At 37.5% G+C, this 72,089-nt stretch overlaps 1 protein-coding gene across 1 annotated transcript; it reads left to right on the top strand.

Annotated features, from left to right (window-relative positions):
• The first annotated feature begins 61,017 nt into the window (after positions 1–61,017).
• On the top strand, positions 61,018–69,653 carry LOC121308776 (anterior gradient protein 2 homolog). The gene is made up of 8 exons (XM_041241397.1): positions 61,018–61,117; positions 61,681–61,811; positions 67,232–67,295; positions 67,495–67,547; positions 67,775–67,851; positions 68,024–68,087; positions 68,255–68,338; positions 69,383–69,653. Exons 2-8 carry the CDS (start codon positions 61,691–61,693, stop codon positions 69,430–69,432), a joined length of 513 nt encoding a protein of 170 aa, XP_041097331.1. The 5' UTR covers positions 61,018–61,117; positions 61,681–61,690; the 3' UTR covers positions 69,433–69,653.
• The last annotated feature ends 2,436 nt before the right edge of the window (positions 69,654–72,089 follow it).

Below are 72,089 nucleotides of genomic sequence, written 5' to 3'. Positions count from 1 at the left end.
GGCAGATAATCAATAGCTATTAACTCCATAGGTACAGAACTAACTATGGGCATGAGCAAACCCTCACCTCTGGTCCGGCCTTGCTCACGATGCAACGAGGGCACTTGGACGTTCAGTTCCGGATCTCTTCTGTGGCGAGAATAAGCTTCACTGGAATAACGACCTGCATGATGGTATTCCTCCTAGGCAATATGAGCCTGCGTCTGGGAAACAACAAATTTGCTTATGGAACTCACCTGTGTTAGGTTCCTGTTTCTGCCAAATAATGACACCCTCTTGCAGGCTCAGACATCTCCATTTCTGCAGAATCCTTTGCACCGTCATGGTGTACCTACCAGCAAAGCATGTAGAGGGCTGCAATTTTAGAGAATGCGGAAATAAATCTCCCATAGTACCCCAGAAATTCTAAGAAGGTGCGTACCTGTCGTATCCCATGGCTCCACACTTCTTCTGGGTGACCCAAATGAGTCTCAAAGTCAGGGGAGTACACGATCACATCATCCAGATAGGTCAACAATGACTCAACTACCTGACTTCCCAGACACCTCTACATCAGGTGCTGAAGGTGGTGGGGGTGTTGCACGACCAAAAGTGCATCCTCTCAAACTCGTACAGGCCAAGGGGGGTCATGAAGTCTTCTATCGGTCCCTCGGATCCACCTCGACCTGCCATTATCCACTGAATAAATCCAACGTTGAATACCATTTGGCTTGCTTCAAGCTAGTCAGTGTTTCTTCAGTGCAGGGGAGGGGGTATGCATCTTTATGCGTCAATGCATTCAGCTTATGATAATCTACAAAGAACCTCCAGGTCCTGCCCTTTTTCATCAGCATGACCTGAGCTGCTCATGAATTAGCACTCTCCAGAACCACTCCACCTTCCAGCATCCCGGTCAGCAACGTACGCAGGTCCTGAGAGAGAGCTGGGAGAATAGGTCTAAAATGTTCTCTGCTTGGAGGCACTTTGCTTGTCGGGATCTGATGTAAGACTGCGTCAGTCCAGCCGAAATCCTCCTCATGCAGTTTCTCCCAAGGGTGATATATTGACCCATGTAAAGTATTACTATTACTAAACACGCAAAAAAAAAATCTGAGAAGGGTCTGAGAAAAATCAGGTTTATAATTAGTATGGATGTGTTAAGATCTGCCAGTGTTAAGATCATTTAAATAGACTCCATTAAAAAGTAGGGATGTGGTGTATTTTAAGGCATTAAGTGTATTATAGTACAGTAAATATTTACATAGGCATGCTTGCACTCTGCATTATTCATTCTGAAGCTTTTATCACTCGGTTTTAAGTAAACTGTGGGTATGGATGTTGAATAGCTGAGGTGTTAGCCTTCTCAACCACCATACAAATATCTGGCAACACAGGCTTGCATTCCACTAAGATTCTTATCAAGTGTGGTATAAAAACAAAAACCAGAAATGATTTTTGCCCTTTTACTACAGAAATATTAGCGACCTGTTGCACTGGTAGTAGTATATTATTTCATTATATGTACAGCACTAAGATATTCATTCAAAATTAAAACACTTAATTAAAGGCTTGCAAATATTTATGACTTTACAGTATGTAAAGTCATATTTACTATCCAATTTTGCCTGTCTTATGATTTTGACTGACTCATATTGAATATGTACTGCAGAGTCAGCTCATAGTGGAAAATTAGCCCATGGAGAAGACTATTGTTACCTTCTGCGGCTTCGGGCATTATAGCCCCTTGTCAGTAACAATAGTCATCTTTTGGGTCAATAATTTTCCACTATAGCCCCCCCCCAGTCATATATATATATATATATATATATATATATATATATATATATATATATATATATATATATACACACACACACACACACACACACAGATACAGATATGTATTTCTAGAAATATGCATTGCTGTTCCTATTAACAGAAAGAGTTATGTTGTGTAACACATTTCATTACTTGTGGATGAAAATGAAGTACTGCATATAAAAATGATTACCTCACTTATATCAGATATACTAATAGACTTTTAAAACATTGCTAATTAGAATCATGTATTCTGGTATCTGCAGCCCTCACGAGTATAGTCAAAGGCAACCTAAACATACATAGGAGGCGAGGATTAAAAAGCGAGGATTACGTTTTCTTAGGAAGTGATATGGCCTGCCCTTTTCAGCATGACATCCAGAAATTTGCCGAATACTCTGGAAAAGGTGGATTGGGCTATCCCGCCAGACTGGGATCCTGATGGGTCCCAAAACCCCTTCCATGTAGGAAAACATGCACTGTCGCTCCACATTGCATAAACCTATAACGTCCACTCACTATTTTCTGTAGGAGTCTGACCCTGATTATACTCCCATTGGGAAAATATTTATTAACTATTTTAAACAAAAATACTATTTTAAATACAAAAACACACAAAAGAAAAGGGCACTTTGACCAAAACAAAACAAACAATTATATTTTACAAAAGGAGCACCTTTTGGATCTCTCACTGGTAGCTTTTGCTCTCGCTGTCAACTCTTTTAAACTCTCACGCCCTTAATGAGCCTGGAGTGGGTCTTTATAATTACCCATTAATAAAATGATTACCTTATTAAGGCTCCAGCCACATTCCCATAAGATTTCTTCGGTTGGGCATTTAACCCTGTCCACACCAACTACACTTTATGAGACTCTGAAATAATAAATAACAATGATGTTCGGTTCCTGTCCACCCGCATTTAAAAAAAATATATATAATAATAAATAATAATAATAATAATAATAATAATAATAATAATAATAATACATGCATAAATAAATTAATATACACAAGGGGTGGGCACCCAGTTAAAGTCCACCACTGTGACAATGACCTACATAGTTTGTGAGTTCTGGAGTGTGAAAGACTGATGGACAGAAAGCATCATTTTAGTATCTGCTCCTTATTTTGCAGGTTGCAGATAATAAAATGACCACGCATCCAGCGAAGCTCTTTTACTGTTTAGTTAAACCTGAATCGTTAACTCCTATAAACGTTAACCGTGAAGATTTGTGACAAAGAAGAGAACTCCTTAGCCAAAACACAGACTCTTGTCATTTAAAATACATGCTGAAATAACTACTATCATTCTGGTCTCCTACAGGATCCTGTAAAAAACTAAAGGAATGAGAAGAGAACTTGTAAGTGATAAACATAAATATTGAGGTTGTATGTATAACATGGAAAGTTAAAAAGTAGTTTTTTGTCAAGAATATGCATATATGTGTACATCTGGTGTGATAAACTGACTTTTCTATATTATGCAGCTGAAGAGATATCCATTCATCCATTGTACCATGTGAAATTGATAGCACTGTTTCTATAGATTTATGAGAATTTATAATGACCACATCCTCCTCAAAACACACTTATTAAAATGTTACAAAATTAAATATATATTTTAAACGTGTCTACCCACATTTGAGGTGGGTTGCTGCTGACCTTGGTACGACCCGGGTAGGTAATTTCACGCTTTATGTTATTGTGACCCGGGTAGCCAGAACTCGGTTATATGTTCTTTTATTAGTGTAAAGCTGGGTCCACACCTGAGGGATCAGTTGCACAACCAAATCGCTCTCGAAATTGCGCAACTGTCTAACTACTGTATTTATCCTGCATTAATAGTAAAATACATTGCTCTTTATCTTTACAAAGAAGCATCCTCATGAGGTGGGACACTTATTTTTTTACAAACCCTTCATTCAGTTTGTTGGAATAGAATAGATAAAAATAAAGCAGCGTTCACAATGGAGCTTTTACCAATGTTTCTTTGACAGCTGCTTCCAAACTTCATGAGGAAACAGGTTTCAAAGCTATGACTCATGGAAAGCAGAGGAAGAGATTACTATCATGGGCAACTTTACAGTCATTCTTAGAAGTCATATATAGAAAGACACTATTTCCTTAACAGAACCACATTTGGGCTGTGTACTTCTATAAAAGAAAAGTGAGAAGTATAACCTGATTGCACAATTACATATACAGTAATCGTACATATTAGAATTAAGGTGTAAATCATAAGAAGGATGCCATATATGTATGCACTGGAAGTTTCCAAGGAATTCAAAGTAAGGTATTCGGTGGATTGAGTTTAGTTTGGTGTTTAGACAGCTCAGCAAATAAACCCAGCTAGAACCAGGGGAATGCAGGACACCTTGTATAAATTATACAGGTTTAGAATTGAAGGCAGGTCATTTGATCTTGACTAAACCCATTCCGATCAAATACTTTGGAATCCAGTATCAATCTTTGCTTGACACTAATAGGATCATGTAAGTACCAATCTTTAGGATCATGTAAATATACATGTTCAAAATATTTGTACTGTTAAGAAAGTGATTATCTATGCAGAGACAGGGATGAACCTGCAATTGACAAGCCAGCTCCTTAACATCACCTCAAGGTAGCAATCTAAGCAGCACAAAGACTGGCCAGCAAACATTTTATACCGTCACCTAGGTAAAAAGTACATGATTCCACACTACATGGTACTGTGACCCCGGTAGCCAGAACTCTGTTATACTGTATGTTCTTTTGTTAGTGTCAACACTTGAGCGATCAGTTGCACAACCAAATCGCTCTCGAATTGCAACAAAAGTGTTTGTAGTTTTTGTTTTGTTTTTTCTTCTGGCATTTATGCTGAATCTGCTGGTGCTGTCGGTTCTTTCCTTCAGTCTGTCATTATCTTCAGTAAATGATGGCCTCACTAATTACTGATGAAGACCTGGCTGTTGTAGTTAAGGCTGGGATTTTTGTCAAGGAAATCTACTAAAAATCACAGAGGAAGGGGGATATGGAGTATGAAGTCACAGGGATGAAAATGCAACTATGTTTAGTGTGTTTTTTTTTTTTTACCCCAGTTATTATCTGTATCTTCGGCTCACCGCTCGCAACCCCCCTGCCGACTCGGGGAACGGAGGCTGGAGCTCTTGTCCTCTGAAACGTGCTCCTGCCAATCTGTCATTTTACACACTGCAGATCCAAAGCGAGGCTGCCAGACCTACAGTGCCGGAGGAAAACACAGATCTGGCAGCTCCACTGCAGAACGACAGGCGCCCTATCGGCCACAGGGGTCGCAGCTGCACGGTGAACCATGGATTCCCCTTCTGACGTAAGCCCTCCCTACCTGGGCAGCGCTCTGCCAATTGTACGCTACCCCCTAGGAACTCCAGGTCACGGTCAACTGTGACATAGACTGGACTTGAACCTGCGATCCCCAGGTTATGGGGCACATCCGCGTGGAGCACCATTGCTGGATGTGTCACTCAGGAGCCCCCCCCCCCCCCCCAACTATGTTTTTTTAAGTACAATATACCTATATAAAAATAAAATTAGTCTAAGTAGGAGAATAGGGAAATTGTATTTATTTATTATAATTTTCACAACATCAGATTGAAGTTTTAATCCTGTAAATCAGTAAGCTTCACAACGTATACAACTATAAACAAAACAAAAAAATAGTTTTAAATAACATCTGGTGGGTTTTCTAGAGGACAGCAAACAAAAACTGTAGGTTTTACATACCTGTAAAAAATAGCATTTGAAGTTCAAAAATAATGTATTTGTGTGCATGTTCATGTGCATGTGCAATGAAAATCCCTACAGCCCTGCATTTTCATAAATACCTGGTTTAGAAAAAAAATCTAAATTTGGCCATTGTACATTTTGCTTACGTTAGCATTTCTATCTGTTCCTAATTTATAATTTATAATTTTTCGAATATGTTCCTCAAAACTCAAATCAGAATCAGATATAACCCCCAAGTTTCTCTCATCAGGTTTTATATTAGTGGTCAGGTTGCCCCCAAAAAATATTTTGGGGAGTTTGCATGCTCTACCTGTTGCCGAGAACCTAACAGCAAAACTTCTGTCTTATTTGAGTTTAATTGCAAAAAATGTTTAGACATCCAATTAGTAAGACTGAATCAGCAGCGGAGTCACCAGGTTTTACAGAAATATAAAGTTGCATGTCATCAGCATAACAATGAATGTTAAAGAGTACATAAGGACCTTTTTATTTTATTGTGTTACATGTTCCCATGTGTTGCTACAACTGTTTACGTACGATGTGTGTATTAGTTTAATTTATTTTTTTTAACATTTTGACCACTTTTTTATTCTTTTAAATTACATTCCCTGCCTCAAGATGGCTTCCTATATACCGCATGGACCTCTGAGAAAAAGATTTCCCATCATCCTCCTGCTCACACAGGTAACTGAGATGGATTTACCAGTGAGCAGGAGGATGACGGGAAATGTAGTTCTGAGAATTCTTGCGAGTACATGTGAAGCCATCTTGAGGCAGGGAAAGCAATTTAAAAGTTTTAAAAAAGTTGTCAAAATATATATTTTTAAAAATTAAACAATACACACACCTTACATAAACAGTTTTAGCAACACATGGGAACATGTAACACAATAAAATAAAAAGGTCCTTATGTACCCTTTAATGCTATGTTTACCAATGATTTCCCCCAGTGGCAGCATATACAAAGAAAATAATATTGCGCCAAGAGTTTATGGAAAATATAGTATGTGTATAAAATGTATTTTTGAAAATTTTTCTAGGTCACAACCACAAACAAAAATAACAGCGAACATACTAGAAATTTGTGTTTCAGGTAAAGTATTCATAAGACATGATAAAAAGCATCTGTCCTGTTATTTAATGTATTTTTCATTATTCTACCATTAAAATATCCGATTACTGTAATCTATAACAAATCATAGAATCTGTTGTAGTTTTACATCAGTTGCTACAGATCTCTTGGCGTCGGCCCATGAACGAAGCCTATAATTGTTGCTATAAATAAAATGCAGCCTTCTGGGCTTCCCTTTGTAAAACTGATTCCCACAAACCACTACACAGGCCTAATGAATGGACTGTAGAATGTATTCTGTAGTGAACAGCTAGACAGTGGTCAGATTAACTTTAACCATTAACTTAAACAGGAAGTCAGAAATAAATCAAGTTAATTATAATCATTACTTAATTCAGCACATATAGTTATGATTATTTGATCTTAATTCGAATTAGCTCAATGCCCCCTTCTAAACAAGAATACCTCCAGAAGGGTCAACATTAAAGTCAAAAGCTAAAATCTATGTTAGGTTATAAGGGGTAAACCTTCACTTGGCCAGCTAGTATGCCCATCATCTGCCAGCAATAGAGAGCTATTTTAAAGGTGCAACAGTAATACACATGGTGTAAAGTAGTTCTTGCCCTGATAATCGACCTTTTGACTGCGTTTAAACTTTGTGCCCGTTGCTAAACAGGGCCAGTTGGGTTGCTCATTACATTAACAATGTATTTCCAGGCATTTGTGCAAGACACTTTTTACACTTCCAAATACTCTTACTGGAATCACATGATCATAAATTTAAAAATAAATAAATAAAATCATGACATAAAGTTTGGATCCCCAGAGGGTTTCTTGCTTAGTCCCTTTATCATCTGTTTTTTAAACCCAGAAGCCTTTATTTCTGCAAAGTGGTAAAGTCCATCTTATGTTTTGAAGGTCCAGTACCGTTTAGGACATCTCAGTACGTCATCGAACCAGTACATTACAATCATAACGTTAATGATTGGCAATTACTGTCCAATCGTTTAATAAATTCTAGAACTACATGAGTCTCAGTTTTTGAAACTTCTAAAGGATTTAGTTTATGAATATGTCATATTTATTATAAATAAATATATATATATATATATATATATATATATATATATATATATATATATATATATATATAATTAGGGGTATATAATTAGGGGTGGTACATGGAGCCATTATCTGTATTCATGCCCATGCTATTAGTATTCATATTTGTATTTGTTTATGAGTTTGGGAATGTTTTCAAACCGGAAGTGGGTGGGGGCAAAAAGTTGTTTAAACTTGTTTTTTTTTACACTTATTTATACCATAAAAATGTCCTGAGTAACAAAACAATGCAACAATATGCAGTTTTCTATGCAACACACATGTAAACTTTGCTTATACTGTGTTTATATATACTGTGCAGTCCTGTGCTCTATTTTGTAACAAAGTGCTACTATAAGTAGGGCTCTTTGTTTTTGTTTTTTATTGTTGATGCCATAATGCCCCTTTAAGTCTGTTTTGAACTAACATCATGTCTTAATTAAACTCTTGTAGAAGTGTTGATTGTAAAACAAGATCACTTTTGTTGTGTTTTTTTGTCTTCCTGTAACTTGAATGACACGCTCTGTGTGATTGACTAATAATCAGAGATTCACAAAACACAATTAAGAGAAAACTTGCATAACAGGTGAAATTATTTTTGCAACGAGTCACTAGGATTTCAGAATGGGGATTAAAGCAATTTAAGTTCACCCACTTTTTGGTTTCAGTTGGATTTTAAAAAAAAGTTGCCTTTAAAAAATATTGAAAAAAAAACAAGCATTTTTAGCAGTGAAACTGAATGAGAGTTTTAGTCAAGTTACAGCGGGGAAAAAATATAACAAAAGCGATCTTGTTTTACAATCAACACTTCTACAGGAGTTTAATTATGAAATTAGGTCAGCTCAAAACAAGTTTAAAGGGACATACGTTATCAAAAATAAAAAACAAAAACGAAGAGCCCTAACTATAAACAATGGAACCACAATAACCACTAACAACAGAGAGTAATGAAAGAAACATAATGCAGAAAGGTGATTTTTTTTTTAAATCGTTTGTGCGATTTTAAGTTGAGCAATAATGAAAATAGATCCACAATATTTTTTATGGCTTGTGACCTTGTCTTTATGTGCAATCATTTCCAGAAATGTATTGTTCCCATCTACATAGATCTACTAAAAACAATGGAACTATTTATAGTAATCATTAACAACAACAAAGTGGAATGAACGATTCTGTCAAATTGCCCCGCCCCTAGGTTATTTATTTGTGTTGCATGTTCCGTGTAGTGTGTTAATAATGGTGTATTGTAGTTGGTACGTGGGATATAATATGGGTTATGAACACAAGTGATTTAAAATCTATATTTGTATTTAGGCATGAGGATTGCACAGCACTTCACGTGCAGAAAAAATGTAATAATATATGAGCACGGGAAATAGAGCAATAGATTAGATTCACGTGCAGTTGTACCGAGACTCCAATTGAATGATTGATTAGCAATCAAGTCTCAGTACAGCTTCATAAAAGCGGTATGTTTTCACTCACTTGGGGTTGTGTGTTCATGAGTGGAGAACGGATGTGGAGAGGAGTTAAAATAAAATAAACAATTGCTAAGTCATGCTGGAGGGCCAGCACAGTATTTATTTGTTTATCTTTCGTCCACTTGTTTTATCTGTTAATACATTTTTGTTGGCCTATTTATTTTGGCTGCAAGTGCAGTGTCCTGTTTTGGTGTGCTGTTTTTTTTTTTAAATCTTTTATTTTGTTTATTAAATGCTGAGCGCAACCAAGCAGTCAGAATGTTCTATGTGGTATTTCTTACTTGCTATATGTCTTACAGCCATTAGGGTCAGAATGTTAGGAAGAGGATAGTGGTGTATGTGAGAGCTCTATTAAGGCCACAGGAGTGCTCTAAAAAGTAATACATATTATGACTGAAAATGATACACAAAGTAAATCTGAACAAGAAGAATAATACGTTAAGATTACTGTGATATTAAGTTCCATTACACTGAGTTAGTTATCAACTAATGGATGCATTCGGGGGTATTATATTGCTCTAGACATGCTATTGTAGAGAGAGAGTCACTACATTGTGATAATTAAAAAAAAAAAAAAAACTGATATTCTTTAAATTATTTACACTATTTAGGCATGTGCACAAAGCCAAAGATGGAATCCTAAAACTTCTAATCGAATTTGGGTGTATTCAGTTCAGAATTAAGAATCAGTCCTTAAACAAAACTCTATACTCAGCTGATTACTTTGGGTTTCAAAAAAGAAACTGGTCATCTATACCAGGCACTCGGCTCCTGCAGTATCCCCTGGTAACTAATCAAAGCTTATAAACTGCAGAAGCCTCCGCTGCACTCCAGGTAACCTCTGTGCCCTCTGGCTATAAGCGGTTAATGTCAAACAGGAATTAGATCTTTATCTCCCCCTTAGATATAGTCTCTTTAGATGCCTAAGAACTTGGACCATCATTGAAATGGAAATCCTGCATAATCATAGATTATATTGAATGAGATAAAGGAGTGTCAAGTTTAATTAAGCCAGTTTGTGAAAATCTACAAAAATGGGTGGGGGAGAAGCAAAGGAAAATGTAAATTCCCCAAACATATATTTTGTTAAACACACTGTTACATGTATATTTAATGTGTGTATGGCTTGATTGTGCTGTGATGTCATAAAAAAACAAACATCTTAAACTTGTTTTGAAATCAGAGTACAGTAATCTCTGGCTAAGAGAACACCCATTGGGAAGGAAACAAAGTGTTCCTATAGCTGAAGTGTTCTGAAAGACAGAGTTAGCCACCAGACGCAATATGTCAATAAATAAATTACTTGCCATGACGATGTGGATCAACATATGAAATTAAATGAATAAGTAAACACAAAACAATAGGCAAGTGTATGTTAATAAACTATAACAATAAAGTAACAAATTAATGTTAATAAATACTAAAACACAACAACATGGACATTAAGCTTAAATCGCTTGGCAGAGGCAAAAATAATGGGTGTTAATTAGGGTTAACTTAACATTAATAAACTGTCAACTGTCTTTAAGCTTCACATCCTAGTGATTGGAAAAAACAAAAACAAACAAACAAAAACAAATTAGATACAGTGGCTACCAAGTATGTTTGGAAGTATCTTTGTGTTGTGCTGGTATACGAAGGGTTGCAGCTAAAGTCTCTTGTATTTTGTATAATAATCTTTTTTTTTTTCAGTTATATTGACCTCACCAAGCTATTACCTTATCAGTACAATACAGTTTAAAGTAAATCTCTAAGCTTGGGATTTTCTTAAAGCCTTAATCTTTGAGTCCATCCAATGTTGCCAAACATTGCACAAGGTCTTCTTATCTGGTTTACTAATGACTTTTAGCCTTAAACACTGCTCGCATTGTATGATATTGTTTTATCTCCTTTTTTAGCATTGCAGTAACATGCGTTATGGTAATCATACACTGAAACTATATATATATATATATATATATATATATATTATATATATATATATATATATATATTGTAAAGAGTGGGTTACGATATGTGCTATAATGTTGTAATGTTGCCTAGGATAATTTAAAACTGATTGCTACAGTTTTGAAACCCACTGATATGCACCATTATCTATATCTTTCATCAGCACATCCATTCATACTAAAAGAGCAGTTCCACAAGGATTGGATTTAAGATCTGTTCTGATGAAAATGACTTTAAAAATCAGGTGTACAGTATTTGAGGTAAACACATGTATTGCCTGTAGCCTTTGTTTGAAAAACTCTCAACGTGTACGCAATGAGCAAAGAGGTTAATTTAAGTGCAATGCTATACAGTTATTGTCTTATATAAAGCATAATAAGTTATCTGGGAATCTTTGTTATAATCTCTAGAATGCTTTGTATGCAGGTCAATGTTGTGTAGTAATGTCAGTAATGGCTACTATGTAAGCCTGAGAATGCTAAGAGCCTTCAATTCACCTTCGTCTAGAGGGGTCAGTCTGGGAGAAGGCATCACATCTATTTGACTGCATAACTGACAAGGTACTTGAAACCCTGCTATCTAACATAACAGGGATAAGCCATAATTATGCATTGCATGTGTCTGCATTGTCCATGGAGGTTGGGGGAGACAGTTTCGATAGGCTCCGTAACGAGCACTGTGTCATGCACAGCAGGGACAAGGGTGGAAGTGCTTATGCTGAGCCATCCAGATAGATGTGACAGCCCGAATCACAGTGCCAGCACCAATTTGTTTGCCAACCCGGATCACTGACCGAGTGGAAATGCCAGTATGAGCGGGGCTAATGCAGCTGCTCTGATTAATCAGTGGAGTCCCAGCAAGAAGGCAGGGCAGGTCAGGATGGCCTCCGTCACCTCTCTGGAGCAGGCTGTCCCAGCCAGAATTGGTTGAAGCTCAGCTCAAGGAAGATGACCCGGCTGGCTCTGCTACCCCCAGAAGCAAGCCTCATGCTGGCACAGCTCCCCGTACTGCCAGGCAGACACAACTTGAAGGTCCAGAGAGCAGTAGCGACCCGGGAAACCCAGCATGAAATCCCAATCAGATTGCTGTGATCAGATCCACTACCACACAGTGCCCCCATGTGCTTCTGTCTCAATCATGCCTGTGTTGGTCATGCGAGCAATCGGGGCACATCCAGCGCTGATGCCCCATTGCTTCAGCTCCACCCCTCTTCCCTCAGGGCCAAAGTTTGTGCCCTGGCACCACGCAGGCACCCCAGTACATCAAGGATCAGAGCCTGCACGAAGTTGCACTACCCCCACAAGCTCTTAGCTCTGGCCCCGGCCTACAATATGCCACCCATCCACGAAATTTCAGTTTGGGCCCCCGCCAGCAGATGCAAAATACAAACCTCTTGTGCAACAAGACACCCTGCTGCCACAACCAGCTTATCCAGGCCAATGCCTGTGATCAGTTGCCACACCCCAACTAAACCCATACCATTATCTCAGCACAGCTCAACAATACTTGCTGCAACTGCCGGGAAACAAGATGGGGCCCATGTAGAAGGGGCAGCGTGGGCCCCTTGCTCCGTTCCTAAGCAATACCACCCCACACCCCCATTGAAGACCCAGCCCTGTGTTCAGGAGGACGGGGTTCTGCGCTTTACACCAACAGCCAGTGACTGGCCTGCCTGGCCAGCAGTCGTCATGGGACGCACATGGACCAGGGACTTCTGTCACATGTCAGTCAAGTAAGGGGGCCCCCTGCTCCACACTTAAGAACACTGGCTCCACTGTGACCCTAGTCCGCCTGGATGTTGTGCCAGAGAGGGTCCGCCTGGAGGCAACCACCACACAGCTAAGGACTGTGACCTGCGAACTGATACACGGCAAGGCCACAATGGCAATCAAGGTCGCGGGTTGCACCATTCACCACCCGGTGTGGGTTGCCGCAGTCCAGGACCCCTGCATCCTCTGGATGGATTTCATGCGTTTCATGGGGGGTCAACTCCACTTTAAGATGGGAACATTTAAGCTACAAGGAGGCCCACACTAATGAACCAAAGGCCCTGAGCCTTGACAACTATGATTTCAAGTATATTTTTTTAAGTAGTTTTTGTATAAACCTCCCCATTTAAAAATGTCGTTCAGTGTTTGCTTTATAATGATTTTTCCTTTTATTTAGTTTTATATTTGCACTTATATTTTGTTGTAAAGGATGCATTTAGTTTTATTTCATGCTATTTCTTATTTGCCAAAAATACACGACTCTCTTAATAATGTTTAGTTTAGTTAAGCTTTATGTACATAAGTAGGTTTGTACAGATGCAATGTTTACATTTTTTATTGCAAAATAAACTTTTTTCCTATGACATAAGTATGAGTGCAGCGATTTACTATTTCTTTGTTGGACATAAAATTTGCATATACACTTGTAGGCGTACAACGACCTTGTGGAGGAGGCCCTAGCGTTCTATAGTGTACTTACAACCACGTCTGAAAGCCCTAAGGTGGACACACAGTCCCGTTGAGGGGCCAGACCCATAAACCTGCCCAGTTCTGGGTACCAGAGAGTGCCTCTCGTCTGACTGAGGAGAGCCAGGTGTAGCGGAATCTTCCAGGGCTGGCCTTGCAGTAGCTGGCAGAGAGTTGAAAACCAGATTCTCCTGGGTCATCTGGGGGTCACCAGGATGTCTGTCGCCTTTTCTATCCGGACCATCTCTAGGAAGGCTGGGAGCAACGGTATTGGCGAGAATGCATACAAGAGCATAGGGGCAGTGAGAACAGCTCAGAGGGATACTAGGTTCTTTTTCGCCTACGTCAATAGCCGGAAGGCTATGCGATGTAACCCTGACATGTTGTCTGCCTGGACCAGGACATGTTTCCCCTGGATTGCTGGAAGAAAGTGCTGGAAAGCAAGATGAACCGTTCACAGTTCCAGCGCATGTATGTGCATGGATACACAGTGGCCTGGCTAGGTTGGACGTGTCTGTAGTCACTATATGATGGCTGTGGATCGCCCCTATCCTTACACCTTCACACAGGTGAGAGGTTTTCCTCCACCAGCGTAGGGCTTCCCAACATGCGCAGGACACAGTCAGCCATTTTTCCTGTGCTTGCAGTTGTTTACGGAAGACTTTTATTACAATGTTTTTTTTTTTTGTTTTGTTTTTTTAAGCCAGCGCACCGAGCATGTAGGCCAAGTCAACTCAACAGCGGGATGCAACTGAGCCAAGTCCTGATGGAGGAATCCACAGCTTTCTGAGAGCTCTCTTTTTTTTTTTTTTCTGAGAAAAATCACAGAACAGCAGGCGCTGTGGTTAGAAAGCAGAATGCTACCACAAGCGATGCAGGTTGGTGAAAAGAAGGAAAGATTTAACAAAGCCCAGAGCGCAACGATAATAGGTCATTTCAGAAGCTGAGTTTCTGATTACAGGCAAGTGGCAAGCCGACCTTCAGCAATATTTAAAAAATAATGCAGGGGAATTCCAGAAAAAAAAGAGCACTTTTATACAGACTCAATCAGCAACTGGTTTGGTTAGTACCTTATCTTACCGCAAAACAGGGACGATTTAACAATTGTACTGTTTCTGAACAGGGCAAAAATCGAAGGCTGTTTTTGCTCTGTACTTGTTTCCTTAGAATATGAAATGTTTACTTCCAAGTGGTGTTACCTTGTGTAGTTCGTTTTGATTGTGAAGCATCTCATGTTTGTGTAGAGATTGAGGGATTTTAGTTAGTTATGTAGTGACAACTCCACCTAACCTGATATGTTGCGCTAATTGCCACGAGACAGCTATTTAAATCAGCTGTTTTGTGCAACGAAAGAGAGGAGTGGAGATCGTTGTTACCAGCCGGGTCTGTGCTGTTGATCAACAGAGAGAAGACTGTGCTTGTTCTGCTTGGTGACTGAGAATGCCGAGCTGGTTTTAAGGTGTTGGACTTCAACAGTGGTGAGGGGTTGCTGTACCTGGTATGGGACTATTTTTTTAGATTATTTTATCGCTCACTATCAACTGTTTTATATATCTCGATATCAGTCCGCGGCTGCCCCTCATACGCCCTCCACGGGCTGTGCCTGAACTTGTGTGTGTGTGTGTGTTCTTAAATAAAGTCTTGTTTTATAATTTAATACCTCCCTCTGGATTCCCTTATTCCTTCCTCCTCACTCTGAACAACCTACTTTTAGTACGGCTTACCAGACCTCCCTGGGTATTAAAGCTGGTGGCAGCTCACACGCTACCGGATTCACATATCCATACTCAATCCAGTGATTGTGAGGTTCAGACTGAGCACCTGCTATTCAGTGAGGAGCCTGGACAGTTGTTTTTCAGTTTGATATTTTTCCTTTTTAAAAGCAATAAGAAGGAGCAGCATACCATAGTCTATAATTCTACCAAGTAATAAAGTGGAATAGTTGTATGCCTTTGTCTTATGTAGGCATTCACTTCAGTTCAGGCCACTAAGATTCCAGTTTACAAAAGCTGTAAGAGTTTCCCTGTGACAGTTACTATGGCGATCACACACTCTATAATCAAGTCACATGAACGGGAACTGAGATACTACAAGTTCTTTTGCTTAAATACAAAGAGAATTATGTAGCCTATACAATTGTTTTGTTAAGTCAAAATATAAAATGACCTTGACAAAACGTTTTGCCGGTTCACAGTACCGGGCATACCAGCTTCCTTTCACCTCTGCTTCTTCCCCATACCTGCCAAACTATAATACAAATACACAATACCCTCTTGTCAAGTGCAGGGCTATTTTTTTTTTTTACAGCAATATTCAGTGAGCTGCTGCTAATAAGCTTCGAGCTTCCAAAGTAATGATTTGTTTGAGTTTTAAATGGGTAAGCCTTTGCAGCTGTCAAGGCAAATTTATTTTCTTCTTCACTTTGGTTTCTAGCTACAATATAAAACAAACCCCAATAGACATAGAGGTACAATATGTTTTTTTTCATACAAAATAAATCATTGAGACACATGAACAGATAAGTCTGAACACAATCAATTGAGTAGACATTTCAAGATATATTTGCTTATCAAGGTTTCTTGATATCATTGGTGAATGGCTGGGCACATACATTGACCTCACCAAGCTACTCCCAGACAAACAGTTTCTTTGCTTGAAATAACAGTATTTCAGCTGTTAAAAACAAAGGAACTTTCAGGCTCAACATTTTAGCCACCACACCTTTCTCATGTGAGTAGTATTTGGTGATATTATTTTTCTAAAATTTTAATAATGGATGAAGGAATCAGCAACAAGCTGCGTGATCTGTTTTCAGCCAATAGATTTTTCTATTTTTCAATGTTATTGTAGCAGAAACCGTCCAGTTTGGAATACAGTTGTATTATGTTTTTTGCATATCACCAATATTAATAGTAATAGCAGAACAATAATTCGTATTTTAACATTGTATTCCCTACATCTTAATGTAACATGCAAAGATAGTCTCTAATTAAAATGTTCCTTTGCTTCTCCCCCACCCCTTTCTGTAGCTTTTCAGAAACTGGCTTCATAAAACTTGACACTCCTTTACCTCACCGAATATAATCTATGATTACACAGGATTTCCATTTCAATGATGGTCCAGGTCTTCGGCATCTAAAGAGAAGAGAAGAGAGAGAGAGAGAGAGAGAGAGATTGATTTAATTCCTGTTTGATATTAACCGCTTATAGCCAATGGGCACAGAGGTTACCTGGAGTTCAGGAGAGGCTTCTGTAGCTTAAAACCTTCTTTTAGTCACTAGGGGATACTGCAGGAGCTGAGTGCCTCGTATGGATGACCAGTTTCTTTTTTAAAACCCAAAGTAATCAACTGAGAATAGGGTTGGGTTTAAGGATGAATTCTGAGCTGAATACACATACATTTGATACGTTTTAGGATTTCATCTTTGATCACGTGCCTACGTAGTGCAAAGAATTTAGAGAATATCATGTTAAAAGACATGTCCATATTTTTTAGTATTTATTTTTTGGGGAAACTAATGCAATGGAAGATGTTATTAGTGTGCTATTTGCGCTTTGCACAAACATTGTTGTTAATTTTAGACTTAAAATCACTCATGGAGGAAAATCCCAACTGGACTAATCCACAGTTAGAGTAGCACCATAGTATAGATTAAAATACACCCGTGATCTCTTTAAATGAAATGGTGATGTTGATGGATAATTTAGAAATGTATTTTGATAAACTAATCTCAAATGAGTAATGGAATAATACAAAAAAGTTTTGCTGAACAGGTGTCTATTTCTGTTAATAAAAGTCAATTTCATTTCAGAGAAAGTCCTTGTAACACACTTATGTTTGTTTAATACAAGTTCTTTTGGCACCCCATGCAACAAACTTCTGTATTTCTTATTCAGAGATCACATCCATTTCCAGCAGAAAATGTCTTCTTACAGACAAATACAGATTGCCAGTGTCAGAGCAATATTAAATATTTCAGCATGGAACATTAATGCTTTCCATTGTGCATTTTATAGGTTTTCCTGGAATTCTTTCAAGTCCGGAATGCCTTCAGAAAGTTATCTGTCTTCACAGACTGATGTATGAGGCTCCTCTTATAGAATGCTGCAGGAATAGGGTGGTAAAAACAATATCAATTATCATATTTCTAAAGTCATGCATCTTTACACACTCCTTTTAAATCCACCAAGGAACAATGAATCAAAGCATTGTAATGTTGTTTACTTAATACTATGCTTCATTCTTTTATATTAACTTTTAATCAAATCAAAGCAGAGCACAGATTGTTGTTACAGACAGGCCTCTACTGGTACCCCAGATAACGATCACTACGACAACACAGGCCTATTCTTATCACGGAGCCAATAGCTGGCACTTACATGTTAGCACTAAGAGTTGCAAAACAACGTTCATTTCGGAAGAGCTTCCACTAAAATAAAAAGCAGGTTCACACACTCAGGCAATGAAAGACAAACCAAGGACCCTGCAGGCAAAAAACAAACAGCCGTGATCTTGGCTCGTCTGTGACAGAGCTAGAAAGAACACAGAGTGTTAGTAATTCATCTTTCGCAATAGGGTTTTTTTTTTTTTTCCTGGAGTAGAGCAGTAATGGTTTATGAGAGGTACGTACACTTAATTGGCAAAACTGCCAGGTTGCTTGTCTAACAGGCTCTCTTTTCTACTTTCAGATCTGACCCAACAGCAATTTTTATGTGATTTATTATTAAAGGAATAGAGAAAGGATAACTGCTAGCAAAGGCAGGTGTGAAAACACTTGTCAAATATAAGAACATAAGAAAGTTTACAAACGAGAGGAGGCCATTCGGCCCATCTTGCTCGTTTGGTTGTTAGTAGCTTATTGATCCCAAAATCTCATCAAGCAGCTTCTTGAAGGATCCCAGGGTGTCAGCTTCAACAACATTACTGGGGAGTTGATTCCAGACCCTCACAATTCTCTGTGTAAAAAAGTGTCTCCTATTTTCTGTTCTGAATGCCCCTTTTTCTAAACTCCATTTGTGACCCCTGGTCCTTGTTTCTTTTTTCAGGCTGAAAAAGTCCCTTGGGTCGACACTGTCAATACCTTTTAGAATTTTGAATGCTTGAATTAGGTCCCCACGTAGTCTTCTTTGTTCAAGACTGAACAGATTCAATTCTTTTAGCCTGTCTGCATATGACATGCCTTTGAAGCCCGGAATAATTCTGGTCGCTCTTCTTTGCACTCTTTCTAGAGCAGCAATATCTTTTTTATAGCGAGGTGACCAGAACTGAACACAATATTCAAGATGAGGTCTTACTAGTGCATTGTACAGTTTTAACATTACTTCCCTTGATTTAAATTCAACACTTTTCACAATGTATCCGAGCATCTTGTTAGCCTTTTTTATAGCTTCCCCACATTGCCTAGATGAAGACATTTCTGAGTCAACAAAAACTCCTAGGTCTTTTTCATAGATTCCTTCTCCAATTTCAATATCTCCCATATGATATTTATAATGTACATTTTTATTTCCTGCGTGCAGTACCTTACACTTTTCTCTATTAAATGTCATTTGCCATGTGTCTGCCCAGTTCTGAATCTTGTCTAGATCATTTTGAATGACCTTTGCTGCTGCAACAGTGTTTGCCACTCCTCCTACTTTTGTGTCGTCTGCAAATTTAACAAGTTTGCTTACTATACCAGAATCTAAATCATTAATGTAGATTAGGAATAGCAGAGGACCTAATACTGATCCCTGTGGTACACCGCTGGTTACCACACTCCATTCTGAGGTTTTTCCTCTAATCAGTACTTTCTGTTTTCTACATGTTAACCACTCCCTAATCCATGTACATGTGTTTCCTTGAATCCCAACTGCGTTCAGTTTGAGAATTAATCTTTTGTGCGGGACTTTGTCAAAAGCTTTCTGGAAATCTAAATAAACCATGTCATATGCTTTGCAATTATCCATTATCGATGTTGCATCCTCAAAAAAATCAAGCAAGTTAGTTAGGCACGATCTCCCTTTCCTAAAACCATGTTGACTGTCTCCCAGTACCCTGTTACCATATAGGTAATTTTCCATTTTGGATCTTATTATAGTTTCCATAAGTTTGCATATAATAGAAGTCAGGCTTACTGGTCTGTAGTTACCTGGTTCAGTTTTGTTTCCCTTTTTGTGGATCGGTATTACGTTTGCAATTTTCCAGTCTGTCGGTACCACCCCTGTGTCAAGAGACTGCTGCATGATCTTGGTTAGCGGTTTGTAAATTACTTCTTTCATTTCTTTGAGTACTACTGGGAGGATCTCGTCCGGCCCAGGGGATTTGTTTATTTTAAGAGCTCCTAGTCCCTTTAACACTTCTGCCTCAGTTATGCTAAAGTTATTTAAAACTGGATAGGAACTGGATGACATGTGGGGCATGTTGTCAGTATCTTCCTTTGTAAAAACTTGTGAAAAGTAATCATTTAATATATTTGCTATTTTTTTTTTTCTTCCTCTACGATTTTGCCATTTGTATCTCTTAAACATTTAATCTCCTCTTTGAATGTTCTCTTGCTGTTGTAATATTGGAAAAACATTTTGGAATTGGTTTTAGCTCCCTTAGCAATGTTCATTTCTATTTCTCTCTTGGCCTTTCTAACTTCCTTTTTGACTTGCGTTTGCAGTTCTGTGTACTCTTTCTGCGTACTTTCTTTTTGGTCCTTTTTTAATGCTCTGTAAAGTGCCTTTTTTCGCTGAATATTTTTTTTAATTGATCTATTAAACCATTTTGGCAATTTAGTTTTACATTTAGATTTGTCTACTTTAGGGATATAATTGTTTTGCGCCTCTAGTACTACATTTTTGAAGAACAACCATCCTTCTTCTGTGGGTGTTTTCTCTATTTTACTCCAATCTACTTCTGTTAGTCTCTGTTTCATGCCTTCATAGTTTGCTTTTCTAAAATTGTAAACCTTAGCTTTAGTCTTTACTTTTGGGGATTTAAAAAACACTTCAAATGAGACCATGTTGTGGTCTGAGTTTGCCAGTGGTTCTCTGACCTCTGTTTTAGTTATTCTATCTTCGTTATTTGAAAAGACTAAATCAAGGCATGCCTCCCCTCTAGTGGGTGCCTTCACAAATTGTGTTAGGAAGCAGTCATTTGTCATTTCCACCATTTCTATTTCATCCTTCGCGCTACCCACTGGGTTTTCCCATTTTATTTGGGGGAAGTTGAAATCCCCCATTAGTATGGCTTCTCCTTTGCTACACACATTTCTAATGTCATTTATAGGCTATCATATAAACTATTGAGGTCAGGCCTGGAGATGGTCTGTGTGATGTTGCCACTTATGACCAGTCTCAAGATATATTATAGGGTAATAGCGTCGCTGAAAACCTGCAGGCTACAGTATATTTAGGAGAGGGTTACATACAACTAAAGAAAATACAAATGTATTTAAACAAAAAAGGTAAAAACAAATGCGTGTTGAAACTATATGCTTAAGTCAAAATCTAGGGTTCAATTTCCAACACACTGGATGAATCCTGAACTGCTAAGCCAAAGGCAGATCTGAGAGTCTTTGTTTTATATATCTCAATGCAGTTAACCAGAAGACATCTCATTAGTCTTTATGAAAATGTTTTAACAATAAACTTCTTGTAGAGCAAATGCTGGCATTTCTTTCTTAGGAATAATGTGATTTTGTATCTGATAAACTAGATTTTCCTATTTTCAGAAATTACTATAATAATCAATTTAAAGGGCCTTTAGTTTTTTCTGTCAAGGCAGAGCTATCTGCATGACAAAAAAAATGATTATCTTCACTACTACAAATAGTATTGAATAAGCAAATGAAGTGTTAGCATCACGCTTAAGTATATTAGAATGATTTATAGGCTATCAAATAAAATGTTATAATACATGTTAAAAATGTGAAAAAGCTCTGTATATCCTCAAATTCTGATTCATCCAAATAAGTAATTTGAAATATTGTGAATACCAAGTTTCATCATAATGTAATACGTTTTGCAGATATATGCAAAAACTGATACCTTATCTAAATAGTGGTGAGATTTAAAATGCTGGTATTTTTATATTAATTTTAGGTTACTTTCATTCTTGTACAATCAAAATTGCACTGTTCATCTGCTGGATTGTGATGAACTGGTGGGCCAAACTTGAAATGGACACAATCTAGATTAAGACTGCATTTATAACATTTACCCTAATTGTGAATGTAATAAAAGTTAGTCTGCAAAACAATTTAAGGGAATATCTAGTATCAATCTTTTTGATCTACAAAACATTGAGGGGAAAAATACATCTAAATGTTTAACCCCTGAAAGCAATTGCATTGATGGCTAACCCAAATAACTCTCACTAGACAATACAAAGTGAATGCCTGCCATAAGCTGAATGCATTAAAGAGATCTAAAAATATAACAGAGTGCTGTAATAGAATCCAATTCTCTGCACTCAGAGGGAGCATAAAATGTCAAGCTAAGTGCCTACAGAGAAAAAAAAACCCTGTATATAACGGGATTGCTTTTAAAGTACCACCAAAACAAAAGGAATTCAAACTCAAATGATTTCAACCTTGGGCTAAGAATTTGTGTTTCTGCAGCTTTACGTTTGTCGGCTTTTCAGTTTTCCCTTAAACTGAACATTCTTGCAAGAAAATAAGGCCTACTGTTTTCTTCATATATATTGAGACCCTGAAAGTAGAATTACCAGACACAATGAACAATTTCAAATCACAGTAATCAGGTTTTATTAGTAACGCACAGGTAAAATTACAGATAAATTCACTGCTAAAGTATATGAACTAGCACTAACACAGATTAGCAGATAATGTAAAATACTTTTAGCTCCGGACAATTGGCGATGTCAGCCGCTCTCCTGCTTTTTTCAACTGTGGTGAATTTAACATTCTAAGGCACACATGTAGCCCAAACATCCACCCCAACCTACAATAGGTATAAGTGAAGTGAAGATAAGGAAAAACAAGCCACTCATTATTCAGGAAGAATAATCTACAATGATATAATACAATGATATATATATAATATATATATATTATATATATAATATTATATATATATATAATATATATTATATAGATATATATATATATATATATATGGTATACTTCTATATATAGTAGCATCTACATTTGTAACACTTACAGTATTGACAGTCAATAGCAGTTCTGGGTAGTTAGCTAACAACATTAGGAAAGAAAGGGTTTGCTGTCGAGAAGAGAAATTGCACATTATGGGGAAGAAAATTCTTAGGATTGAAGTCACAGTAATAATTACATACAAAATATATAAAAATAAAGTAAGAAAATAGTTAAGAAATGAAGCAATAAAAATTCTTTAAGACCTAGGATGACCCTTACTGCCTGCTGTGAGACCGCATTGACAGGAATTCATCAGTCTGTAATTTCTCTGGAACAGTTTGTACTCAGTTTCCTATAAAAAAAAAAAAAAAATGGTCACTTATATTAAAAGATAGTTTGGCAATGGTTCTTGATATATATTTTTTTTTTACATGAATTCCGAGGTAAAACGACAGTGCTCTGCTTATCCTGTTTTCCATAATGGTTATCCAAAATATTTGTTATATTTTTAGGTTGCAGTGTTAAAACAATAAATGGACCTTACACATTGTGACGGGATCCACCCCGCCTCTGTATGTATTTGTAGTTGTGTTGTGTTGTTATGATTTAAAGGTATTGTTTGGTGTTTACACAATACTTTGTTATTATTGTTTTACAGCATGGATGGGGTTAAAACTCCCCATCCAGCTAAACGCGTGCATAATGTGGCCAACTCCAAATTAATTAAGCGATTACCAATTTGGAGATGGTCACTTATATATAAAGAGCGGATCAGCCGCTCATCAGTGTTGGTTGTTCAGAGAGGAGAAACATAAGAAGTAAGATATAAAAAGAAAACAATTGCTAGTCGTGCTGGTGGAATTATTGTATCTGTTTGTTTTGGCCACCATGCCATTTTGTTTTATGTACTAGTGTTTTGTTCTGTCTGCTGCTGCCTTCCCCCACTGTACAAAGCCTTGATGTACTTCTGGATAGTAACCTCTCCTTGTATGCCCAAATCTCTTCTGTAGTCAAATCCTCCTTCTACCACCTCTGAAACATCTCAAAGGTCTGTTCCTACCTTTCCCTCTCGGATGCAGAGTCACGCATTCATCTCCTCTCGACTAGACTACTGCAACTCTCTCTATAGTAGTCTTCCATTATGCTCCTTAAACCAACTGCTACTGGTTCAAAATGCTGGTGCTAGGATCCTTACCAAATGTAAAAAACATGCTCACATTACCCCCTGTCTTGCTGCAATGGCTACCTGGATTACTTTCAAATTCTCCTGTGTGCCTACAAGGCCCTTCATCACACAGGTCCAGAGTATCTCTCCAACCTGCTGACACACTATGTTCTTGCACGCTAGTAGAGGTCCTCTAACTCTGGCTTACTTGTTATACCCTAGCAAAAGTGCATGACACTAGGAGAGCGCTCTTTTAGCTTCATGGTCCCGATTCTCTGGAACTCTCCCAGCTTTAGTGTGTATAGCTCCCACAGTCGCTCACTTAAAATCAACTCTGAAGACCCACTTGTTTACTTTTGCTTTCAATGCTCTTTAAGCCTGATATCTGTGATTAGCTGTTGTCTAAATTGCTATTCACCATCTTATTTGTATGATTATGTATGACACATGCATCCACAATGTTTAGAATTTACATCCTTTACATCCTGTATTTCCCTGTATTTAATGTATTTGCATTGTTTTCTTACTGTTTGTAATTGATTTATAATTAATAAACAAAGAACGCATTTTCAACTCAGCCTTAGTACCTTGTGTGTGTCAACTTCCTGGTCTGTGACGTCACCACTCGACCATCCTGTCACACGTGGTGTGGTATGTGGGATAACAGGGCCTCCACATACTCAGGCCAGGAGAGGTACTGCGGGGTGAATTTTGAGAACATTTGTTTTTTGTGCGTTTTTTTTTTTTTTTTTGGAGAAGAAAAACGGACCCGGACACCACCTTCATCTGCCTCGAGGACCAATGTTGGTGCCTCATTGATGCAGAGCCTGGGCAATATACAGTGTGCTACCTCGGTCAGGGTCAGGTGGAGTTGCTACCTGTGTCGAACTGGAAGAAGGCGAAGATGCCAGTGCGAGCTCCAGAACCACAGAGGGAGGAGCTACCGTCCCCACTGTGGAAGTGCTCAGCATCTCTGCCTTCTATGACGCAGGAGAAGATGTAATGAACGCCCTCCTCAGGTACCTCAATGGCCGGGAATAGTGACTTATCTGTGGAAAGCATGGGCATTGGTCAGTGGTCTGTCCCCTTTTGGATGAAGAGGAGGAACCAGCAGTTCCGCTGCCAGCTTTGCCGCTACTGCTGTTGCCATTGCCTCCTGAGGGTCAGCTACTGCCATCATCTCCCAGGGATTCTTGTTCGGCACAGCCCGGGATTCGTGGTCTGCATCCCCTGGGATTCCTGTTTGACACTGCCCGGGATGCCTGTTCGACAACGCCCGGGATTCCTGCGTTATGTGATGGGGTATACATCACCCCTGTGTTTATTTGTATGTGTGTTGTATTGTTATGGTTTAAATGTATTGTTTCATGTTTAACCCTTTGCAGTCCATTTATTCAGCACTTGTCAGGCGTGTCAGGTCCAATTTATTTTCACAGGCGCTGTTTATTTTATACAAGCTGTTTAAATATTTTTTCAGAGTAAAACAGGTTTACAAGGCATTGAATTGCAAAAGGACACTCAATACTGTATCTCCAGCCAAGCCCCACCCCTTGTCGCTGTATTTTTCACATTCCTCTTTATAGACATACTGATAAATCCTCTCCTAATCACTTAAGAACATAAGAACATAAGAAAGTTTACAAACGAGAGGAGGCCATTCGGCCCATCTTGCTCGTTTGGTTGTTAGTAGCTTATTGATCCCAAAATCTCATCAAGCAGCTTCTTGAAGGATCCCAGGGTGTCAGCTTCAACAACATTACTGGGGAGTTGATTCCAGACCCTCACAATTCTCTGTGTAAAAAAGTGTCTCCTATTTTCTGTTCTGAATGCCCCTTTTTCTAAACTCCATTTGTGACCCCTGGTCCTTGTTTCTTTTTTCAGGCTGAAAAAGTCCCTTGCGTCGACACTGTCAATACCTTTTAGAATTTTGAATGCTTGAATTAGGTCGCCACGTAGTCTTCTTTGTTCAAGACTGAACAGATTCAATTCTTTTAGCCTGTCTGCATATGACATGCCTTTTAAGCCCGGAATAATTCTGGTCGCTCTTCTTTGCACTCTTTCTAGAGCAGCAATATCTTTTTTATAGCGAGGTGACCAGAACTGCACACAATATTCAAGATGAGGTCTTACAAGTGCATTGTACAGTTTTAACATTACTTCCCTTGATTTAAATTCAACACTTTTCACAATGTATCCGAGTATCTTGTTAGCCTTTTTTATAGCTTCCCCACATTGCCTAGATGAAGACATTTCTGAGTCAACAAAAACTCCTAGGTCTTTTTCATAGATTCCTTCTCCAATTTCAATATCTCCCATATGATATTTATAATGTACATTTTTATTTCCTGCGTGCAGTACCTTACACTTTTCTCTATTAAATGTCATTTGCCATGTATCTGCCCATTTCTGAATCTTGTCTAGATCATTTTGAATGACCTTTGCTGCTGCAACAGTGTTTGCCACTCCTCCTACTTTTGTGTCGTCTGCAAATTTAACAAGTTTGCTTACTATACCAGAATCTAAATCATTAATGTAGATTAGGAATAGCAGAGGACCTAATACTGATCCCTGTGGTACACCGCTGGTTACCACACTCCATTCTGAGGTTTTTCCTCTAATCAGTACTTTCTTTTCACCAAACTCAATAATGCGATCCAAGTCATTAATTTATTACTATAACATCTCAAAAAGCTCTGCAAATGTCCATGATAGTCTTTGAGCATTGGATGCAGAAGTATCTATCTCCTTTGTTTATGTCCGTGTTATCTCTGTAGTGCATGGTGCTATGAAATACGCCCTTTTTCTCGGCTTCATTTGGCTCCTGTTGTCTAACTCGTCCATTGAAAGGATTTCTCTGCTTTTTCTGGAGAAAAAACGTCTAGAGACCTGTGCTTGATGTCTTTTTGATGATGTCGGACAGGGTCTGACATCGGACTGGAAAGGGAAAATTGTAATGTTGGACCTGGTCCGACATAGGACCGCAAAGGGTTATCCACATGTTTGTTATTATTGTTCTCCATCCAGTTAAACGCATGCATACTGTGGCCACCTCCAAATTAATTAAGCACATATGGCCTCTAAGGCCACCTCCCCCTTTAAAATTCCAAAAATCATGCTCAAAGTCCTGGGCCAAGAACAGAGTCTTTAAGGGCCTATATGCGACAATGATGTCCTGCCACTGATCGGCAGCTGGTAGCAATGCCAACAGCTTCCCAGCTGACATCAACGGCTCCCTGGCTGGGTCTTCCCGTCCCAGAAAATCCCCGGAGCCGAAGGTGATCATCTCCAGATTAATTAATTGATTAATTTAATGCTAGTCTGGAGATGGTCGCCGGTATATAAGCTTTCCGTGTTCAGGGTGGACAGTGTCCGATAACATCAAAACAGCGTCAATCACAGGCCTCTAGTCGTTTTTTCTCTGGAAAAAGCAGAGAAAAGCTTTCAATGGTCAACAGAGGCTGAAAAAAGAGGCGGATCTGAGCAATACGCATAGTCCCTTCACCACAGACATAACACAGACATAAACAAACAAGATAGCTGCTTCCGCATCCAGCTCTCAAGAATATCATAGACATTTGCCAAGCTTTTTGAGATGTTATCGTAATCAAATAATGACTTGGATAGCTTTACTGAGGAGTTTGGTGATAAATTCTGTGATCGGGAGATGATTTATCAGTATGCACTACTATGAAGAGATATGTGATAAATACAGCGAACAAGGGGTGGGGCAGGGCTGGAGATGCAGTAATGAGTGTCCTGTTACTGTGCAGTGCCTTTTAAAAATAGAAGCCCAGCGGCGGTCATTTTTGTGGTTTTTGGTTTTAAAATGTAATTTTCTCCAGTCTTGTAACACATATGGGGCTGCGCGTTCATGTACCTTTCTGTCTGTATGTAGTAACTATTCTCACAAAGCATGAAATGCGGGAGTGCAGAAATAAAGGAGCTATATTAAAAGCCAAGGAGCAGTCACATTGATGGCCACACATAAAAACAATTGTATTTTGATTATACAGAACGGTATTCTCCTTTATTATTTTTATTTACCAGTCCACAATGTGTTTAGCTGTAATCAAATTAGTCTCTACTCTCTGCCTGAGTGAATGACTGACAGTCTAGTGTTTAGTATATCTCCAGTCCTTCCGTTGTTAAACCTGTTTTACTGTGAATAAAATTAGTTTTAAACAGCGTTTGTAAAATAAACAGGTTGTGTGAAAATAAATAGACCTGACGCGCCTGACAAGCGCTGAATAAATGGACCACAAAGGGTTAATAAAAACAGCACCGCAGAGCGCTTTTCACCTGAGTGCTTGCCTCTGTTGTTTCTGTGAGCTGACTTGACTATCCTGTCACATAATAAAACAGTATTTGGGTAATTGCAATAAGTAAATAAGTAAGTAAGAAGGCTGTAAACTAGGCTATTATAATTTATATTAATGGTTAACCATAACTGTAAAATGTAAAAATTAATTTGACAAAACTAGATCCACAATGCTCGTTAAAGTGAGGTGAGCAGCAAAACCGTCAAGTCTAATTATCTAACATTTCATCTGCTGTATATTTAGTACGCTTAGCAGACAATAATATGCATCATGAAAATAAATGGTTCTTATAATACTGCAAGTTTTGTCATTCATTGACAATTTACAACTGATTTTGTAATAATTGCATTGTGCTTTGTGCTCATTACGAATTTTAGCAGGCCACAATAATAAGGGTAAATGAATTCTGTGTTTCTTAATTCTTTGGATCTAAGATTCAACAGTAGTTAGTAATTTGTGTTTTCAGGCTACTGTTCCTAGTTATGACTTATTTGAGCAATGCTTCAGGCTTCTAAACTGGCATAAATAAGATCTGATCAAGATGGCTGCCCACAAAGCCACATCACCCCAAAAAAAAACAGAATTAAAGAAAACTGTCCCAAGAAATGATGAAGGGATCTATTTTACTGTCCTTAACAGTCAGGTCTTAATAATGACACTCTAAAGTTATATTTTATTTATATTAAATATGTAGCTATATTAATAAGTGGGTCAATACATAAAGAGAAGCATGAATTCCCAAAACTGAAACAGATGTTCCTAAACTTTTGTCCAGGGACCACTGTGGTCTTTAGTGAAAAAAATCCCAAAATGATGTTGAAAAGAATACTGGGACACTGCAGATTAACAATTTACAAATCTAAAGTCTGTAAATCAAAATTCTAATGTAAAGTAATGTTACAGTGCTATTGGTGATTTAGATTAGAGTTTCAGATGATGATTTTGTAGTTACACAGCTTGTAACAAAGAGCAACTGTGCAGCATTTTAATTGTTAACTTATGTGTTATTAGAAACATGTACCAATAAAAAAATTAATTGGTTCTTATGAGACGTGCTGAGCAAATTATTGTCAGTATGACTTGGAAATGTACTGTAATTACATTTTGCCTGTTCGGGGAAAAAAAACAAAACAAAATAAACCCATAGCAATTAATTAAGCACATTTAACGTAATTACTGGATTTGGGTATAATTCTCTCATGAAATTGTGCTAAAGAAACAATGTGTCTGGATTTGAGATCTGCAAATTAGTAGTTAAATGACAATGATTTCCAAAAATAAAGAAAATGAAAATGAAGTGTTAAGTGCAATGTGGTACTGGAGAGATTTTTCAACTTTTTTTGCTTTGCAAAAAAACTCAAAATATAAGCATTGAATTAGTTTTCACTGTTTCCAGCAATCATTCACTCATCTACTTGTGTGGTGAAAACAAAGGGGGTCGGTTTGATGACTCCACTTCCCTTCTGGGCATTAATCGAGTTAATACTTCTGACATTAGCAATCCTGCTTTTTACCACAGTCTAACTGGCATACAGACAGAAAGCAGCAGCATGTTACCCCAGACAATACAATGTTTTGTTTTTTTTTAGCTTTATGCTCTATTTGACAGTGTTATAACAAACTTGATATCACTCAATTTAAAAAGTGGCATTGCTAAATTGTGACTTCATTATATGTTCTCACCACTAAATAATACTAAAGATTTTGAATGACCCTATCCTAGCCTCCACCTATAAGCCTTCTCAGTTCACCCCCTGGCTATTCTTTCTAAGGTTCACTGTACCTTGACAGCTGGCATTGCTTCAAGCATAGGTCAAAACATCCCTCCACAGAGCTCATTCCTGGAACTGTGATCTCACTTACTGAGGGGGGAGCATTAATGAATTCATATAAAGAGGTAGATTGCACACAACAACACCCCCCCTGCTGTGAAGTGATATATCAAAATCTAACAGAACAGGACATATTAGCTTTGTATAACCTCTATATTGGTGCCCTAAGGAAAAAGGTAAATTTGTCTTTGTTGAGAATATGACTGAGAATTAACTTGGTTATCACTACCTGTTGCTTGTATATATTTCTGACTATAAGAATGATATTGCTCTTTGAGGTGCTGATTTATGTCAACTGGTCAATATTAACAGTAATACAGATAGTTAAAATTTTATAGGAAGTCGTTTTTTGTATAATTTCAGGTTTTATTACAGTACAGTACTCTAACCCTAGCCGCAATATCCTTTTTTTTTAACTATGCAGGTTGCTGCTTGGATATGTCCATAAACATAAAACACTCAATGCTGGTTATTGTAGTGAATACTCCATGAATGTTCATAGAGCACTGCAGAATATTGTAGATTGAGGGTGGCCAAATAATGTCTGCTTAGCAAAGCAATTAAAATTGGCAGTGTGATTTACCCAATCATTATGTCGTTGAATATATATGAATGTAAAGCGACATTCGGTACAAATATACACTCAGTAGTGTTGAATCCGATAAGTTATAAATTCTATGACAAACCCTTCGACTAGGAGGCTTTCTCGTTGGCTTCTTGAGTTTTTAGCATTTCAACATTAAGAAAGAAATCGTGTTGGTAAGAAGTTGAGTTGTTATTTATTTATTTATTTATTAGCTTTTTTTTTTTTTAGCTGTGCTTTTACCAGAGTTATAATGACTTGAGTCAGACTCGAGTCTCAATTTTCAGTGACTTGACTCGAGTCATTGCCATCAAACGACTCTATACAACTCGAGTCCTGGCTCAAAAGTCTCCACTCAATTTGAGTCATAGCCTTTATGACAAAATAAATTATACAATCAGTTTCATTGTCAATAACCACAGCCCTTCTTCTGATGCGTACAAGCCTTGCCTCTTTATGAGTGACAGGAACATGTGACAACACAGAGACAGAGAGAAGAGCTTTAGCAGAATGCAAGGTCAATCTAGAATACCTGTGTTCGTCAAGTTCACTTTTAAGAACTAGGGAGTAGACAGGGAGAGTAATCAGCAGTCTGTATCCTGTAAAAAAATTGTTAAAGAAAACAAAAAGAACTGGCAAAAAAAAAAAATCGTATTTTGCTAAAATTGTTTGTTGTTTTTAAAATCCAAGCTATCACTTGTGAATGTGAACTCTTGCACAAGCTTGCAAACTTAAAAAAAACTTTTAAAAAACTTAGTTTGGCACACAAATAACTCACTGTACAAGAAATGAACACAAAAACAATTGTCTGGAGATTTAATAGTTTTATTTTTTTTTACATTCCTGTAGCCCCTACTTTATTTCTACGACCACTAGCACCACATGGTACAGGTGACCAATGAAGTTGTCACACGGCCACCTTTGTTTTCCAGAATTCCTTAATTGAGTTAATCAGCTCTAGACATGTTTGAGTCATTTAATACATTTAATTTGCATGTTAAATGTTTTAAAGTTAGTTTGGTTAAAAACGTTTGCTTTTTCAAAGAATAAATTCATAAAAACAAAAATGTGGCAGACCAGACCACAGCAGCATGATTTTGGGAAAAGGCGCAATCAACATTGCCAGATGAAAGGAGACTGAAGACAAAACTGCATTGTTTTTAATAAAATTAAGAAGTGGTCTGTGGATTTTGTCATAGTGGGTGAACAAATGAATTATTACACTGGTAAAAAAAAATTATTGTTTGCTCTGCTGTGGTATTTTTCATGTGTTTATGAAACAGGGCTACAATACCAGTCCTTTATGCTAGTTGGGTTACTCAAAATGCAATTGACCTCTTAGTATTATTGCACATTTGCACATTTTAACTACACTGGTGATTTTATTTTGACAAACAACTGGGATTATATTGTGCTAATATGGGCAGTTAAAAGATTTATGGTGTAATGTGTTCTGTGTGAAATATTTGAAAATGTATTAGTGAACAACCCTTTTTTATCTGAAAATAACAAAAATTACTTATTTTGTAACAGGCATTATTATGCTAAACTCTTAGCCTTTCAAGATACATTTCTTTCTGTAATATTAAGCAAATTAGGTTGAGTTTATTAATTTGAGTAGCAGTGGTTTTAAAACTCTGATTTGGCCTCAGTTGCATTACTTTGACTCTTTTCCTTTGTAACTGCTATGTTGTAAGGCCTAGAAGCAATATCTCTATATCAAATATCAAATTAAATGCCACAAAATGTCCTTTCATATGGTTAAGGTATCTGAAAAATAACTCATGGAGTTTCACTGTTGAGAAAAACACTCCACCAATAAAATTGTAAATAAATGGTTAAATGCATTCTTTTGTTTTGTGGTATCCATTACTGTACATCCAAACTAACGGAGCATAGGTAAAAGGGTTTTGCAGTGAGCAGGTGTAGTAGTGATGCGGTGCCCAGGATAAATAGACACATGACAGTTCACGGTAAAACAGCTCTTTATTTGGCTGGGTTGCATGCAGACGACACTTAAATAATAAGCATGGGCTCTACACAGCAATGTGTATCTCTTCGTGCACAACAGTCGGTTCAGTCCCAAAATAATATGACAGGCCTGTACATATAGTTACACACACAAACACAACGCGGTCGCAGGTCCCTAGTGAGTGCTGTTAGTGTAGGTGGTGAAATACAGGTAATGTGTACAGTAGGGATGTGAAGTCTGGGTTTGGAAACATGGTCGGGAGGGAGATTGTTGACAACTCAGGATTCATTCAGGACAAAACAAACAAAACACTCACGGTCACATAGTGATGGCCACCGCTCAGAGTGACCCTGATATACCTTCAGTAGAAGGAACACTCAGCTGAATCTAACTTCTGGCCCCATAACACCCCTCTTCAGAGTTTAGCCATCTGCACACGGTTAGTACACAGGAAGCATAACCATAGCACAAGGAATAGATCGCTTGGCCACATCACCAGATATACCTTCAGTCCCGCCCCTTCAGTAGTGAGTGCAATCATGTTTCCTTTAATCCATGACTGACACATTGCCTACCGTATTTCCCTGCACGAATGAGCTGTCAAACCATCCAGTCCGGGACACACTGTTCCTGTTACATAGAGCCTTCACATGTCGGGAGGGAGATTAAAATCGGAATTGCGTATTTGAGTGGAGCCGAAGGAACACTTGGCTGAATCTTTCATTGCAAGTTTGGTACAATTTTTTATTGTGTTTATATAGCATTTGCTAACACAATCGAACCAGAAGTATTATATTGGTGGATAAAACCGCTTAAATGCTCATTACTTATTCATTTAGAACTGCAAAAAATTAAGTGTGAAATGTGATCTGCTGGCGGATAAAACAGAGGCTCACATTAAAAAATATTTTTTAACAGATTAACAGGTGGAAAAATTTCCACTGAAAGTGAAACCCCTTTTGAAAATCGGGCCCATAATATTTGTAATCTCTTCCTCAACCTTTTCCCTCTTTTCAATGAAAATGACAATGGACTAAATATAGTCATGAATTTTAACTTGTACATCAGCTCAGCTGCTACAAGACAAGACATGAACATGAGAAGCTGTTTGCACAGAATATTGTGCTTGTTTGGCAGAGCTACAGTATATTTACACATCATTTTAATTGGCTTTTATGTCAAAATCACAACTAGTGCCCAGCAGCTTCTTCAATTAAATAAACAAGTGTCACGTTACATTCTCTGCATTGCTAAGCTGTGAACAAAGCAAAGCTCATGAATGACAAACATTCTCTGTCCTAACAAGCATCATTCTTGTTTGCTCTGGCATATTAAACGATTGATCTCATTTTTTACTTTAGTATTATAACAATGTGGAACTGCAAACTACAAAGTATAGATTATGTATGCTTCAATGCTGCACAGGTGTAGAGTTATTATTTCCAGTCTTGTGAAAAGGCACTGCCTAGGTTACCAAGGAATAATGTATTTATTAGTGTTTGAAGCTAGGGCTGACCAGAACCCGAATCAAGACTCAGCTGACCGGATTCAATTTGCTACAATAAGGACCAATTAGAATCTTGACCCTGATTATGGCTAATCGAGTGTTGGGGAGAATACTGTTTATAATAAGCATGTTTTGTAATATAAAAAAAATGTAATAAATGCCATTTATTGAAGAACATCTGTAGAAACTATAATTTATGTGTTTTATGGTTTATGGTTTCTAAAGGTTTTCTTAAGTTTACTTTTGATGTGCTTATCTTTCTTTTGTGCACGTTTCATTTTTTCTCGGATGTAAACTTAAGTCTCTTACTTGCCGTTGTACATTAAAATCATTATATATCTCCCTTTCAACCAAACATCCCTGTTGCACCAAAAAAAGATCCCCTGAAGAAACTGTTATTCTCAGAGCAGAGCGCGCATTCTGACCAGACCACAGTGATGTGTGGAGCACTGCAAGAAATACAAGCACTGATAGAGCACTACTATAGAATACATTGTTTCAAGTTTTATTTTAAATAGTACTTTGATATATGTAGTCAACAGTTTACATACCCCAATGGAAATGTATAATTTCTAGAAATTTCTCGAAAACAAATAATTATAGGATCTTATATTATCTTTTGTAGGAAAAGTTTTGCTTTTGTGGATGAGGAAAAAAGTGATAAGAAATAGGTGTCTACAATTATTTATTTCAGCAATTTTTTTTGCAAAACTCCAAAAATGCTAATTCAAAAGTATTCATACCCTGACAAGGAAAATGAAATTAATAGCTAGTTGAGGCACATTTAGCAATAATAACCTCTTTTAAATGATTAGGATATTTGTCAATTAGCTTTTGATATGATTTTTTTGTGATTTTTGACCATTATTTGACACAAAGTTGTTGAATTCATTCAAATGCTGAGGACTTCTCTTGAGCACAGCCTTCTTCAACTCATACCAAAGATTCTTAATCGGATTTCAATCGACTTTGACTAGACCATTCCAAAACATTGATTCAACCATTCTGAAGCATATTTTGATGTGTACTTTAGATTGTTGTTGTGCTGGAAAGAGCAGTTGCGCTTTAAACCAAGTTTTGTAGCGGAAGGTTTCCGATGATTGGCCAATATCTTTTGATATGCTATGGAATGCATTTTACCATATTGGAACTAAATTTCCTGTGCCAATAGAGGAAATTTCCAGCCCCATAGAAAAATATTACCACATCTATGCTTGGCAGTAGGTATGGTGTTTTTTTCTTTGTACGCCTCACTAGACTTTCTCCAAACGTAATGACTATCAGCGTGACCAAATAACGTGATTTTTGTTTCATCACTCCACAAAACCTTTGACCAGAACTTATATCCATCATTCAAATTCTGTTTTACTAACTTTAAGTGATTGTCCTTGTGATGTTTTCCTAAGAGTGGCTTTTTCCTTGGCCTGAGACCATTGAGAACTTCACCATGCAATAGTTGACCTGCGGTTCAGATGAAACTCCAGTCCCACTTTCAGCCAATTCACTTTATCTTTGGCAGTCAATATCAGATTGTTATTAACCTTCCCCTGCAACTGAAATTGATTAAGGACCGACACCTAAGACCTGAGCATTATCACCACTCCAAGCCTCACTGTTGCAGACGGTAAGGAGGTGAGGTCACCTACTACACATGTATGCTTATGAGGATTTTTATTATATATTGTATGCATTTTAAGATAACAGAATCTTCTGTTTTAGTCATTTTTATTGGTAACTTGTATTGCTTTTTAATCTGTTTTGGAAATTAATAAAACACATTTTGATAGCTATTACGCAATCTGAGTGTTGCTCCATTGCTGTTGGTATATGATTTGCTCCCCACCAAAGACTAAAAAGACACCTGACAATTTACAATAGAGTTGCTTAATCTCTTTAAACTTTAAGCTGACGTAGGTCACGACTACATATTGATAATTTGGTTTGCATGAAGAGATAGTGTGCATATATAGAGACAAATGAAAAAAAAAAAAATACTGTTTGATCTGTTGGAGACACACAGCCTTATATGGCACTAATTCTATTAATTTAGAGTTAGTGGAGATTTAATATTGGTGGTAGAGGAGGATGTCCGTGGTTTGTGTTTCTGTGTTCATGTCTGAGTTTTTATATACGTTTTGTTTTGGCCCTTGTGCCATTTATTATAACTGTCTATGTATTAAACATGTACATTAGTGCTTTAAACTTGCAGCTTCTGTCTCTGGGTTTATTTCCTGTCCCAGCCTGGGCTGCGACGCTATCCTTTCCACAATACACATAGTTTTTTGAGAGGAAGCAAAAGTGAGATGGAGTGTTCCGTGAATAATCAGCATGAGAAACACAAAGTAAAAATAAACCCATATTAAGGATGAAAAGGCTTTGATTTCCTTGGCTGTATGTGGTCATGACAAAAAATGAACTGGCTCAACATAACTGAATTGGGCTTTATATACATATTGGTAATGTTTCAAAACTCACAGGTGCATGCATGCCATACTCATTTACAAAAATAAATACTGTGAAAAAGATCTTCTTAAAATGGCAAGCTTAGCCATTCTGGTTACCTAACTTATTTGGTATCCATAAAACCAACTCTGAAGCTGTAGAAGTAGAATAAAAAAATCACAGCAACGGGTAGTGTTGTGGGATCCACTGCAGTTACAGATTCTGTCCCCTGTCGATGAGATGAGGTTAAATGCTCTATAACCACAAAAGCTAGTAGCTTTCCTTGTGCTACTTTATCATTAGTTATATACAATTTACCTTGGTATAGAGCTAAAATAATTATAATTAATAGGTTAGTTATACCTCATTTTAGTTTTTAACTATATATTTGGCTTAGTATCTTATATGATATCTAGAAGTATTTACCATATACTGTACAGTGCACACTACTACCAAGCTTTTGTAGGGAGCTGGAATATGAATTATTAGACTTTACAGATGGGTCTGCAAAATGTGCTCATCACAGCTGCAGTTCCTTATGTATTTCTTTTCTTCCCAACAGACATGCATTTTCATATCATAATAAAAATTTATAATAACTGTGATAATGTGTTTTATGGACCTTTGGGGTGTCTGTTACAAAATGCACTTTCAAGACCACTGGAAACAGTTTGCAAGGGTCTTATTAGAAATCATTTTTAAATACCATATTATTATGTCATTACCCACAATACATGATATGAGAGGCATAACTTAGTCCGTTGGGGCCAATAGCGCAAGTTTTCTTCCAACATAAGCAAAACCTAAAAACAGGCAATTTTAACTGTCATGGCAACATAAAGCTTTGTTTTGCACCTGGGAATGTGTCTGGCATCCTCATCCAATGATCAAAATATTAGTTTAATAATAAACCTTTTTTTACAGTGTGCGTGACCAGTTGTGTTTACAGGGATAGACGCTGCTGGAAACTGATGAAAAGCTGAACGAAGAGAGACAGAAAAGAAATAGCTATTTTACTAATAGCAAAAGTACATTTTTCAGCAGTTAATAAGAGCTGCCCCAGCCAGTTATTCAGGGCCTTATGAGAAAGACAGGCTCAAGTTCCCCGTCTGTCTGCAAGCTGCCAGCTTCTCACTCAGACTGCTGTACAAAGAAGCCTTTATGTGCCCAGATGATGGATGTCTTTGAAGCTCTGGCATCCTGATTGGCAGCTTTTCATAGCGGGCCATCATGTGGTAAAGAGCAATGGGGGCTGAGGGACATGGAGGAAGGCTGGAAGGAAAAGACTTGGCAGGGACCCAAGAAGGTAAACACTCTCTGAGTACAGTGTGAATGGTCTGCTCACACAGGCCTCTTTCAACTTGTACCAAGTCCTTTAACTGAATGGGTGGGGCCGCACTGATTGATTGGGAAGCAGGATATGGCTCTCAGCTGTCTACACAATTCTATGAACTGTCACCATAAACTAGACAAAGTTGTAATGTCGAGGCCATAACAGGCCATTATTCATAGGCAATGGTGAGTTTTAAAGGAGTTGCTCGTCATAAGAGCCTGCATGTGCTTTGTGTTTACAGTTCGTTTCCCCTCTGTGAATGGTTCCTCAACTGTTCGTATGGGGTGGTCATGAATCATATGCCTGAGGGACAACTTGAGAGAGCACTTTTTTATGTAAACAGGTGTACAATCCTTATGGACTTGTAATTCCAACTTCCTCTATTTGAAACACTAGCACTACAAATCATCTGTAACTCAATTTAAGATATGTCCAGCTTATACAACAGAATGTTCAAAGGGATTTAAAGAAAAAAAAAAACCACTGTAAGCCCAAGTGCCTATTTAGCCAGATAAAAAATATAGCAACATGGATGTGCATTCCAGTTTAATTTGTACTTTTCTGTAGGCTACGATTTTTACACTGTATGCCCAGAAACTAGTTAAAATTTGCTGTATATCTGCTTACATATTGTCTAAAACAGAATGAAGGCACCGCCAAATGTCTGAAAAATTGAATACAAATTTGTATCATTTAAAATAATACCAGTACAATTCAACTGTGACTTGTAATTTTAAGCAGTGCACACATTGTCTATATTACATATAGCCACTACATCAAATTATTTCAATTGTAGATAGCTGTAAATTAAGCCCAAGAGCAAAGTTATCATGGAGATCATATTTGAAAATGGATATAGCTTTTTCTAACTTTATTTCTGGTTTGTACCTTTTTAAGTGTTTTATGTGTTTAAACAGTAACCAATTACATTTAGTATGATGCTCTGCACATCCCAGTCTGGTATAGTTAAGGGTGGAAACAGCATATTAGAACATTTTGGTAGTCTCAGTGTTTTGATTTCTGTGTTGCTAATAAAATGTCATATGCTGCTGTATATTTGAAACCAGCCCTGGCACATGTGTCAGAATTGTTTATTTAAGACAATTGCTTTTCAAACTGTTAACTGTTTTGATGTAAAAACTAGAGCGGCCATTCTGAGAAGAGCTTTGAAACCAACTTTAAAGTTCTAAATGTAAAAATTTGTCAGGCTGTTAACAATGAAAAGAACAATGACAGGTGCGTTATTTTAACAGTTGTAGCAACACATGGGTACGTATAATTCTTTAAAGTGTTACCCAAATCGCACATACTTTAGTACTGCCAGTAGAGTTTGCATAATTTCTAAGAAATTAACCTGGTACTGTACATACACTACTTAATTTATGTTTAAACTGAAAGGATTCCAGAATCATCCAAAACTTATCGGGGGGAAAAAAGTATTTGGTACACTATGCCTGCTCTTTTCTCCCTAAGCCTGCACTTCAGAGAGATGAAGTTTCTAGCAGCTCTGCCATGATGAAGATGGCTTTTGACTGCTGACACTAAGTTGACACTGTTTGTCTCCACTAAACATCTGAGAGACCAGCTTGTGGCCCCGAGTCTGCCTTTGGACCTGTTGTAATGACCCTGCAAACAGAACAGTTAAGAATATACTTAAGCTTATGTTCCCTATCCATCATGTTACAACAGTTAATCCAATGCACAGAGATACAGCCGCTAGGTGGAAGTAGACGCTGAGCTGTGTGCAGACTCAGTGCAACGTAAAATCTTGCACAGAACACTGTAAAGCATGCTATTGAAAGTATATATAGCTCTGCTTTACTTTGAGTTTTCCTCCACCCTCAACTGTCTGATCACATGTTTAACAGCTGTTAAGAGGAACGGGCATGTTCTTGCCCTGATTTTAGTCCCATCGCTAACAATGTGCTTGTGCTACATATCACATGTGTTCTAGTTCTGTTGAATCTGCACACCACGGCATGTTGATTGCAATTTGTTTTCTTGCAGAAAGACGGACTGCTTCCAATTGGAAATATGGGAAGAAGCCATCTAACTTTACATTAGTCACTTTATTATTTCCTTGTTGTATGCCAACATTCAATCAATAGGTAGGTGTAGATGTTTTCAGTTTCACATTTTTGTTATTTCTTAGTTTGTTTGGTAAGGGCCTCTTATGTTTGAAAGTGTAATTGGATAGTGCCATAGAACAAGGAAACACGATGGTCCAAACAGTAGAAGGAGCCCTGCAATTTAGCTGCCAATGACAGTAACAATATAGTTAATAAAATAGAACATAATGTAAAAAGGGGTGATACAGCTTTTCCAAATGGAAGCAATTAACAATTTTACTTTCAAATTTGCCAAGACAGCTGCCTCAGCATCAACAAGCCCATAACTTAAAACTGATCACCCTGAGAGAAGAAACCAGTACTGTACATTTTACTGTATTTGCTGTTCTTTTAATTTCCCTCAGAAACTTACATATGTACAATATTGGGGCATTTTAGTCTTCTATTTTCTGTTTGCCAAGGAGAAAACTATATGTTACAAAACTGTGACTTGTTATTATATTACTAAGTTGTTTAGTATCAGATTTGTAAAGTTTACAGGCAAAAAAGTGAATTAAATGCTTCAAAAATATGCCTCACTGGGTATTAAAACACAGTTCATACAATAGACAAATAAATAGCATCTAATAGCATCTATTTTTATTTATTTACTTTTTTTTTTAATTGAGCCAATGTCAACGAAACATTTAAAACACTGTTCATTAAATAATAATGAGCAGATTGTTGGAAGATCCTGGGCTGGAATATACTGGAAGAGCTGCTGTATAAATGTTCAAGTGCTAACTATGTTTATAACAGAAATTCAATCTTTTCTAAATCTGATAGACACCCAGCTGTACTGCAGAAAACGCACAAGGCATCAGTCAGATAATGTTGCGCAGCACTTCAACAGTTGATGCACCTCGTTGCACCCCGTTGCCTGGGCTCCATTACAATCCCAGTAACTGAAGCTCACACATAGGGATAAAGTGGGTTTGCAATGGGGTCACTGGAATTAAAAAAGAACTGTAAATAGCCTTTTTAATTGCTGCTTGTACTGTACAGTTTAGAATGTCATGTTCATGCCTGTGAGGTTATTTAGCGCCCTGTCAAATAGGAAATTGATGTGTGAAAATATCACATCACATTTGCAATATATGTGAAGACAGAAAAAATAAGAATCCTGTTTTATAAAACAAAACAAAAAATATATATTTCACTGTCTCAGATTCTGTAAATTAAAAACATCTCCCTTTAGGATGTCATTGTGAAGCTGGTATCAGTAGTTAAACATTAAATACATCTGAAGAAGGTGTCAGTATAGTTATCCAATAATTCTGAAAACTATGTGCTGCAATGGCCACTTTGGCAGCCTTAAATGGCACACATATCCTTTTAACACATGCTACATCAACTTAGCACCATTTATTGATTAGTATGAAACAGTTTAATCACAAAAAAAAAAAATGTTTTGAATCATATTCCAAAATAATCTGCTTGATGGATGTGGTGATGTGTATGCTGAACTTAACAATCACATGTTAGCAGCCTCTTGTGTGTTGAGAAATACTATGCTTTAAACTGAAATCGTTTTGCTTTCCAAAAAAATATATATACTGTATGTTATACCGATCCTCAAATTTTTTGAAGATCCATCCTTGTCATGGACTTGGTTATAGTAAACACCATTAGCTATGCTTAATCTAAATGAAAAATCATTTGCTGCGTTTTAACCCACAGCTCTGTTTGAACGGAACACGATTAGCTATGCTGCCCAAGCAACATCTTATCTAATAATTAATTAGATGCAATGAAAGCTAACAGTATTTATCTGACTTACAGACTAGTGGCGTGTAGCTTGAAGATATGAAGTATTACAGTACTGTAGATAACAAGCTCTGTCAAATACACCCTCCTTCCCTCACAAACCTTATCATCTCTGGTGCCCTCTTCAGCAAAATCATAGCATTTCTAGCTGCGTTTCAAGTTGTCAAGCTGCCAACTGTGTGTTTCCTGGGAATAGAAGTTTGGACAGAACTTGTTTCATGCAAGGCCTTAAGCATCTTCTTAAGGAAAACATATTTTTCCTCTGGGTTGAATTTTATTTAACCAGTCTCCCGTGGTAAAGGGAATAAAATGAAAACTACTGTCTGGGCTAGATGTTCCACATTTCTTAACTCCATCAAAACAAATAGCTTTGAAAAAACAAAAACATGCAGTCTTTGTGTGTGGACAGCATATCTTTAAAAACACAGAGAAAAAAGCAGGTTTACCAAAATTATTCAAACAATTTTTTCAAATGGTAAATAATACTTACCTGATGCTACTTGAATAAGGTTACAAAAAATAAGTCAAAAAGCAGTTGGAAAATAAGAGCTTAGGTACAGTTAAAGGTACAGTCGCCTAGATACTCTGAAATATGAAATAATTCCTTTAATCTTACCTGTCATAGCAAACCTACTGCATTTGTATTAAGGTTTTGGGAAAATTTTGGGACACCGGGACGTCTGTTTACCCTGAGTATATGTACTTAGCGAATGGAAGTGCAGGACAGATCAAATGCATGGAATACTTGAGGCAAAAAGCAACCACTTTGAACTTGTAATTAATCAAGAATCATTTCTTTGAAGAGTGTTGGTTTTTAATAGAACTAAAATAGTATCAGCAACATCTAATCAACACACTGTTCTGTCGTTTTCAGCCACCACAATATGGAATACCTTTTATGTTTTAGCAGATAGAGTTTTAAAACGGTTCTTCCGTTTTACTGTTAATTATATATCCAGATATCTGTCACCAGGATCGGCACAAACCAGTCCAGCAGGAGGTTAACGTTGATTGACCCATTTTCCTTACAGTACATTTTAAATATTTTTCACTGAAGCACGTTTTCCAAGTCTTCCTGTTTGTTGTGTAACTGGACAGCCTTATGTCACCAACTTCCTTTTAGGTTTGCTGACATTCACACACAAAAACAATCTTTCAACCACCCCACCCTTTTCCAAATTACTTCTTTCCTTCCCTTTAAATCATGTTTATACTGGGAATATGTATTAACCAGCTAGCTTTAACACTTAAATGACTAAACGTTCATAACGTCATTACGGGAAATCCTAACTTGAATGCAGAGCTTTGCAACCTGCTTGGCTCAAATTCTTTGATGGGAAATGAGTTTCAAACGTTACTTAAACGATTGCTGAGTTTCCAACAGTATTTGCAAGCATTGTTTAGTAATTAATATTGCTAATTTCAAAATACGTTTGAGCCCCAATCCATGCTGTATCTACTCCGCAGTGGTACAGAAAGGTTCCAACACCACTGATTTCAAGTTGATACTTGAAATGAGACTTTGTTCTGTTCTCAGCTCCAGCTAGTTGTGACAAGCTAAAGAAAAGAAAACATAATATATTGAATCCCAGGTGTCTGGATCCATATAATAGCATTGCTTTAGTATAAATATTTTGTTACTGAAAACAATGTACCATGAGGAGTAGACCAGTTTGGGCAGTTTTCTTTTTTTTTTTACACAATATGAATGATTTGTTTTTTGTATACAACATGAATAAACATACAATAGTACAATTCTCTGAAGGTTATGCCAACATACACTGTACAGTCCTTAAATTCTAGCTCTGAGTACAACTAATAACTTTACTTTGTAAAGTATGAACATAATAAACACTGGACTACAATAGCTGTCCTTTAAGGAGCTCAATTTCCCCGTACAGCCTTTGGTGACGTAATGACAGATGTGCCATAGGAAAACATGAAGAGTACACCTACATGCACTGTATTTTGACCATACAGCTACCAGACTAAACAGTTTGTTTTTACCTATTGTGTAACTCAGTGTTTAAGTTTAGGATGAAGATATAGTTTGTCAAATATTCATATTATGTTTGTAATATTAGATACTAAACAGCAGGTGGCACTAGTGTGCCATTATCACAGAACTTGTGTATGAAATTCAATATATGGATATTTTTTATAAATTGATATCAAATATCATTTATGAAGGAATTCTGGTGTAGGGTACCATGACTATATATATATAATATCTATTACTATATATATATATATATATATATATATATAGATATGATATATATATATATATATATATATATTATAATCCTATTTTTTTGAATAATCCTATTTTAAAATGGAAAGTTCTTGATCAATGTAATTACTTTTGTCTACTGGACTTGAGTGTTGTTGAAGTATGATTCAAATACACCTAACGGTATTGAGTACAGGTGTGTAATCCATTTTTTAACTTTGTAACATGTTTGGGCAGAGCACAGCTCTGCTCTTTAGAAATTGGCAGGGATGGGGTTAAATTCCCCTACCTGCCTTGGTTCATTGTGTTCAAGTGGCTGGGGTTGATTAGATGATTAGTTTAATTAACGATCAATCAGCGCCCAGCCACCTGACATAAAAGGAGGCCTCTGCTTTTCATTGAGAAGGAGGGAGCTGAGGAAGCAGATTGGTGTTTTGGTGTTTGTGATTTTTGAATGTTTTGAATCCAGTGAAGGCATTGCCCAGCCTGGAAACCTTTATTTTTGTGAGTGTATTTTTGCTTTATTTTGTTTATTTTGTGTTTAAATTGCTTTGTTTTGGCCCTTGTGCCCTTTCATTTTTGTGTTTATAATAAAATAGTTATTTTTTTGAACTCCAGACTGTCTCTGGGCGTCTATCCACTCACCAGCCTGTCACACACGTATTAGACACTGGCACTGTAGCTATGTAAATGTAGTAATTATTTGTAACACTGACAAACTTAAAGAGTAAGTAGCAGGGTTCCGAAAAATATAGCATTCCCTTTCAACTTGAAGAAGACCAACACAATACTTTTGGGATTTGCCTGCCACAGGTCAGGTATTTACTGAGCATTTTATGTCAGAACTGTTGATAGGTAATCAGATAACTAAGGTAGTGTGACAGAGATTGAATGAATCCTAGTCAACAATCTCCCTCCTGACCTGTATGGGTGCTGTATAACAGGAACAGAGTGACCTGGACTAGATGGTTTGACAATTCATTCCAGGGTTAGTTGGAAGTCAGTCATTCAGAAAGGGGACAAAGCCACAATACTGGTGAGTCAATCATGGATTGGAGGAGACATGATTGCACTCGCTACCAAATGGGGCATGACTGAAGGTATATCAGGATGTGGTTGAGCGATCTGTTCTTTTGTTATAGTTGTGAAAGACCTGTAAAAGATGGTAAAAGCTGAAAGTAACCGTGAGTTTTTGTCTTGTTGTATCTATCTATCAATTGTCATCCTTATCATTCACAGAAGACTAAATCTGGGAGCTGTCGCTATTCAGCCAGCATCACCCCTGGACTACACTGCACTACTGTTTCACTATTACTGTATAAGTCACCATTTACACAAGGATCACTCACTGTTGGGATTCATGACTGTGTCTGTGTATAGTGTGTGCTATTATTATTTCAGGACTGAACCCCGTGGTTTTGACTGGCTTTACACATCACTCTGTCTTATTATTTACAGCAACAAATGAAGCTTCATTTTCACTTCATTGTAAGTGTTCTTGGACTGTTATTAAACACTGCATACACCTGTAAACTACAAACCACTTTGCCACACGTGGGTATAATTAATGTCTCCAGTTGCGTGATTGATTCTTTGTAAAATAGCTTTTCTGGTAATTCCCCTGCAATTTATTGCTGGAAGTCGGCTTGCCACTTCCCAGGAATCGGAAACCCTGCTTCTGAGGATTGAGCCTGAAATGCTACACAGCTGTGCTCCATTTAAAAAAATAAAAAAATAAAAAAATCTTTCTTTTAACAGCCTACAGCGCTTGACGGCTGTGGTCTGCTTTTACTAACCTACAAAACAAAAAAAAGCAGCGTGTTCTTCCTCCACTGGGTCTGATTCAGCCCACAGTAAACTAGAGTATACATTGACCCACCTACCTCAGTGCGTTGGGTCTCAAAAAAAAAAAAAACTTTTTATTTCTTTCTTTTTCTGTATGCTGTCTGAAGGTTGTGCTCCACACCTCTGCAATCTACGTGCTTCGGTGCTTTGCCTCAGCAACTCGAGATGTCGAAGTTCCACTATTGCACGTCCTGCTGAGCGGGCAAGGTACTCAAAGCAGACTATGGCTATGTTGGAACTAAAGAGCTAGATGGCTCAATTGCTAGAGTAGCTGGTCCCAGCTCCGCCTCCATCACCTGCCCCAGAACTGATCCCACCCTCACCGGCAGTTGCGGCTGTCTCATAGCATGACCAGGCTATGAGTGAGCAGGAACAGGATGAGATTTCAGTCACGGCTTCCTGGGATGAGGACTCCTTTGCCCAGCAGCAGACAGCAGTCAGGAGATAACCTAGGAGACAGGCCCCAGCTCTGAGGTTGCCACAGAGACTGATGTTACCCCTCCCTCAAACTCAATTTGGGCGCTTATGGAGCAAGCCTCCAACTTCCTTTAGCTCCCTTAGAAGGCAGTGCCTGAACAGCACCACTCTGTTTTCAGAATGGTGCATGCTGCAACCCCCCAGCCTTTTCTGGTGTTCCCCAATTTTCTGGAGGAGGTACAGTCTTCCTGGCACCAACCGGCCTGGGCGCAGAGTGTCTCCAAACACAAAGCCCCTTGGAAGGTGTGGGGCACTGGGACCAGCGCAATTCCCAATGGTGAAGTCCACCATAGCAGCTCTGGTGCGAGCCCCTCTGGCAAGAGGTCCATCATAAAAAAGTGTATGCAGCTGAAGTACAAGTAACATGCTTGACTAACACGACAGGTCTCCTGATGGCCTACCTGGATGGCCTCTTGTAATCGGTGCCCCTTCCTGAAACACTAGCTTCAGAGCTGTGCTTGGTCTCGGGTATGATGCTGCAAATTTCAGGCTTCCAAGCGCAAGCCCACAGCAGAAGCCTGGCAGGTCTGGTAATAGCGAGCAGGCAGCTTTGGCTGTCACAGGCCTTATTGGACATGCCTATCTCCCATGGCCATACTTTCAGGCCAGCGGTGGAGGACATACTGCAACGCTCCCACCGATAGTGGAAGACATCTCAAGAGGTGGATGTGATGCTCCTTTCCCGTGCTCCGGTACGGGAGAGGATGAGGCACTGGTGTCCACTCGTAACATAAATGTAACCCGGACAGTAACGATCCCCACTGCGCAGTGTGGCGACCTGAGACATCGCCTGGGGCCACCCATAAGAACAAGGGAATGCAAGCCATGGTGCCCCAGTGCAATGGAACCACCCTATGCAGCCTCAAAGACAGGCTCCAACCCAGCTTCAGCAGCATCAGCAGGGGCCCTGAAGGTTGTGGCCTCACACCCACCCCTTCTGACAACACCAGCTGCAATACTGGCACAATTGACCCGCTGACTCCTGGGTGCTGTCCACCGTACACAATGTGTACACGCTGCAATTCCATGCTGGCCCTCCTCCCTTTTGAGTTGGTGCATAGGTGAAGAAGAGATCGGACAGAACAGAACATCGAAAACTAAACAGCAAAAGAAAAACGGACAGCGGATAAGCAAAACAGAGAATGGGCAGAATACAGGTGCAGTGTTTGAGAGTTAATGCATGAGAGAGGGGTGCTATCATTTATATTTTGTTATTGTCTTTTTTTGTAAACAGCGCTGATAGTTTTGGCCATTTGGGGCAGATTGAGCAGTAGAGAGGTAAAAGAGACCAAGTCTTGACCATCTTCGATAAACGCTTTTGCGTGACCTTCAGCTCCGGTTCCATTGTAGGGCTGTTTCCAGCTGTATTTTTAACATTTTTGTTTTAATATTTACCTTTTTATACTGCAATCAATTAAAGTTATTAATTTTGCCTCATTGTTGCACATCTGGTGTGTGGACCCCAGGATTGAAACAAACCTGCATAGAGGAAAGAAAGTGGTTAGAAGTAGTTGGTATTTACCTGAGTGTGAAGTCTTCTGTGTAGTACTATTAGGGGGAGTATTTCCCAGTGAGTTCTGGTGCTCACTAGCCAACCACCAGGTGGTGTAGTCCAGGAAGGAGATAGCTAAAGGCGACAGCTACTTGTTGTGTTCTTCCTGGGGCTCCCCATTGATGATGGATATGATAATGAGACTTGGGAACCATCTAGAGAAATAGTGAATTCTGGCCAACTCGGATATTTTGGATGGAATTCAAAAAAACCCTTTGATCAAATTGAAATGTATAAACAAAATAAAAGGTCATGATATTCCTTATGCACAAGATTTTCTTAGATTTTCATTGCTAGCATAGGACACAGTTTAAAGGATATTTAAGTTGAGAACACAAATCACAATGCACATCTCTTAAGTGTAATTCCCCCTCCAGAAATCTGGAAATGCTGTGAACAGAATCCTCCTCTAACAAAAGCACACACACACACACATATCCGTATTCCAAAGGAGGGGCAGGTGCTCTGGGTGGTGTTTGTAATGTGTGAACAAGAGGACCCTTACCCAACTCAATCAGCAGCAAATATTTACAATGAGCTATGGCAAAGCAAACTCAAGTTATTGAATTCCAAGTTAAGGACACCTCAGCATTCAGTGACTTTTGATTGTATGTGTCTGTTGTACTATAAAAATAATAAATACTTATCCAGGACCTATGAAATAAAATAAGACCTTAATATACTTTACAGTTATCCAGAATTGTGCTGTACATGTTTTAATTGTGGCAGGCAGCTACAGTATGGTAAGATTGTTGTGCATATTTTCAGTAAATAATTTTTGTAAATCAGTAAGTACCATGGTGGTTCTGTAACAAGACAGGGCCACATTTGTATCCAAATAATTGTGTTGTCATTTCTGTTAAATGACAAGTAATAGTTTCTTCCTGTTATTGAGAGGGCAAGAACATTGTAATTATAACATTATGGAAACTGAAAAAAATGGTTGATCAGTGTTTTTTTTTTTTTTTTTTTCATTAAACTTTAAATATTTTGGCGGCACGGGGTCTCCAGCAAGGATGGCCCAGGGGTCAGACAGGGGGTCTTTGGGAGGAGGCATCAGCCTGCAGTGAGGTGGTGGCCCCTCCTTCCATTTCCAAGCCTCAGAGTCGCTTCCTTCAAGGCGCCGGGTCATGGCCGGCCTAGCGGTCCTCATTCAGGGGTCCTGTTGAACTGGATCCCTTTTAGAACTTCTTCCACCGTCTTGGCCTGCATTAAAGCAAGTTCCAGGGAGGCGGGTGGTGAATAATTGTGTATTTACCACCAGCACTGGAGCACCACGAGAAAGGACACAGCCGTGCTTGTATTATTTTATTATTATTTTGGGACATAAACCCATTTTGCTTAGCTGTGTAATTGTACATTGCTCTGTAGTTGCCAGCATTATTATTTGACTGTGCTAAACCGTGACAACAATTGCAAGAACAGTTTGGACTGTGAACACTGTGTTATTGTCGTTTGAGCACTACATCACCTCTAACCTGCGCACTACTTGCCACAATACCAAATAAAATTATTCAAAAAAAATCTTTTGCAGTTAACAAAATTAGAGTAAGTTATCATAACAATATAGTTAAATATACCATTTAAATAACAGGTAGGTGCCAGTTGAAAATACAAAGCAGCCTGTCCTCAAATGAGAACAATGGCACTCTGTTAATTAAGATAAAAACACTGTTTTATTTTAACGGAACACTGAGTTCAACTTAACACCTCAGTACTCGTCTGGCCTTATTGAAGAGTTGTGATTCAGTGTTGGCACTCTGAGAAAACAGAAAAGTTTCATTCAAGCTATTAAAGTACTGGTACTGTATTTATAAACCATGTTTTTCTTGTATGAAAGTACACATTGACTTGTGCTTCCTTGTCAACTAGGAAACAAGTGTTACTGTTTAAAAATATGTATAAAAACTAGGGATGCACTAAATCCGAGTTTTGGGGTTTGCAGTTTAGAGAGAGAAGTTAAAAAACCTGACCTGCCTTAGTGTCCTGAGATTCTGCAGCCCGTTGATAACCCTATCTGAGAGCTATGAGGAAAAAATTACCATGGTGCACTGTGTGTGTAACACATATCAAATAAGCTATTAAATAGTTTTTAAATGATTTTAATAAAACACAGCAGTTCCCAAATTGCTCAATTTGTATTGGCACATTGAAATAACATAAAATGTAATTTACTAAAGCATATTGTTCAACAACGTCTTGCACATCTGACAGTTGTAAACTTACAAAAAATATCTATATTCTGTACACCGATTTTTTTTTTCCTCAGTATGATCTCCAGAACACGTTTGACAGACAAAGCAACAATGCACAAAAGTCTACAACACTTTGCTGTTGCTCTATATTGTAGGTTTACTGCATAACTTTACTCCATGAAAAGTGTGATGTGAATGTGCTGTTGCACATGGGGGTATTTTTATATTCAGCAGCTGCATGTGTTTAGTGCGTGCACCACCAGTAATAGGGAGTTGAGAACTGCGACAGAGTTCATCAAACGTGTTATTGAATACAACAGTTACGTTCCAGACCAGAGTAGTGTATTTTATTTAAAGAACTGCACACATTGGAGGGATGGTTCACCAAATCCTAAGTATTTGGCAGAATCCAAACCCTGCTCAAAAAGTAGGTATTCGGGCTGAATCAAGCTATTTGAAGTCAACCCCAAAACAAAGTGCATATTAACGATTTTAACACAGTTCGGTTGAAGAGGCCTGGATTACCTTTTAAAAATAAGTTTATTATTGCGGTAGTTATTAGCTAGCCTTTCCCATCTGAAGGCCCAGTTCAAACTCATCCTTGCAAATTCATTTGGTTTGTTGGTCTCAACATATTTTCTAGTGGAAGGGGTCAGCATCCTAAAGTTAATTCGCAAGAAAGAGTTTTGAATACCACTGGGGGTCAAATTAAGTGGTAGTGCTCAACCACACTGGGCTTTAGGTTAATTTGTCATTTTTTGGGTGTCTCTTGTTATATAAGCGATATGGTCCTGCATGGCTTGGGAGAGCTAAAATGAATACTCAAGCTCAAAAATGACATCTCCTTTAATAAGACATATTAAATTATACATCACAAAAGTAGTAATCTTACAGAGGAACTGCTATTGTACAAAAACAAGTGTTTAGAATTCTGTGACATCCTGGAATTTCGACAAATCTGTAACAGTAATTGGTTGCTTTCTGTCCGGGTCATTCTACAGAAATCGGACAAACTGAGTCCCCACCTCAAAGTAAAGTACAGTATAAATATATTTCTTTAGCTGTTTTCATTAACATTGAGCAAATATGCATAATTATTTTTATGCAACATTAACATTTAAGGAAGTCCAGTGTCCCCACTTCCAGCTTGTATAATTTCCCATCAAAACAAATGAATTTTATATTCAATAATATTTTTTAAAAAGGAATGTTCTATTTATATTTTTAATAAAAAGCAATTGAAAACATGTCTCCAGTTTTCAATGTCATTACTGCCACACAGTGTATTGCCCCCTAGTGAAAATATACCTTAGGCCAGTGGTCGGCAACCTCAGAGTATCCTGGGGCCGCTGTGGCGGCCCAGAAAACGGCTTCTCGGCCGCCAACCACAAAACTGAACAATTTTTAACTCAATTGTCAGGTTGTAATGCACCTTACAGAAACAGACTGGGTGAAGTATACGGTACAGTTATACTGTATTTATTTTAAAAAATGGAAATCTTTGAAGAAAGACATTACCACTGTATTGCCGATATCGTCTTTTCAGTCAACAACCTTAAACCACACAGAATTCACAATGTAAAACCACACAGAATTCAAACAGTGCTTATCTGTGCAACAGCAAAGATAAATAACTATATAAATGGGTTTCATTTACACTTACTAGCTACCCATTACTGTTTCTCAAAGAAAAAAAACTCCAACGAAAAATAAGTGCGAAAGTAGTATTTTGAAGGTACGTGGATTCCCACCAAAAGCAGCCATAACACACAAATGCAGGTTTAATCTATTCCCATTTAACATTACATGTGGTTATTAAATTGTACATTTTGATCCCATCAAGGGAAAAAAAAAAACATTTCTCTTAAATTAAAACAGTTTATTTAATTTGGCCAACTTCACCTCTGTTGTTCCGCTGGCTCAGCACTTCGCATACAGTTACTGCATAAGCATTGATTACGTACTTCCCCGTGACGTTGGCTGTGAGACTTGGAACTGTTGTGTAACAACCACTGACAGACTGCGTGTGGTGTGAGAAATTCACTCCAGCAGCAACAACACAGAAGCTGGCTGTGCAAGTGCCAAGGCGGTGGATCTAATTAATGTTTTTTTTTAAATGTAATACATTGAAAAAGAAACCCAGAGGGGCCGCCACTTGCCGACCCCTGCCTTAGGCCACGCCTTTGATCATGTGATAATGAAAGAGATTGTTTCATTTCCAACATGGCCACATGGTGAGTAGATCAGTTTCAAACATTTTTTAAAAAAAAAAAATCACTTCAAGAGTGAAAATCATTGATTTTGCTGTGATTAAATGTTTAACTAAAAAAATGAGTACAGTTTAAAATGATTTCATGATATAGATGTTCAAACTTATAAAAATGCATAAAATTATCATGCTAATCCTCTGTGTTACTCTTGTTCAGTAAACTGGGACTTTAGCGGCCATTAAAAATGTGGCGTATTGTCAGATTCGCACATACTTTTTTTATCGCTCTGAGCCCACTCTTAAACTCAGGAGACATTTAAGGAGGACAGAGAGATGTATTGGACTCCAGTAGTGGATTGTTCGTGTTCTGGGCTTGCAACGTATCCAGACAACGTTTAATAATCAAGAAAATCACACAGACTCATTCAATTTGAAAGTTTAATGAATCAGAGCAGTAATAGTGCCCCTTCTGTTTATTAAATGCTTAAAAAAGGATCGGGTGGTTGCAGACCATAACAAATCCCAAGCCATAGGCAGTCTGGGCATTTCCAGTGCCTTTACAGGTTTAATAGTATTAATACTTCAGCACAGTAATACAGGTATGCCTATCACATACCCAGCCCTTAGGCTAGACATAGCAAACCACTAAAGCGCTCACCACTAAATCTTAAAGCATCCAATATATCTTTCTCCAGAGCTATAACATAATTTCTATACCTTACAGCAATGCATCAATATAAATGAGATTTACAATTGTTCTTACCTTCCACTATATTTGGATTGTAAATGTAAAATACAACATAAAAACAAGAGCTGTCTTTAAAGGCAGACTTCTGAATACGACCAAACAGCAATCAGCTTTTTCAGATGGACCACGCAACTTGTAGTTAGTAAGCCGATACTTGACTTGAGTTTTACCTCCGCTTACCCCTTCCCTTCGTGTGAATAACATATTTCAGAAGTGACCAGTGATTCCTCTTTTCATAGTAATCATGTTCCAACCCTCCTTTCCCTAAAATAATGAGGTGAACTGGAGTTCACAGGGTCCTTGCTACCCAGTACAATACAAGTATATGTGTCAAATGAGAGAGATGTTTGTTTAATACATAATACCAGCTTATATATATATATATATATATATATATATATATATATATATATATATATATATATATATATATATATACACAGAGAGAGAGAGAGAGAGAAATATATGTTTTTCTAATATACAACACTGTGACAGAAATACAATGAGTTCTGGTTGTAAATCTCTCTTGACCTGTGAGGGTGCTAAATAGCGAAAGGAAAAGTATCTGGACGGGCTGGCCTGACAGTTCGTTTCCGAGGTCGGGAAGTCGGTCAGCCTCGATGGAAGCGAGACTCTGTTGCAGGAACATATTGATCCAGAAGGTAAACGAGGTAGCAGCTGCAAGCTATAGACGTAGCTGGAATCGTTTACCAAGGGATCATGCAGGGTAGCATAAAAGGGGCCAGAGAAACCCTAATCTTTTCCTTCGCTTGGGTTGTATACGTAAACCTGGAAGGACTGAGAGCTGCAGTAGAAACTGCGGAGGAATATTCATGAGTATTTGTTTTGAGTGTTAGTAATTGTCTTGTTTGTTGTATCACTAGATGGCTAAACACGTTCCGGAGCTGTCGCTTTTGGGCCAGCACAAGACGGAACTACATTGCATGAACTGTCACTGTCAACTCTCACAACTATCACCCACCACGAGCACTACTACACGCACCCGGGACTGGTGACACAATCACCGGCCAAATTGCCACAAACATCCACTCTGTTTAATCATTCCAAACCGGGTTTAAAATATATTTCTCTCAATAGGTTGGATTTGCTTCATGTATAGATGTGTTTTAACAAAATATTGGACAACGACTTGGCAGGCGCTCTGTTTACCTGCCAAGGCTAGTTTTTTTTTAATTAAATTTAATTAAGCTTGCATTTTAATTTTTATAAGTAAGCTCTCATTATTTTCTTAAAGCACCTTAAGTTGGTTATCATTCAAGGTTGACAAATCACGCTTTTAAGAGCCAACAACAAAGCCCTGCTTTGAGCTGCCAAAGACTAACCTTATCTGTTGAATGTCTGATGCCCTTCCAGAATTATACTGTGTGTCTGAGATGGACTTTTTTCACTTTTAAACTCTACAGTATCCCTTTAAATAAATACTTATGCCTATTACTGCAGTAAAACTTAAATAAATGCAACACTGTGGCTTTTTTAGTTTTAAATGTAATTCTGTCCAACAGTTGCTTATTCTTTTGTAATACAAAAGCCTCCATATTTTTGGCTTACAAACATCATCCCAATTAAAGTCGCTACCTGCCTGATAAGAATTGTTAATGTAGATAACTTTTCTAATTTAAATGAAATGCTCGCTTTGGCTGCCAAGTTTTCATTAATTTCTACAATATAATGAAGAAAATGGACATTATACCATAAAACACTTATTCTGGTACCAAAAGGTATTTCATTAGTTAATTTTGCTCATTATACAAAGACCTTGGATTCAAAACTGCAGTTTACACTTTATTGTCTTATATGCAAACTTAACAGATCCTATGTTATAATAAAACATTTACACTTATATTCTGTTTGAATTATTGTAGAATACCTGTGTTTACCTTAAAGACTACTTTCGGATCAAGCTTACCTCTTTCTCCAAATAAGACACATGACTGTGAATCCATTAATTATTAAGACTTCTGTTGATACATGACTATGAATCCATTAGCATTATTAAGACTTCTGTTGTTATTACAATTTTATTACACTAAAGCCCCAAACAGGCAAAAACACTTGTTAGTTCAAATATTCTGTTTCTTATTAGATCAAAATAATTTTTAAAACCTGCTTAATTTCCATAAAATTAAATAGGTATAACACAGCTTTTTCAGTTCTAACATTGTTCTGTCTAGAAAGGGTTACTTTTTCTTTTTTTTTAAATTTGCAATACCTAGCCTGTGATTAGTCCCCTGAAAACTATGACTTCATTTTCAAGCTAATTAAACCAGATGCCTGCTTCTGCCAAGTTTAACACAGGCTTCCACATGCAATACTCTTCATTAATTTAAAGAGAGGGGAGGCCTATTTTTAAATCATCTCTACATTCGAATTCCCATCATCAGTGGGAAGACTTCAAATAAATTTAAACTGTTTCTATCAAAGAGCGGTCCATCTCTCCCACATACACCTTTCACTCAAAAAAGGTGCTTGCACCTTGTACAAGAGAAGACAGGTTTTAGGGTCACTAAAATAACTCAGTGTCATGCTGAGTAACCTCAGCCATAAGGATTCTCAGCTCCTCCTCAGAAAACTTTTCTTTTCCGTGTACCAGGAGGACTTTGCTGCCCTTCAGTAAATATTTTGTTATAATAACTGGTGAGCAGTCAAACTGAAAGGAATTCCAACCGCACCTCACATACTTCTCACAACAAGCAGCCCACACCTTTAGAATTCTGGCAGGAGAAAAACTGCTGACCAGAGATTATAAAAAATACTGCATGGGCTAGTGTGTGTGATAAATGAGAATTGAATGCACTCGGATGGGATGCTTGGCTAAACCACTTGGGTGCTATTATCTATTTAACGAATTTTCTTTTTAAGTACCATGAATCGTATTTCCAATAAAGCAAAGATAAAGAAGCAACTTAACATTGTATGAGCTTCATCCTTTTAAATCATCCAACCTATGAATGCACCCAACCTATGAATGCACCCAACCTCTGAATGCAACCAACCTATGGACGAAAGCCAATCTTGACAAAGGCCCAAACAAAGCACGCTTTCACTGCTGGTCATCTTATCCCCTGCTTCCATGGTTATTCATGTGAGGGATCTTTGTTTGAGCTGGAAAAAGGAATAACTCCAAACTTGTGTTTTAAAATATAAATTACTTTTTAAAATTCCTTCTCAGGTAAATCTGCTTACTTCAAATTTGAAATTTGATGATTTTCTTTGCATTCATTAGTTTATTAAATAAACATGTATTTAAGTAATAATGGCGTATTCTATGTGACTTACTGCTGAAAGAAAGATATTTTGGTAGTGATTACAGATTATTATTTAGTGATGATGTTTTAAATGGATTCAATATACTGCCCAGGTACTGGAACACTATTGGGACACAAGTTGGTGTACATCGGTCCACATTTTCTCCATTTTCTTTCTTGAGTGAGGCAGAAAAGCAGTTTAGTTTGTGCAAATTAAAGATGGCATGGGTTTTGAAACAAAAGGCCACAGTATTGGCTTGTAAATAGGTCTAAAGGGACTACTATACTATACTATGGACTTTTTTAAGCTGTAAGCTCTTCAGCCTAACAGCAATGAATCAAACAAGATCCCTTTCTTTACTGTGGGAATTTCTATGAGATAAGGTGGGGTGTGGAGGGGGAGGTAATGTAAGTATAGGGTCGTGCAAACGTTTATTAACGTCTACGTCTCAAGTTTAACGTAACATGACGGAGGGACACCTTCGAATTCTCCAAATATATATATATATATATATATATATATATATATATATATATATATATATATATATATATATATATATATATATAATGTGTCTGAGGAAAGGCGGCAAAGTCCTCTTGGCATCAGATATGTGAGTATCCTTAGGAAATTATATGTATTGACCTGCCCTTTTTAGCATGGCATCCAGAAATATGCCTAGCACTCTGGAAAAGGTGGATTGGGCTATCCCTCCAGACATTCCAACTTTGGTCTAAAAGGAACCAGGAGGTACATAGTGCAGAGAACACAGCACTTTCGCATGTGCAGGGATAGCAGTCAATAGATTGACGCTATGAGGTCAAGGATGACCTGCGGAGTGAGACGATCACCCTTTAGCACCGCATCTTCTGGCATCCCAAACAACTTCTTCATCTTCATCTTCATCTTCTTCATCTTGCCCTTTTTCTCCAAACGTGTTCCTGTCTCTCCTCCTCTCCTGTCTCGCCGCATCAGGAAGTGTACCACAGCAGCCATCCTGAAGCCAATGACAGGTCTCTGCAGTGTGTGTGCTTTTATACAGGTCTTAGTTACTCGTTTCTACAATGATTTGCACCTTATAAGAAGAGGTGTAAAGTTTATAGAGGGTCAGCAATTGCCTAACTGCAAGGCAAAATCCTTACATCACCTTATAATGTTAGCACCCACTTAGTATCCAGATCCCTCTCCATTCCCTGCTCTTTTCTTGTAGAATACATTTCAATATAATTTTAATGGATTAATGACGGCAAAGTGCAAATTTGATAGCGGGTGCAGAATGCCAAGTGAACACCATTCTTTACATCTGCAGCACAGGGATTTTGCACCTGCAAATTACTTTGCGCGTATCCTTACATCACCCCAAGGAGTGTTGGTTGAGATTTAAACAGACTGTTCTCACTGCAGAATAATTGATTGTTTCTCTCTGCCAGCTGATCCATCAGTCTTACTGTCAGCACTGGGTCACCTTCCTTTGTCTGATCTTGTGCAGAATACGATCCCTCTTAGAAGAAGATCAGTAATCATTCATTAGTGAACAGGGCACAGGGTGTCTGAAGATGTTTCAGATAATCTAAATTTTACCAGTGAGCTTAGAATAACAGCATGGTATACAGTATCCCATTGCTTTGGGCAACAGTAAATAAAATAATATACTGAAATAAATGCATCACTGTCATTTAGTAAAAACGGCCATTTTCAATTTCAATGGAAAATACATTATTCATTCCACAGTAAGTATTTTAAAACATAAATAATGCAATTTAGCTATAAAACATATAGAGGCAAGTGTATGTTAATGAGATTTATCAAGAACTTCATCTAATGAAAGTAGATATCTTTTAACTCTGCCTATCAAAGTGGTTTTTTTTTATTTTTTTTGGGGGGGACGGGGGGCGGGTTGCATTACCATCTGCTTCCTCTACTTTTACTGACAGTCTAGATATCATGATGTTAAAAGTATCAATGAAACTACCACAATATATTATTATTACACCTTGACCACCTCTACATTCACACCTTTAAAGATTGTCTACACCAGATCATAATCATATATACTTTCTCCAGTAGTTCCTTAAACATGCGTCCTATTTTAGAGGGGGCTTTTATCAATTAACCTGAAAGTTCTTCAGGTGCACACTTACTGACACATTTGGGCCATAAGATACAGTTTACTGTGTGGCTTAGCTGTGTGCTTAACTTCATAACTATAGTTATTTCCATTTCATAAAAGTGATATCAGAAATCCTTGTTTTACAGCTGCATACAGTACGTTCAATTTATACAGAGCAGTGACGGAAAAGGGCGTAGGTGTTGAAACCAGCTAAGTAAACAAGTCCACTCCGGTGTTAATTAGAAAGTCCCGAGTGTAAATGTTTGATTACTTTAACAATTAGGTCTGATTGGAAGCAGACAATCCTCCAGCTGTTCTGAACAACAGGATGACATTTTTTATACTAAACTAATATCTTGATAAAAAACAGAACTGGGCTTTCCTGCATATTAAAATGTAATTTTTGATGCTGGGTTACTGTACATCCCCTGTATGATTTGTATATCATGCTTACACTGCTACTAAAACCCTATATAGAATACTAGTATACTGCACACCTCGCATATAACAATCCTCATTATTTTCATATTTTAATTTTATTCTCTATTGAAACTTCATAAAACCAGTTCATTGTGCAACGACTGCAAGGGCTGTTGGTGCTTAATGTGATCATTTTTAATGTATTCTTTGTGTCTGACCACTAGCTGATCAAACACAGCTAGGGTGGAGATATTACAAGGATTTAACCCCCAGCTTAGATGAATTATTTGAGGTGGTAATCAGTGACCACAGCTCACATATTCCTTCCTTGAAAATGCCTTGTCAAATTTCTACACCCAATTTTACTATGTCATCGCACAGTTCTGCACAGTTAGAAACGTACAATGTCTTTGCAAACTTTGAGCAAGGCTTTAAGGATGAGAAAAACTAACAATGGACAGGATCTGGGAGCTGAATCATTCATGTCCATAAAACAGAGGGAAAACTAAACAAACAGAAAAAGTGAATCTGTATTCTCTGATACATGTGACATGAGCATTGGAGTAGTTAAGTAGCTAATGGCATGAATGATCAGTTAAAGAATGCCTACAGTATTTGGATTTCAAAAGAATGAATTGGTGAGATTGTGTCATTTTATAATTAATTTGATTTCTAGCCACTGTCTATAAAGAATTGTGCACAAATATGATGAACAGAGGACACATTCTAAAATAAGACATTTGAAATGATAATAATATGTACTATACATATGATATGATACAATGAAAATGACAATAAATAAAATATATTAATCTATAGATGTTAGGGGTGGTAGTGGGGATGGGGGGTTCTCATACATTTACAGAAACTGCTCTTCTCTTTTACTAATTATTTCACTAATTCTCTACTTTCTGCCCATGCTGCCTCCCTCTCCTCTGTCCTAATTCTCTTCAGTCTCTCTGTAGCCTCCCTGGCCCACCTGGGACTCTCCAGGACTGTTCTTGCCTGGTTCTCCACCTACCTCGCTGATCACACGTACCGGATGTCCTGATGTGGCTCACCCTGTATCTCTTGCTTTTTTTCGACAGGCCTTGACTACTGCAACTCCCTCCTGGTTGGCCTCCCTGCCTCTGCCATCTGTCCACTCCAGCTCATCCAAAACTCTGCTGCTCGCCTTGTCTTTTCCCTTCCTTGTTTCTCCCATGCTACACTGCTGCTCCGATCTCTGCACTGGCTCCCTATCACTGCTTGCATCCAATTAAAAACTCTTGTACTTGCTTATCACTGTATTGACCTTTCTGTTTCCTCCTATCTCTAGACTATCATTTCTTCCTACACCCCCTCTCAAATTCTCTGCTCCTCCACCACCAGCAGATTAGCTGTACCGGTCCTCTGCTCCCATGCTTCCAGAGCCTGCTCCTTCTCTACCCTTGCCCCCCAGTGGTGGAACAACCTAACGGATTTAAGGACTGCTCAGTCCCTAACCACCTTCCGCTGCCTCCTAAAGACGCATATGTTCAGACAGCATTGCATCAGCTTGTACTTGTGTTGAACTGCTTCATACCTTGCCGTATTCTACTACCGCTCTTAATAATAACTACTTCCTGTATCTTGTATTTGATTTTACTCTTATAGGGATCCGTATTCACGTTTTTTTGTAATTGCTCTTATTTGAAATCATTCACATCAATTCATCATGCTTCGTGCTCATACTGGACTTTACTAGTGTAAGAAAATCTTTTTTACTATAAGTTAACTGCTCTTAGTCGAATCTGCTCTTACATGTAATTATTTACTGTATTCTCTATTTTTTGCTCTTATTTGAATTTAATCTTTTGCTACTGATTTTATTGTACTTTACAGCTGCTCTTATCTGTAATATAATGTGATATTCTGAAATGTCCTACTTTACAATGTGATGCTTTGTAATCAGTACTTACTCCTCAAATGCTCACCCAATAACAAAAAGACTAATCAGCTTGTTGACGAATCAGACAGCATGATTTAAGCTTACCTGTACTTAGATTGGTGCCCGTACTGTACTTAGCATTTTTGAACAAACTGTACTTTTGAACAAACTGTAAGCAAATATTGCAGCTTGAGGGTTAAACTTCATGGGGGGGGGGGGCAGCCGATAAATCCAACAGTGAATGTAACAGATCATGCTAATGCACAGAATGTCAGATTTGGAACCATGTATGCTTTCCTGCATTCCTCTGGTTGGTTAAAAGGTGGAGTTAAAGAGCGGTCAGGTGTATAAATCCAAGAGCTGTGTCTGCTGAGCAACATCAACACCTGAAACCACCTTTCTGAACACAAGATTACTGCAGCCAGGCAAGCAGGTAAGACTCCTCGTCTTAGGCACTCTACATTGGAATAAGATCCTACATTTTACTTTGGAATCTCAAACTTTTGGTGTTTAGGTTTAACTGAAAACAGTTTTGCTTTTGCTGTATATTAATTATGTAGTAATAGTATTGATATTGCATGCCATTGTAATTCAATGAATAACAGAGAGCTACTATTTTATATAATGAAGCTTATTGTGAGATGTTCATTGCATAGCTTTCAACAATCTTCATAGTGTTGAGAATCTTATAGTAATAATGCCTGCTGAGGGATCGGAGTGGAGGAATATATGAAATTCTCAAATGAGTATATACCAAAACTGGAAATGATATAACCCTATGAATAATAGTAAAGCCTGGGCAGATACCTGAACCTATTAGCTAGCTAGTTTGCTTACATACAGTACTTACTGCACTTTCATAAGGTCATTTTAGGATATTGGTGAAAATAATGTTAGTTTGAAGCAAGGAAATAATAATAATAATAATAATAAATAATAATAATAATAATAATAATAATAATAATAATAATTTGCATTTTTCTTTTTTATGCTCAGAAAACTAATCATGGTGAAAGGATTGATGTCAGTGCTTTTGATCCTGGTGGCTGTCTCCTCTAGCTTTGGAAACCCTGAAAAAAATGGTTCTGCCAAAAAAGAGAAGAAATCTCCACAGACTCTGTCCAGAGGTAAGCATTTCATGCTATTTCCTCTCTTTTAGTCTCTCAAATTAACTGAGGTCACTGACATGTCTTTACCTTCTGCAGAAGTTAGTTAGCATCAACAAGTGTCACTGATACATTACTAAATGAAAACTATGATTAGATAGTCACCTATCAGTCACAGTATAGTCACCTATATATATATATATATATATATATATATATATATATATATATATATATATATATATATATATATATATATATATATAGTGCAAACATTATTATTTTTTAATCCCATTGCTTCAGATTATTACTAGTGCTTAATAACTGAAACACCATTTTATTTAGAGTTGCTGAATTTAAATCCATTCATGGCCCTGCAGCAACACAAACCTACTTCCTAATTATTAAAACACACACACACACACACACACACACACACACACACACAAAAAGTCTGGTTCTCTTGTCCTTTTTAATGAATGTAAGTGAATTACTACATAATAAAAACAAACTAAACTAACAACTGCTTAGCCTATATTATTTAATAAATGTTTTTTTGTAGTCTCCAAACCAAAACTGCCCAGCATCTTGTTGCAGGCATGCTGCTGCTGACGTCGGCTGTAAACAGTGCAGTACAGACTTTTCTGGCAATGGTTAAGCAATGACGTATATACCTTCGTTGCCAAGTTCGTTACTCAGCAACCACAGAAAATACAAATAAAAACTGCATGAAGCAGCTAAGGAAACAGAGAGACAGAAAAAAGGTAGTCCTAAACAACATACAGTGAAATTTTTTCATGACTTTTCCAATACTTTTTCCAGGCCTGGAAATCGCTGTTTTAAAATTCCACGACTTTTCCATAATTTTCCAAGAGCAGAAGAAATAGATCATACAGTATATCTAGGCTACTGTATATCAGCATCATTTTGAAAATGGTAAAGTCCTGCCATGTACAAACAATCATATCTACCTAGGCATATAATTTTCATTTCTGTATTTGTCCTATCTACAGAGGATTCGACAGAGTCCTTTTTTTTTTTTTTAGCATAGTACAAATCTTATCCCTTAGAAATACTTTATAAAATTGGTATTTTAAATACTGTATTCTGATTGGTCAAAACAGGTCACATGGGGTATTACAGCCTATCACCATGGGTTGGCACTTTTTTCAAAAAGGGGCTAATCACTGACAGATATCCATACACTAGAATTTAAAAACAAAAACGGCAGACATATTGAAATTTATCACAGTAAACATGACCGACGAGTTTTATGTAAATGTTGAACTTTTGGGAAACCGAAGTGTACGTGAGATATTAAATGAATCTGAACCAGACACCAATGATTAAGTAGTGAAAAAAAGCAAAAGTATTCAAATAAATTCAAAACTCACAATTCTAATCGCTCTGTTCCTTCTCCATGAACTACATCGTTTCCCTATCCAATTTTGAAAATAAATAATTTAAAAAATATCTCTTAAACTTTCAGCTTTTCACAAAATATTTGGGTCCCTCTTAAAAGAGACTTGGGGGTTAAAAGATGTTTTGTTGCCGTTGCTCTCGCTGTCTGTTCTTCAGTCTGCCTGCCTGCTGCCTCTGGACCCACCCCCTGCACAGTTGTGTGATCTGATGCTGAACATTTATAAATTCACCTCGACAGTTCATGCTATGTCATTTAAATGTGTCCAGGTACGATGGTATCATGTCTTCTGCTGTGCCCTGCATTGTTTAAAAGTGTTTCTTAACACTGGTCCAGTAGTTCTCCACGTTACCATGCTGTAAATTGCAGTCAGTTTGATAAGTACCCGGGTATTCCATGCACATAACGTCTTTCTCGCCACTGTGAAGCTGTAGCATAAATCTGGTATGGATACCTCCTGTTACTACCTCGGATAACAAAGGATTATTAAAACTAAAAACCACACTCTCACCTGATACTATTGCAGGTCTTGGGAGGAAGTGTCTGCGTGATTTAAAGGCAGTCTTATTTGTGCTGCGTGATTTAAAGGCAGACTCGTTTGTTCTGTGTCATGATTAAAATGGCCAGTAATATTTTACTTTAAAATGTAATGAATAAACCAAGAATTACAAGAAGTGTAACAAATCAAAAATGCACTTTCAATGGCAATGTTCAATTCAACGTCTGAAATTATTATTTCATTAATGCATTTTTGGTTTTATTTTTTTATGTTTTAAGGGACTATTTTTTCTAAGTTCAGGAAGAGATGTTTTTAAGTTTTTTTTTTTTTTTTTTTTTTTTTTTGGGGGGGGGGGGGGGGGGGGGTTCATGTTTGTTGCTTCGCCTCGTGACTTATAACAGACCCGGGCCTGTGGATATTAGAGTATAGCTTTCGTCTGGCTATTTGTGGTTAATTTTGTTCACCATAACCTAATTTGAAAACCATCAAAAACCTAGATCCTTTTTTTAAAATAAACATAATTGTATGTGTAACGATAAATGTTAATGCATTAAACATGCAGACAAAACAATGTACTGTATATACTATTTTTTTTTTTAACTGGCAGTGGTAGGCCTACATTTTGCCACATCTAAACTGTAAGTTACAGCTATACTAATATTAAAATGTAAAAATACGACATTGTCAAACTAATATTATGGATTCAGCAGGTCATTAGAATATTACTGAAACAGTTTGATTAAAGATTGACAACATTTTGACGTGTAAAATCATTTAATATATAAATAAAGCTCTGCAATCTCACATAAACTACATCTGATTTACAACGATGTTATAGAAACATAAAGACAGGGGTTTAAAACAATTTACTATATAAAGAGTCATCAATCACACATTTTAATGTTCATAAGAAAAGACAGTGGCACGAACACACACCAACATATAGTCCCGCAAATAAAACGGTCAGATAATAATAAAAAGCCATGCAGTGAACCTCCCCTTTAATCAAACTGTTGCCCCTCCTTACTATTGTGTTACTATGCTTGCGTGATGAACTTATTTCCCTGTCAACTAATTTCCTACGACATCCGTAATGCACGTTCTGCTGCAGTCCTTTGTGGTGTACAACATTAAAAATGTGTAATAACAAGGATACGATACCGGTATCATTGTGGACCCGAAACAGTACTGAAACATCTGTCCTGACTGGAGTTCTTATTGGTGTTGTACTGATACAACGATATCTGTAAAAAAAACTCAAAAAAGCCAGTTCACACTTGTATCGCGCACATTTTGCTTTACAGCTTAAGTACATCAAAGAACTTTACATTTTACAGTAAGCAGTACCTTTATCATGGCTATACCAAAAAATGGCAAAATAAATGACAAACTAATCTCCACAAAATTAGTGATGATGACTATGAGGTAAAGCGTATTAAAAAAATCTCTTGCAAGGGAATATATAAAAAAGAAAATGCGTTCCCAAAGCTGTGATGCAATCCTGTTGCAAACTTAAGATTTTAAAGACGGCTAATTGTTTTTGCCTTTATGTTCGTCTAACCCAGGGGTGCCCAGTCCTGGTCCTGGAGGGTCGGTGCCCTCCTGGTTTTTGTTCAAACTGTACGCTGAATTGATTAATTGGACCAATTAAGCTTCTAATAAGGGCTTACTTGGTCTAATTAAGTAATTTAGGGCACAGTTGTAACAAAAGCCAAGAGGGACACCAGCCCTCCAGGACCAGGATTGTGCACCCCTGGTCTAATCCTTTTGCATTCTTAATAATGATTGAACACAAAAACAAAATACTGTACATGGACAGGACGGCATAACAAGGTGTATTACATAATGTAAAACTTCAAATAATCGCCTGTCTCCAGTACGCACAGGGTCTGCTGGCAAATATTGCAAATAAACGCTGGGTCTCTGTTGCCATTGAAGTTGAGCAAGATAGGAGGAGCTTGAGCGTAATGCTAATAAGTGACAGCGATGAAAGTAACTCTCAGGATTAATAAATCATAATAATAGAAAATGTAATTTAAGGTAGGCCTACATGAAATGCATATTTGTTTAATGCAGTTATACAAGTTTTGATAATTTTAATGTGTTGTTGCATTAACATGTACAAATCTGAGATTAAACAATACATTGTTTTTGATAATGGCACTTATTGATTTTGTTGTTCATTTTTTAAAAACATTTTATACGTTTATTGTTTATTATTATTATTATTATTATTATTATTATTATTATTTATTATTATTATTATTGTGCTTTAAGAATAGCCTACACGTCTGTTTTGATATCTACAGGGCTGTCTTTTAATGGATTTAACTATAAGTATTAGTATTAACAATGGTAGCTCTAATTCCGTTTTTAAATAAATATTTGTACTTCTGCTTGTTTGTTTTGCATACCGCATCCTTGTTAACACGTGCACATAAAAAGACTAATAATACTTTCGCTTTATACCTGAGGGTGTGCAATTCAATATAAAACAAAACTGTAGTTCTGACACACAGACATTTAACAAAGTTGCTGGAATGTTTAAATTGAGTTACGATGTAGCTACTTGTATGTTAGAGGCTTCTCAATGACAGATTGAAGCATGTGAAGTTAGTGATCTAATATAAACGCCGTTCTCAAATACACACTGGGTGTGCTGGCAAATATTGTAAATAAACACCAGAGGCTTTTAATTGAAGTTTTACGGTAAACTGATCCATTTCTAACAGAAGTGACAGCGGTCGTCACAGAAGCGAGTTCAGAACCCGAACACTGTCGATTTAAACATACATGAATGTGGACAGGTATATCGCAACTGTATCGGTACTGTACCGGTTTTGAAAAGCGAGTAGGATAGAAAGTGGTGTTGTATCGGTATATTCTATACCGCAACAAACTGTACTAGTATCATACCGATACAAGTGTGAACAGGGCTTATTAAAAGAAAAAATACAGTACAGTAATAATAAATACACAGCAAAGTAATCTGTTCCTTTGTAAATGGTTAGAATACAACCAAAAAGGGGACCTTGCATCTAACTTAGGGATGTGAGACCTGGACTCTCAATGCAAAAATTACAAACAACTCAACAGAGCACGGAAATAACAAGAAGAGGCAAAAAGGAAGAAATGGATTTTGCAAGCAAAAGTATGCAATGTTATTATAAGAGCGAAAAAACTGAAATGGCAGTGTGCCGGGCGGAGACACTAGACTGGATCCCAAGAGATATAAAACGACCAAGAAGACGACATCTAGGAAGATGGCAAGATGAAATTAGGAAACAGGCTGGAGCACGTGGATGAGGGACACAGCAGACTGTTCAGCTGGTGTTTTGGATAGTGCTTGTGTTGGCCTACCTTCTTTGTGGCATCTGACACCTTTTTTCAGTTTTTTAAATAAAGAAACAACAATGTTTTCAGAGTTTGCAAGCAACTTGAGTTACATGAATTAAAAATTCACTTAATACAAACGCAAAAAACAGACTGTCTTTAACTAAATACTGTTTCTCTGAATTACAGGGTGGGGTGATCAACTTACTTGGACTCAAACCTATGAAGAAGCTTTATTCAGAGCCAGATCAAGGTGAGAATACTTTCATCATAAAGACACAACAAAAAAGCATATATATATATATTATATATATATATATATATATATATATATATATATATATATATATATATACATACATACATACATACACACACACACACACACACACACACACACACACACACACACACACACACACACAATATTATTAAATGATTCTGTTTTACAGCAACAAACCTGTCATGGTTATCCATCACTTGGAAGACTGCCCACACAGTCAAGGTAATACACCAGCAATTTATATGTGTTATTTTGTTTTTCATACAAGCAGATTAGTTTGAGAATAGACCTTTGATGCTTGTGCTTGATACTTTTTTGTTTTTGTATTGTGCTGTCTTTTAAATGGCATGCATACTATATATGTAACAGTGTACCACTAGCATCCATGAGCACATACAACATACAATAAATACTGACATTGTGTTTGCTTTCCTGTGCTCTGTGTACAGCTCTGAAGCAAGTATTCTCCAGCAGCAAAAAAATTCAGAAGATGGCTGATGAAGACTTTATTGTCCTGAACCTTGTGGTAGGGCGAGACAGTTTCTGCATAAACCCTTTCAAATGCTCACACTTTTTCTGCGCTGATGCACAAGGATGAAGTATAACTTTCCATTTAGGCAGCATGAAAGCATGCAAGTTAACAGAACCCAATTAATGTATTTTTGCAAGTTTTAACCTGTTGCACAAACTGTTTTCAGTATGAAACAACAGACAAGCATTTGTCCCCCGATGGCCAGTATGTACCCAGAATCATTTTTGTAGGTAAGTGAATTGGTATTTCACAAGGAAGCAAATGGTTTGATATGATAAATATAGAGAAAATTGTAAAATAAATAAATAAATAGCTAATGTTCATTCAGAAATACTGCAGCTTCAGTCTTAGTTATCAACCATTCAAGTCCCTGTAATATAATTCTGGTTTATTGTAGATCCCTCTCTGACTGTCAGGGCTGACATCACTGGAAGATATGCAAACCGTCTCTACACCTATGAACCAGCAGACATCAACCTCTGTAAGTATAATTAATTACTGCATCCTGTTTATATATATATAGCAGTGGAATGAACATGATTATATATATATATATATATATATATATATATATATATATATATATATATATATATATATAATACAAGTCCATTGTCAGTTGCAAACAGATGTGCTAAGTTGTGATGTAGTAGGTATTCCATACTTAGTAGAGATACTGGTATCAATGTAAAGCACATTGCAGAGAGCATAATAAAATTCATACAGTAGTGATAATTCTTAAGTGTGCAAAATATAGTGTAAGATAGCAGGGAGGGGGTTAAAATTCCTCCCTGCTAGAAACATGTGAGAATGCACTGTGGGTGACTGGGCTAAGGGTTTTTGTAATTGTTAATTGTTTTTATTGTTTAGTTAATCCCCTGCACCTGGTGCTAATTGTAAATTGGAGCCAGGTGCAGGGTATTTAAAGAGACAGCCAGTCTGTTAGAGGCTGCTGAGTGGAGAGCCCGACTGTGTGTGTGTGTGTGTGTGTGTGTGTGTGTGTGTGTGTGTGTGTGTGTGTGTGTGTGTGTGTGTGTGTGTGTGTGTGTGTGTGTGTGTGTGTGTGTGTGTGTGTGTGTGTGTGTGTGTGTGTGTGTGTGTGAGAGAGAGAGAGAGAGAGAGAGAGAGAGAGAAAAAGAACAGTCGTTACAAAGTAAGTCATTGTGTGAAGCCTGTGGGTTACTGGTTTTGTGTTGCAGGTAAACGGCTTAGCCGTCCTGCGTGTTAGTCAGGGACATATTAATGTTTAGTTAGAGCTCCAGGAGAGAGCTAGGTGTTTGTTTCTGTTTTGTTGGTTTTGTTATATTCATTTGTGTTTATTAAAAGAGCGCGTAAGCGCTTAAAAATCAATTTTTCATGTCCTGGGTCTATTTTAAAGGGGCAACGAACTCTGAAAGTGGTGCAATCTTTTACAATAGATATTCCATTTGTAATGACTTATGATATTCTAGTATAACTACTGTACTGTAATTCTGAAGCAAATTCTAACGTTCACTTAATCTTTTTTTTTTTTTTTTTTAATTAGTGATTAGTAACATGGAGAAAGCCAAGAGGCTGTTGAAGACCGAATTATAAGTACCGGAGGAAGCTGTTTAACTTCTAAGAGGTCCCACAATTTCCTCTGCCACCAATTCTGTCTACCAGGCACCCAGTCTGGACTGCTTACTGAACTATAAGCACTGGTGTATTACATATGTATTAATTTTCACATAAATGGTTACTGCTTGATGAGGTTAATTATCGATAGTCTTTGAAATAAGAACTGTAGCAATTAAGTTGTTCATCTTTTTAATAAAACTTGCTGTTTTCAATAATGTGTGTTACTCCTCATTTTTTTTTTTTTACAAGTGCAATTTTATTCTATTATTTAGTAAGCAAATGGTTTGAGTTGGGTTAGTGGGCAACAAATATTCCTCCCACAGTCACAAGTAACCAGTGCTTAATTTGTGCCAGGGCACAGCCCCGGAGCCTCTGGGCATGCAGAGTCATAACGCCGGTACCTCTAGTTCAAAATCTCATAAAAAGCTTGCTTTTTAAATTCTCAACCCAGTTGTATTAAGTTTGTAAGTTCTTGCGTGCGCGCTAAAGAGAGACAGTCCGCTGCCACGTTTGTAGCCTACTTTTAAATTTATGATTTCAGCTTGAGTGCTTTTAAGTAAGTTGAAACTGGCTGCAACTCTATTGTCGTTTTTTATACACAAATAAGCTTACTTGATTTGAAAAACGTCATGAATGATACTAGCAACTTATTATACTACTTGGTTTGATTAAATGAGAATTAAATATGAAAGCTGTACATTAATTTCAACAAAGAACAATGACAACTTTTTAAATAAAAAAAAAAAAAATGGTAGCTTACTTCAATCGGAACATTAGCCTGCTATATTATATTAAACAATAAAAAAATAATAACAATATGGTTCTCTCTTGCCTTTTTCAATGAATATAATTTATTTAATAAAGAATAAAAACTAAATAAATAGTAAGATAAAAACTACCTAGCCCAAGTTTAATTAATCGTTTTTGTAATCTACAAGCGGCTTCTGTTGCATATACATCACTGATAATAGTGCAGACCGTGGGTCAAACCAAAGTTTGTGTTGGGGTGCATATTTATTTTTTTAATCTGTCATCCTGGAGTCCTCTGAATGCCTTTTAATTTGTTTGTTTTCTTTTTAAACCATTTAAATGCAAAACCATAACAAAACATGTATAAAAGATTTTTTAAAATTATTATTTCTCTTGCGGTTGCCTTTATTTCCTTTCTCTGCACATACTACTACTTTGTATGTGATGTAAAATACGTGATTGTAAACATCTAACATCTGTCTGTACAATACTCTTTCAAATAATCATGTTACGAGTTTGAATATGTGCACCTTTTTACAAATTAAGCACTGCAATGTATTAGTTTGAGGATCTTGAACAGGTAACACATGTACCACCCCCAAAAACCAGCAGAGGTGTCTCAAGGTAAATCTGGGCTACTATCATTACAAAGGAAATACCTCAACTTTTTATTTTCTTTGAAAAGAACTTCATTTTTTAAATCCATTATTGTCATGGCGTTGAAACTTGTTCTCCACAAATTACTTAATCCTTTGGACATACCCTAACTGATAGTGTGTAATGGTCCAGGAGTAAAAAAACTGGAAATTTCAAGAAGATTTTGAACCTTAAGGCCATGATATATCAGGCAAGTGTGGCGTGTCTTCTAATCAATACCAGCCTAAACCAGTAGAAGAAAAAGAAAAAACCTCTTCATTGATAAATAATCATCACTGCTCTGCTCTAGATGCTCTGCTTAATGCTGATGTTGGTGCTCCCTCTACTTGTCCTCCTTGACCTAATTTTGACACCATAGATCATGGCATTCTTCTTGACTGCCTTCAGAACTATGTGGGATCTCTGGAACCTGTCTCTCCTGGATGCCCTCTTACCTATCTGGATGCATGCAGTCTGTTTTCTATGCATGTCCCCCCAAGGATCAGTTCTTGGAACCCTTCTCTTCGTATCTACATGCTTCCCTTGGGTCACCTCATCCACCAACACAGCCCCATGTTTCACTCCTATGCTGACGACACCCAGCTCTACTTAAAACTCGACCCTGCTAGCCCCTCTGCCATGGTCCAGCTCTCTGCATTCAAGACATCGAGTTCTGCCAACATTTTTCAGCTGAACACTAGCAAATCTGAAATCCTTCTATTAGGATCTAAAACTCAACTTAAGAATCTCAAAATAGCTGCCCTGAACCTTGGAAACTGTCTGCTGCTGCCTTCCCCCACAGTATCTACAATCTTCAAATGATCTCCAAAGTCTGTCCCTACCTTTCCCTCCCGGATGCGGAGATACTTTGTCATGCATTTGTCTCCTCTCAAGTCGACTACCGCAATTCTCTGTATGGTGGTCTCCCGGCACGCACCATAAACCGACTGCAGCTAATTCAGAATGCCGCTGCCAGGATCCTTACCAAGTAAAAAACCTGATCACATCACCCCTGTCTTGCACAGCTGCACTGGCTGCATGTAAAGTTCAAGATTACTTTCAAAACTCTCCTGCTCACATACAATGCCCTTCATCACACAGGTCCCGAGTACCTGAAAGGTATTATATAAAATAAAAATTGATTGATAGATTGATTGATATTACAACACGGCTTGGAAAAATAACAACCTTTGATTGATCAAACAGCATCACATGACCGTGTGTATATATAGTGTATAGCACGGCTT

This window comes from Polyodon spathula, chromosome 3 (genome assembly GCF_017654505.1).
Source record: "Polyodon spathula isolate WHYD16114869_AA chromosome 3, ASM1765450v1, whole genome shotgun sequence".
Taxonomy (NCBI): domain Eukaryota; kingdom Metazoa; phylum Chordata; class Actinopteri; order Acipenseriformes; family Polyodontidae; genus Polyodon; species Polyodon spathula.
The sequence above is the reverse complement of the archived record's forward strand: the minus strand, read 5'-3'. Positions and strand labels throughout refer to the sequence as shown.

What these genes read in the sequence shown, in the direction of transcription:
- LOC121308776 (XM_041241397.1), top strand. Translation starts at nt 61,691, where the DNA reads ATGGTGAAAGGATTGATGTCAGTGCTTTTGATCCTGGTGGCTGTCTCC. An exon ending in AGACTGCCCACACAGTCAAG is followed by an intron (nt 67,548 to 67,774) that starts GTAATACACCAG and finishes CTCTGTGTACAG; the next exon opens with CTCTGAAGCAAGTATTCTCC. An exon ending in ACCCAGAATCATTTTTGTAG is followed by an intron (nt 68,088 to 68,254) that starts GTAAGTGAATTG and finishes GGTTTATTGTAG; the next exon opens with ATCCCTCTCTGACTGTCAGG.